Raw genomic sequence first — 69,839 nt, forward strand, 5'->3', positions numbered from 1 at the left:
CCCCTGAGTCACTTGTCTTCCCAGGGTCCTTTGTGAGCACAAGTCTTGTGGCACAGACATTGCAGGGCATTGTGTGTCTCTCTTCGTCTGTGGGTGACATTGAGTTCATTGTCATCAGATCCCAACAACAACAACCTTCCACCTCCATGATGGATGTGGATTTGGCCATGAGAGAAGGACGGGAGGGACATGGTCAGTGCCAAGTGGGCACACATCCCTGGCCATAGGGGATATAAAGGGCACCGTGTGAGCAGCCAGAACAGACCTTCCCCAGGTGACCTGCCTTGTGTGAGAGCCCAGCTAGCGACTGAAGATGAAGAGCCTGCTCTTGACTTTCGTGCTTCTGGGGCTGGTGGCTGTCCTGAAGGCCCAAGAAGTTCCGTCAGATGACCAGGAGGATGTGAGGAGGGGAACGTCATGGGGAGGGGTGGGGAAAGGCATGGCTTTCTGCTTGGTGCTGGTAGATTTGAGCTGAGGGGCAATATGTTTCCTTGAAGGTTGAATTTGACCTTGAACTGAGCAGTCGAAACCGGGTTTCCACTATTCTAACAGAAGATGGGCAGCTCTGAAGATAGGGGTTTAGAACAGAAAGCAGATTTTTGTGAGGTGTCTTTGTTCACATGATACCCAGAGCTAGAAGGCCTCGTAGACAAGAGCATTCATCCAGTGCTGAGGTGTAGGCCTCAAGAGTTTAGATACCTGGATGGGGAGTACACACTTTCTACCATCATGGGGTTGGGTCCTCTAAAGCGCTGGTATCTATTTTCTGACCAAAGGTCCTGGAATACAGGGTTAGTCCTTCTCAGTGGCTGCAGCCTGGGCTCTGAGTGTCTACACATGTGCTGCCCATATGCTGGAGCCTGGGATAGGATCAGGGCCACGATTGGGCGTGTTCAAAGCTTTGTCTCCTGCAGTACTCTGGGACCTGGTATCCAAAGGCCATGATACACAACGGCAGCCTACCCTGTTTCAAGATCCCCTCGAAGGTTTTCCCTGTGAAGGTAACAGCCCTGGAAGGAGGAGACCTGGAGGCCGATGTTATATTCTGGTATGTGTCTCCAGCTGTGGACCTCTGTAGTTGTCTGTTTCTCCCTTGCTACCCATGTTTTGTGTTTGGGAAACTAAAAATCTCTGCCTTTGAGGGGACACAGTCCCAAGCAGTTTCCTAAAGCAGGAACATGGAATTTAGGAGATCACCTGACCAGGGGTGAATCACCAAAAGAGCAGAGAGGCTCCGCTCTGCTGCTGAGAGCTGCCTGACTGTGGACTTGTGTTTACAGGAAGAACGGTCAGTGCCATGACATTAAAATCCTGATGAAGAAAACTGATGAGCCTGGCAAATTCACCTCCTGTGAGTCCCTGTGTCTTAGGGTGTCCTGCAGCGGCAGCCCTTGCACAGATGGGTCCTTGCCTGGTCCAGCTTGTAGAACCAACCATCCACTCACTTTCCACATACCAGATATAGAGGTCGTTGTGCAGTCAACTCTAGCATCTGACTGGCTCTTGGTCCCCTGCCTAGATCTCAGCTCTTGACCCATGAGAAAACCATGCTAAAGAGCGGAAAGCCAGGCAGGGAGAAGGATGCTCAGGCCTGGTCCAACCTCAGCCCCCTACTCTGAACATCTTAGCTGGGCTTGACAGCTTCCAAGAAATGGCTCCTGTCTAACTATGGAGAGGATAGAAAGGCCAGGGGTAGACTAGACAGGTCCCCTGTGTGACGACTGAAGTGTTCCAAGGTGTTCACTCACATGGTCTGCAATGGTGCCTCAAGGATAAGACACTAAGAGCTATTTCTGTTCATCTGCAGTTCATGGCAAGAAGTCCCTTTATATCATTGAGCTGCCGGTGAAGGACCACTATATCTTCTACGGTGAAGGCCATTACCACGGAAAGTCGTACAGCGTGGGAAAGCTCATGGGTGAGTGTAGTGATGAGGCGAGCAGGTCTGCTTTTTGTCTGGCCCTGCTCACACACGGCTAGCTTTACACCCGAAATAACAACACACAAATTGTATTCTTTTAAACACTGATTGGCCCATTAGCTCTAGCCACTTACTGGCTAATTCTCACATCTTGATTAACCCATTTCTATTAATGTGTGTAGCACCACGAGGAGGTGGCTTACCCGGAAACATTCAGCATGTCTGACATGGCGGCAGGCTCGATAGCGGCTGCCTCACTTTCCTTCTTTCAGGAATTCTCTTCTGCCTACTCCACTCACCTATGTTCTGACCTATCAGGGTAAGCAGTTTCTTTATTAATTAACCAATGAAAGCAACAGATAGATAGATGACCCTCCTCCATCAGGTGAGGTGCCACGGAGGCCCTAAGTCCTGTGTCTGGTCTCTGCTTTCAACAGCCATGCCTGACACTGGGGGCTGGGAAGCTCTTGGTGCTGTGCCCAGGGTACTGCCCAGGAAATGTGTGAGATCCAAAGAGAAAAGTGGCTAAAACTGGGTTGGCATGGGGCTTTTGTGGCCTTTGGAGACCTGAGCACTCAGGAACAGTCTCCACCCCCGGAGCAGGCAAATGCCACTTCCAGGGATCTCAGTCAAGGGTCAGGTCAAAGGGAATGTCTTGACAGAGGCCTTTATGGTAGGTAGCCATACTCTAGGGTCAGGGGACAGCCTCATGCCCCTGAGATTCAGGGTTCTTACAGGTCTGTGGAGTGACCTGTAAGTCTACAGAGGTTCTTTCTCCCTAGGGCCAGAGGGTCCCTCACGTCTAGGTGTCCACACCCAGTTTGTTGTTAACCACCAGGGTCCTCTCTCCACCTTTGTGCAGGTTAATGCTCCCAACCCTGTGTCTCTGGCTCTCTGCAGAGCTGAGCCCCACCCCTTAAGCCTGCCCCACCTCCACACAGGGAGAAACCCTGAGCCAAACCCAGAGGCCATGGAAGAATTTAAGAAATTTGTACAGCGTAAGGGACTCAAAGAGGAAAACATCCTTGTACCAGAGTTGAATGGTGAGAACCAGACTGTCCATGCCTCTCCTTGTGTCCTCTATGTCACTGCTACCTGTCTGTGCCCCCAAACCATGTCTTTCTCTGTGCTTCTGCGTCCTCTCTGTGCCTGGTCTTATCGTCCCTTACGTGCTGTTTCATGTCTGTCCCTGTCCGCTGTGTCTCTGTGTCTCCATCATTTCCTCAGGGTCACAATGTCACATTCTGTGCCTCTGTCCCTCGGTGTCCCATGCACCTCCAAGTCTCCTGTGCTTCTGTCCACTCTCTCCCTTTCTCTCTCTGGATCCCTGGTTTCTGCACTGAACCTTCACGGTCCTGTCACCTCTCCCTGGGTTGCCAGGCTCTGCCTCAGGTCTTGGCTGTGGGGGGGTCTGAGCCTCAGTTGTGATGGGGTCTTCTATAGGGCCCTTCTCACCCCTGGGTTTCTTTTGGTTTCTACAGAGCACTGTGTGCCTGAAAGCAACTAGGGTAAGTCTCCCTCCACCCCGCCACACCTGTAGGAATGTGGAGAAGTCTAGAATGTGGGGCTCAGGAAGCCCTGGTTCTCATCCCATCCCCACAGACAGGTGTTGTCACCAGAGAGGTGTCCCTGAGTGTAGTTTCCAGGACTGCTAGGAAGTCCTTCCTTTTTGTCATGATGTCTCCTAGTCCCTGGTCTCTGCATTGCCCTTTCTTCCCATTCTCTCCAGGGAGGCAGGGACCTGGCTGCTCATGGGAGTGGTGAGGGATGTCTTCAGAGGACCCCAGCTCCTAACAGGGACTACACAGAACCACGGGGAAAGAGATCTCTGTCCCATATATGCCCTGGGCCATCCCTGTCCATGACTCCCTGACTGCCACTCCTGTAGAATAGGGGACTTATCTCTCTTCTCTCTGTCACAGCAGCTACCCAGGTCTGCACCTGCTGAGCAAGCCTTGCTACCCAAACCTGACTGGGACATCCCTGTACCACACCTCTCCTGAACCAAACTCCCCACTGCTAGTCCCCCACACCTTGACCTCCCCTCCCCCACCTGACACCAAATAAAGCCCTTTAGCAGTCCTCTGGCTCAGCCTGTCTGTGAAGGGCCTTGGGTGGGCTTGAAGAGTCCTGCTAGCAGCAGAGCCATGGGAAAAAATACAGCGACATTAATGGGTTGGTGCCCAAGGAGCATGGCATCTGACTTTCTTGGAGAGATAAGTGAGGTCCTAGAGCCTCACCTGGTGAGCCACTGGCTGTCAGGCTGGACCCTGTCAGAGTGTCTGAGAAGCTCCTGGGGAAGAGGGCTGTGAGGGTTCATCAGGCTTTGGGCAGTGTGACTGTCACCGCCGGGCTCCTAGTCCAGGAGGACTTAGTGTACTTCTGGGAAGACCCCTCCTTGAGAAGCCTAGCTCAGTGACAGGGTAGAGCTAGGTTGAGTAGCTCCTCCATCGTGTCCCCTCAGGAAACCCAGAAGCAGCCACAGCCTCCCCCAGCCCTGTTCTCTATCCCAGGCCTCCCCCACAGTTTTTTCCGAGGACAAGGGTGTAGGGTTTCACTGTCCAATAAGGACAAGGCTGCCACAGTGTGGGAGAAGATGCCCCTACCCCAGGTCATCAGTACAGCGTCAAAGTGCAAACCCCATGATGCTGGCTGTCCAGCATGTCATCTCTCCTGAGGGTTGCTGGAACTCTTGCCAGTGTCCCTCAGCTCAGTGACCCTCCAGTCTCACTCAGTCTGATTGGCTGTTCTCTCTGAATTCCTGTCCTTCTGGACCTACTCTTGCTGGGAGCTCTTGGGTGTTCCTAAGGAGGGCAGCTCTGCAGGTGCAGGTGGGGCCTGGAGGGCAGGGCCAGGCCAGGCTGGATCCTACATACCAGGCTCTCTTTATGCATGGATTTATCTGTGGGTCCCAGAATAACCTTAAATTCAAAAATTTGATGTTGTTCTCTTTTGTAATCAGTACTTCAGGAAAACTTCTAATTGAATCCAAAACATGCAGAGACTGCATTCTGACACCACACCCCACTATAGTATCTCAGCTCCCTGCCCCCTGCCAGGGGTCAGTACTGGGACTGAGCTGTGACCCTGTGGACTGGGTGTGAAAGCTCAGGGCTGTGACTGTGCCCTGGAGCAGTTAGCCAAATCCTAGCAGGACACAAAGTGGAGAGGCCTCCTCTCCTGCCAGCTGCCCCACACTGAGCCTTTGCTGACTTCCTGGGATTCATTACTGCTGGAAGGGAAGCACCAGGGACTCCATTTGGGCAGAGACCACTTCCTTTCTTTTAACTTGGAACCCATTTTCCTTAAAGACATACTGACCAACCAACCATCTTGTGGTTTGCTGTGGTTAATTGGCCCCTCGTGACCTGGACGGAGCTTTTTCATGTGGTCTGATCACGTGTTAGAGGCAGGGCAGATAGCAAGATAGAGCCAAAGGCACTTTAAAAATGTTATGTTCACACCACTGTGTTTATGCAGGAATGTGCAAGTTACAGCATAGGTGTGGCGGTCATGGGACAGCTTTATGGACACAGAGCTCTTTCCAGCTGTACCTGGGTTCTGGGATCAAGTCAAGTGGTCAGGGTGGGTGCATCTAGTGTGCTTCTCACTCACAGATCGACCCTGCTGGTATCAATGGCACTTTCTCTTCGCCACAGTTAAACAACTAGTGTCCCCAAGGACGGGATCTTCACACTAGTGTGTTAGTTTTCTGTGCTCTGCTAAAATACCCTGGCATCACTACTTAAGTAGGGAGTTTGGTTCACAGTTTCAGATCACAGTCTGTCAAGAAGCCAAGGTGGCAGCAGCTAGAGGGAAGTGGTCACACCAAGTCCACAGTCAAGTAACACAGACTTGGCCAGTCAGAAGACTCAGGGTAAACGAGCTTGTCACCAAGCCTGACCCTGAGTTTATTCCTCCTTTTTCACACGAGGAAGGAGAAGCTTGATTTCTGAAAGTTGTCCTCTGACCTCTACACAATGACCGTGTCATCTGAACACACACACACACAAAGGCATGCACACGTGCTTGCATGCTCGCGGGCACACACACACACACATAAACTCATGCAATGAAAATAAATAATAAAATATGATATAAAATTAAAACAGCATAGGTTGATGAATGTTTTGTTCAGCCTATTTTTTTCTTTTTATACATCTTAGAATCCCAGCCCAGAGAATGGATCCACCCACAGTGGACAGTTAACCACCTCAGCTAACCTAACCAAGACAATCCCACAGGCGTGCTCAGCTCTTCTTCCTGATGATTTCCATCAGGATGACAATGGGATGGACAACCACAGCTCCCACCTGGAGGGTGCTACTCAGTTAATTCTGTCTGTCCTGTGGATGGGGTTTAGCGTCTGAGCCCTGCGTGCCAGGCTGTTTGAAGCTTTGCCTCTGCTGAATGTCAGTAGGGAACACTGAAGGGCTACAGGAAAAATGTTCCCCATAACCAGCAAAGCAAACATGTAATGGAAAACTATCTTGGTTTTTACTTTGTTTCCAGTTTTTTTGAGACAGGGTTTCTCTGTAACAGCTCTGGCTGTCCTGGAACTCACTTTGTAGGCCAGGGTGTCCTGGAACTCAGAAAGATCTGCCTGCCTCTACCTCCCAAGTCCTGGGATTAAAGGTGTGTGACACCACCTCTGGTCAAACTTTCTTAATAGTAAACGCTCATTAGAGGTATTTTCACTAGTTTACTTGAAATGCTTTTTTTTTTTTTTTTGGGGGGGGGGTGGTAGTTGAGACATCAAAACTACAGATGACAAAAGACATACCAGGAGACCAGGAGGCTAGAATCACATAGAGCATCGTGGCAGATGTGGGTTCTGCAAAGCTCTGAGCTGCCACCCAGGGCAATCTGAGGACTCTATCTTAAGTCCCTGACTCTGGCCAAACGCTGGTTTTGGCTTCAATGCAGAGAAGAATTTCTGGATGAACCTGTATGAAGCTTAGTTGCTCTCTGGTTCAAAGAGAAAGTTCAGGAAGAGTATACAGGAACTCCAGATTTGGGGACGCGGCCATCTCAAAGGAGAGAGTCACAGTTTATTATATGAACGTGAAACTTTTGTTATAAACACGGGTAAGGAGAGAGACACTCAGGGAAAGAATAGAACATTCCCAGTTCTCAAGGGAGAGCTGCTTGCTAGTTTAGCTATCAATACTGTCTTGATAGCTCTAAAATTATATCTCAAAATAGATAATAAAGATTCCAACCCCAAAATTCTGAGCTAATCAGGGAGTTTGTTATGTGTTTCCTAGAGGTATCAGAAATTTTCCAATAAAGTCTCATCAGCATGGCTGCCTAACTGTGAGTTGAAGGACAACAGCAATAGACAAGCTAAGGTGGTTGGAGAACAGACAAGAAGAGACCTCAAGAACTACAGGAATGAGGGGATGCTGGGAACAGGAGAAATAGTCTTCTCCAGGACAGTGTACACCAACTGGTTATTTAATACCAGATGGTCAGTCCTGAAAACAAACACTCAATAAACAGTTTGTGCCTATATACCTATATAATATATTCCTATATTATATATATTATACATATATGTGTATAGCCACAGACAGATGAGATGAACAGATAAAGAAAATGCCATGTGTGAACAGTGGAGTTTTGTTCAATAATCAAGCAAAAGGTAGTTTGCAGGAAAAGAGAGGCAGGATCATATATATATATATATATATATATATATATACACACACACACACACACACACATATATATATATATACACTTAATGAAAAAAGAGGCTGTGAATTTTGGAAAGTGGAGGGAGAGGGATATGATGTACTTATAATCTCAAAAACTGAAAGAAATACTAATAATAAATCTAGCCCAAAACATCAATTTAAATTATCTGTGATCCTCTTAAAGAACTGAAAAGTTAACAGTGCACATAAAATACAATTTTTTGTTGTGTGTGTGTCTACATAAAATTTTATGCATATGTATGTATGTGTCCCTTATAAAATCTCAAGGCCTAGAGGGGTACTTGTATTCCCAGCACTGGGGAGGGACTCATTGGCCAGCTAGCCTAACAGCTGAGTGCCAAGTCAGAGAAGAGACCTTGCCTCAAAAATAACAAAGTGGACCGGCATCCTGAGGAAGGAAACCTGAGGTTGACTTCTGGCCTTAAAATTATAGAGATCCACCTGCCTCTATCTCTGCCTCTGCCTCTGGGACCCTGGGATTAAAGGAACGCAACACCACACCGAGATAATCTTCGTCTAGCCCTGAAGCATTGTCCTCTCTCCTAAACAAAGCCCTGTCCGCATCAGCCCTCCTGCCTCATTCTTCCTGCCTCTCTTTTTCCATAAACTGCCTTTTGCTTTACGACTGAACAAAACTCCACCGTTCACGCATGGCGTTTTCTGTATCTGCTCATCTCAGCCGTCTGTGGGTATCTAGGCTGATTCTGCATCTCGGCTGTGTGAACGCATGGCAACCAACACACATGTGCAGGTTTCCCTGCGCTGTAACGACGAGAATCTTTTGGGTATAAACTCGGGGGTGCTTGCAGGAGCTGGATCATTTTCTGGGTCTATTTTTAGTTTTCTGAGGAGCCTCCAAACTAGTTTTCGTAGTGGCTTCTCTAGTTTCTGTCCCCATAAACAATGTGTTAGGTTCATTTTCCCTGCAACACCCCAGAATTGATGGGCACTTGTCTTCGTGACGGCTGCCATTCTGAACTGAGTGAGGGAACGAACCTCACTGTTGTTTTTATTTGCATTTCCCTGATGGCAAACAAGGTAAAACACTATTTCATGTGTTGTTCATGATATATTCTACCATTTTGGAAACTCGTTGTTGAACTCACCTGCTCATTTATTGGTTGGATGAGTTGTTTGGTGATAAATGCTTCAAGTATTTTATGAATTCTGTAAGTCATTCCCTTGTTGCTTGTATAGCTGGCAAAGATTCTTCCTCTTCAGTGGCCACCTCTTAACTCTGTTGATTATTTTCTTGGCTGTGCAGAAAGAATATTTTAATTTCGCATGGTTCCTTTTCTCTTGGGATTATTTCCTGTGCAATTTCAGTCCTACCCAGAAAGCCCTTTTCTCTGCCTATATCCTGTGTCTTGAAGAGTTTTCCGTTTCCGCTCCAGCAGTTTCAGGTCGTGCATTAGGGTCTATGTCCCGTTCAGATTGTGTCTGCACAGGGCAATAGCCGAGGTCTAGCTTCATCTCCTGTGTGCGGGCATCAGTGTCCCCAGCACAGCTGACGAATGGATGTCTGCCTCTTCCCTTGTGTGCTCTGAGCACTTTTGTCTAACGTCGGGTGGCCGCAGCTATATGTGTTTGAATCTGTGTCCTGTATTCTACCACATGACTGGTGTGCCTGTTTCTGTGCTAGTACCATGCTGTTTTTGTTACTTCAGCTCTGTAGTATAGTTTAGAACCAGGTGCTACAACACCCCCAGCATTGCTGTTTCTGCCCAGGATTATTCTGGGTATTCAGGGCTTTTTGTGCTCACAAATGAGTTTTAGGATTAATTATCTGTTTCTGTGACATGGTATAGGAGATCCTCCTGTCAATGTGTTGCTTTCATGGGTAATAAAGGAACTGCTTTGGGCCTATAGCAGAGCTATAGGAGAACAGAGCTAGGCCGGGAAAACTAAATGAAAAGCTGGGAAAAAGAGCCAGAGAAAAACAAGCTGGAACTTTGCTGGTAGACCACGACCTCGTGATAATGCACAGATTAATAGAAATGGGTTAAATTAAGATGTAAGAATTAGCCAATACGAAGTTAGAGCTAATGTGCCAAGCAGTAATTTAATTAATACAATTTCTGTGTGATTATTTCAGTTCAGGGCGGTTGGAACCAACAAGAAGCCTTCTTCCTACAGTGACATTAGACTTTTGACAGAAATTTGTATTGGAGCTGAAGCCTGCTGTTGGCAATATGGTCATTTTCACAATACTGATTCCCCTAATCCATGAACATAGTGTTCTTCCTGCTATTGTGTTATCCAGTTTCTGTAGAAATTGAATATTTCTTCTCCTCCTCTTCCTCCTCCTCTTCCTTTTTTTCTTCCTGTTTTTTTTTTTTTTTTGGCTGATATGATTTGGACATTTTCATGGTCTCACAACGTGCTTGTTATCATTATTTAATGCAGAAAAGCTAATAATTTTTCATGCTGATTTTATATTCTACTATTTTGCTGAAAGTTTCTAAAGTCAGATCTAAGAGTTTTCTGTTTAATTTAATAAAAAGTAATGTAATGTGCGTATAAGCACAGCTGAGCTTGCTCCTCTCTTATTTATAGATTCCATTTCTTTGCCAGCCTTATGGCTATGGCTAAGACTTCAAGCACTGTATTGAATAAGAGTACTTCAGTTCTTCCCTGATTAGAACAGTGTTGGCTTTGTTGAAAGTCCTTTATCACCTACTGAAATGATCAGATGACATCTGTCTAGAGTTTGAGGTTGGGCTGCAATTACTAATTTGTGCATTCTCTTGCTTTGCTAGAAAGAAACCAGCTTGGTCATGCTGCCTGACCACCCAATGTTGCTGAGTTCAGTTTGCAAGAATTTTATTGAGAATTTTTGCATCTGTGGTCAACAGAGAAATTTATCTATAGTTTTCTTCTTATATTCTTTTAATATCAAAATGGTCTTGGTTTATAGAATGAAGTTGGCAGAAGTCCTTCTCTTATGGTATAGTCTGAAGAGCACTGATGCTGACTCTGTTTAAGTCTTTGGGAGAATTTAGCAGTGACTCCACCCTCTCCTGGGCTCTCTGTATTGGAAATTATCACTACTTTAACGCTGTTGCCCATTATAGATCTATTAAAGCAGTGCATGTCCTCTCGATTTTGCTTGGGGAGGCCCTGTGGGTGGAGAATCTAAACAGATCTTCTCGATCTTATAGTATTTTGCAGTATATTTCCAAATCAACCCTTTCATAATTTCCTCAAATATTACCTGGTGTGGTGCTGAAGTTAAGAACGCTTGCTGCTCTTGCAGAGGACCTGGGTTCAGTTCCCGGTATCCACACACTGGCTTACAATCATATATAACACCAATTCCAAGCGATCTGATGCCTCCTTCTGACCTCAGGGGAACCAGAAACACAGGTGGTGCACACGTACACATGCATACGTGTAGGCAAAACACTCGTCAACATAAACTTTCACATCTAACAAATTAATTAGCTTGACATAAGCCTAAGAACAAAAATAAAAACTTTGTAAAATTTAAAATTTTAAGCATTATAGAAGAATTTGAACATACTAATGGTGGGTATGGTGTTCAATGCCTGGTTTTCAGTTTTGCTTTGGCCCAGTGTTTCCTCACTATGCTCCCTTCCCCCCTTTGAAATGGTAATGTATATCCCGTGTCATTGTATGTTGTAAGGATGTGATCTGCTTTTTCATTTTGATTTTGCAGGGGCTTATAGTTGGGAGATTGCCAAGAGTATCAGAGACTTTGAACTGTGGGTTTTTAACAGTGTTGAGGCTGTGATAGACTACAGGGACTATTGAAATTGAACTAAATGTATTTCGTTTTATACTGTGGATCTAGTCTATGGGGGCCATGGAGGAGAATGTTGTAGTTTGAATGAAAATGGCCACCATAGGTTCATAGGGAGAGGCACTACTTAACAAGTATTAGGAGGTGTTGCCTTCTTGGAGTAGGTTTGACTTTGTTGGAAGAAGCTTGTCACTGGAGGGCGGGCTTTGACTTTAGCCCAACCTCAGAACCCCGTGGCTCTTTCTCTTCCTGCTTCCTGCAGATCTGGATGTCGAACTCTCAGCTACCTCTCCAGTGCAGTATCTGCTTGCATGCCCACCAGGATGCCCACCATGATGACGATGGGCTAAACCCCTAAACCTGCAAGCAAGCTGCAACTAAATGTTTTCCTTTACAAAAGTTGTTGTGGTTATGGTGTCTCTTCACAGCAATGGAAAACCTTACTGAGACATTCTCCAATACTTTTTTATTTTTTAAATTTTCATTTTAAGTATCTATTTATTTATATTTATGTGTATAGGTGTTTTGCCTGTGTGTATGCCTGTTATTGAGTGCTTACTTAGTCTCTGTGGAAGACAGAAGAGGACATTGAATCCCTTGGAACTGGAGCTACAGAGTGCTGTGAGCCATGTTGAGACTAGAACCCTGGAAGAAAAATGAAGAGAGAGAGAGAGAGAGAGAGAGAGAGAGAGAGAGAGAGAGAGAGAGAGCAGTCAGTACTCTTAACCACTGACCCATCCCTACAACCCCTCATTTTCGGAATATTGATACAGGGTCTTGCTAATTTGCCCTATATGACCTTGAACTTGTTCAGTAACATTAGCAGGCCACGTACTTACCATCCTCCTGCCTCAGCTTACCAAATAGCTTAGCTACAGACCCACATCTTCTCCTTTTCACTCAGTTCAATGTTTCACTTCCCTGCAGATTTCCTCTTTGGTCCATGAACTGCTCAGAGTTGAGTTGTGGAATTTTGAAGCCTGTGGAAGAACGTATCCCTCCCACCCCTGGTGCTGAGGTCTGCTACGTGCTCCATGACCTTGGTGGACACTTCCCTCACACGTTCAGTCCCTCACAGTGTGTCCAGGTCATACACCACTAGGACAAGTTGCACACTGTTGGTGCACGTTGTGTGATGTATAAAAGGACGTGGTAGTGCCGCATTGGTGAGGAGAGTTCACAGCTGCGGGGCGAGAGCGAGGCTGAGGCCTTCGGTGTCAATGCTGATTTTCAGTTATTGGTGGAGTGGGGTGGCATCGCAAACCCTAAATGTGGAGCTCTCTCTCTCTCTCTCTCTCTCTCTCTCTCTCTCTCTCTCTCTCTCTCTCTCCTCTCTCTCTCTCTCTCTCTCTCTCTCTCTCTCTCTCTCTCTCTCTCCATCTCTTTTTCCATTTCTTTCTCTCCATTTCTCTCCCTGCTTCCAAAGTCTATTACTCTGCCCTGTTGACTGCTCTGTTAACTTTTAGGATGGTAGCTCCTCCCCGAGGAATGGCACAACTGTCCTTGTACGCTGCCCCTCATTATCCTAATAATTTTGCTTTGTTCTAGGTTAAACATTAGTTGATGTTACATCTTGTTAGATTAAAGTTGACCTATGGCAGCTCTATACTTTTACACCCAGTTCACTTCTATCATCAGTTTAACATAGATCCCTTGTAGACAACAATAGCCATCATACAGTTTCAGTCCTCTGTACTAGTCCCTGCGTTGTGTTTGAAGGATTTTGATGATTTGCATTTATTGTAACTATTGATCAGTTAGGAATGATTTTAAGGGCAGTTATAGCACAGTACTACAAACTAAATGATTTAAAATTCAGAAATGTGGACATAGGATGGAACTGGGTGGTAAGGTGCACCAAAGCGTGTGCCAGGCCTGGGGTAGATCCCAGCACTGCTAACAGAACAAAACCAGAAACCTACAACACATTCTTGATCGGTTCTGGAGGCCAGAATCCTAGCATCTGGTGGTAGTTTATGGTCATATTTTCTCATTTTAATGAGAAAGTTAGCATTGTGAGCACAGGGACTTGGCTCTCTTGAGGATCCTCTGAGTCACAGGTGGGACATTTCATGTTATCTCGGAGAGCAGGGGGAGCCCAGCCCCACGGTCCTTAGTTTCCATCCGTGCTGACAATGCATCAGCCAGGTGTTCATCATCGCCTTAAGCACACGAGAGGACAACATAAAGAAGAAGGAGTTATTCTGGCTCCTGGTGTCAGAGTTTCTGCCCACGATGGTTTGGTCTCATGGCCGAGGGCCTGTGGTGAGTAGAGCATCATGGTAGAGAGGGTTAAGTGGAACAGCCGGCATCTCGTGCCGTCAAGGAAGCAGAGAGGAGGACAAGGTGTTCTCCATGACTAATTTCTACCAGCCCTGGCCTTGGTCTGCAGTCTCTTCAAACAGGGCTGTCAGCTGGGACTAAGCCTTCTGCACATGAACCTGTGGGGGAAGCTTCAGACCCACCCATGACAGTGTGGTTATCAACCTCACCCCTGCCCTTCAAGGCTGGAGGTCAGAGAAACAGAAAAGGGAGGTGCAGGCACTAGACTGGGAAGCTGCTAGTCTCTCCGGTGTTAAGAAATGTCAACCGCAGTGGCAGGGGACAGTAGAGGTCAGCCGTCAGCACGTTCAGCTGCAGCCACCCCAGCACCGACACTGCAGGATTCACACAGAGTCCATCCCACAGGGTGGCAGCTGTCTGCTGCACCTTAGTTCAGTCATGCCAAAGAACATAACTGGAAACCTTGAGACAAATCGGGTGCTAAGACACAGCCAGAGAAATGGATAATGGGAGCCACCTGGCAAGTTCCAATGACCTCCAGCAAAATGACAGCATCCCTGGCTCTGTCAATCATGGACACATTGTTCTCTTCTGACTCAGGGAATCAGACACGGGTGCCTGTGTGGTGAGGTGCTCAGAGGAAGGAATCAAACACGCTAGTGAAGGACAAGCTGTCAGGTTCAGAGACGCCTCTCCCTTGATTGGGAAATGATAGCCTGTTTTCTAATCTCTGGTCCTAAAAGCCCTCCTTGCTCACACCCAGAAAGTCAGGCCTCCTGACCAACACCTTCTATAGTTAGCTCAAGCTCTGGGCCATGCCAGCTCCTCAGCACAAGCCAGGGCGAGCCAGAGGGTGCTCATTAAGATTGTTTGTGGATACTTGAGCTCGTCCACCTTTGGTCCAGACAGGCACAGAGATGCCATTGTGGGACCAGCACCTGTCTCCAGAGCCATGGAGTGTAGACAGCCACACAGGAAATGGAATCCTTCTCCAGACCTGACCTTCTAGGTTTCAGGGCAGGTGGCCAAGTTCAGGAACTGCAGAGTGGGGAGTGGAAGGCACAGTTCCTACTGGGAAGGAAGCTGGGCTAAGGCCTGGAGCCAGGCAGACATCATGAATTCCGAACACAGGTTGGCACATGGGGTCGTGGTGCCTTTTGTATCATTTACCCAAAAAGAGTGTGATCAAGCCATGAGGAGAGCCTGTGGGTGCTCAGAGCTAACAAGGAGGGAAGCTGTGGACTCCAGAGGAATGAAGTTCAATAGGAGCACAGGGGTGGGCTCAGGTCAGGCTGTGATGGATGCTGGTTCTTCATCCCACCTCAGGGCACAAGATGGCAAGAAATGAACACACTTGGAACTCAGTTCTACCTGAGTAGATTAGGTTCTGAAAAATCCTCTCAGCAGGTCCTCAGATGACAAGAACAGCAGAAGGCCAGGGCCCCTTGTTGGAGATGATTCCTGAGCTTACAAAGATGAAGCCTCTTTACCTGTCCCTACATGGGGCAAATATTCATGTGTGGTTGGAATTCTTCATGCAGTCAACTTAAAATCATGTGAACTACGGAAATGGAGCCCTACCTGGTGGTTGAGGAGATGGCATTGGCCGGGCAATGGAAAGGACCAGGACATCTGGGAGTAAGAAGGGGCCTGCAGAGCCCACAGCTGGGTCAGGGTCATGGTGTGGCCTAGTGTGGCAGGGGGTCTGCCCTGATGATGTTCAAACTGACAAGAGTCAGGAGTCTGTGTCCCCACTACAGGAAGGTCCAGCGGGGATATCCATGCACAAAAAGCACAATGAAGTTGTCTCCCTCCCGGGCAGTGGCCAGGCCATCTGGGGACCAGCAACAGTCTCTGGTGGCTCAGCCCCATTCTCCGCACAGGAGGTCAGAATCCAGATCTCAGTGGACATAGCTCAGGGCAGCCATGGCAGATGGAGGACAGGGCTATGAAGGGAAGCATGGCCCTCCTTCCTTGCCCAGTGAGAAACCTCCCTGCCCCTGAGTCACTTGTCTTCCCAGGGTCCTTTGTGAGCACAAGTCTTGTGGCACAGACATTGCAGGGCATTGTGTGTCTCTCTTCATCTGTGGTTGACATTGAGTTCATTGTCATCAGATCCCAACAACAACAACCTTCCACCTCCATGATGAATGTGGATATGGCCATGAGAGAAGGACGGGAGGGACGTGGTCAGTGCCAAGTGGGCACACATCCCTGGCCACGGGGATATAAAGGGCACCGTGAGAGCAGCCAGAACAAACCTTCCGCAGGTGACCTGCCTTGTGTTAAAGCCCAGCTAGCGACTGAAGATGAAGAGCCTGTTCCTGACCTTGCTTCTGGGGCTGGTGGCTTTCCTGAAAGCCCAGTTAGTTCCATCAGATGACCAGGAGGATGTGAGGAGGGTAAGGTCAATGGGAATGGATGGGATAAAAGCATGGCCTTCTGCTTGGTGCTGGTAGATTTTAGCTGAGGTACATGTTTCCTTGAAGGTTGAATTTGACCTTGCACTGAGCAGTCAGAACTGGGCTTCCACTATTCTACCAGAAGATGGGCAGCCTCCTGAAGATAGGGGTAGAACAGAAATCATATTTTTGTGAGGGGTCTTTGTTTACATGATACCCAGATCTAGAAGGCCTCGTAGACAAGGGCATTCATCCAGTGCTGAGGTGTAGGCCTCAAGATTTTAGATACCTGGATGGGAAGCACACACTTTCTACCATCATGGGGTTGGGTATCTAAAGCGCTGGTATCTATTTTCTGACCAAAGGTCCTGGAATACAGGGTTAGTCCTTCTCAGTGGCTGCAGCCTGGGCTCAGAGTGTCTACTTAGGTGCTGCCCATATGCTGGAGCCTGGGATAGGATCAGGGCCACGATTGGGCATGTGCAAAGCTTTGTCTCCTGCAGTACTCTGGGACCTGGTATCCAAAGGCCACGATATACAATGGCAGCCTACCCAGTCACATGATACCCTCGAAGGTTTTCCCTGTGAAGATGACAGCCCTGGAAGGAGGAAACATGGAGGTCAACTTTATATTATGGTACTGTGACCTCTATATTTGTTTGTGTCTCCCTTGCTATTCATATTTTTTTTTAAATATTTATTTATTATTTATTATGTATACAACAGTCTATCTGTGTGTATGCCGAAGGCCAGAAGAGGGCACCAGACCTTATTGCAGATGGTTGTGAGCCACCATGTGGTTGCTGGGAATTGAACTCAGGACCTTTGGAAGAGCAGGCTATGCTCTTAACCACTGAGCCATCTCTCCAGCCCCTGCTATTCATATTTTGAGTTTGGGAAACTAAGTGATCCCTGCCTTTGAGGGGACACAGCCCCAAGCAATTCCCTAAAGCAGGTACATGGAATTTAGGAGATCTCCTGACCAGGGTTGATTCACCAAAAGAGCTCAGAGGCTCCGCTCCGCTGCTGAGAGCAGCCTGACTGTGGACTTGTGTTTACAGGATAAACGGTCAGTGCCATGACCTAAAATTCATGATGAAGAAAACTGATGAGCCTGGCAAATTCACCACCTGTGAGTCCCTGTGTCTTAGGGTGTCCTTCAGCAGCAGCCCTTGGATAGTTGGGTCCTTGCCTGGTCCAGCTTGTAGAACCGACCATCCACTCACTTTCCATATAACAGATATAGAGGTCGTTGTGTAGTCAACCCTAGCAACTGACTGACTCTTGGTCCCCTGCCTAGATCTCAGCTCTTGACCCATGAGAAAACCATGCTAAAGAGAGGAAAGTTAGGCAGGGAGAGATGGATGCTCAGGCCTGGGTCCAAATTCAGCCCCCTTCTCTGAACACCTTAGTTGGGCTTGACAGCTTTATAGAAGTGGCTCCTGTCTAACTATGGGGACCACGGAAAGGGCAGGGCCATACTAGACAGGTCTCATGAGAGACCACTGAATTGTTCCAAGGTGTTCCCTCACATGCTCTGCAATAGTGCCTCAAGGATAACACACTAAGAGCTATTTCTGCTCACCTGTAGTTTACTGCAAGAAGCCCATCTATATCACAGAGCTGCCCGTGAAGGACCACTGTATATTCTACTGGGAAGACGATTACCACGGGAAGTCGTATGGCGTGGGAAAGCTCATGGGTGAGGTGCCACGGAAGCCCTAAGTCCTGTGTCTGGTCTCTGCTTCTAACAGCTAACATGCCTGGCACTGGGGACTGGGAAGCTCTTGGTGCTGTGCCCAGGGTACTGCCCAGGAAATGTGTGAGATCCAAGGAGAAAAGTGGCTAAAACTGGGTTGGCATGGGGCTTTGTGGCTTTTGGAGACCTGAGACGCAGGAACAGTCTCCACCCCTGGAGCCAGCAAATACCACTTCCAGGGATCTCAGTCAAGGGTCAGGGTAAAGGGAATGTCTTGGCAGAGGCCTTTATGGTAGGTAGCCATACTCCAGGATCAGCGGACAGCCTCATGCCCCTGAGAGTCCGGGCTCTTACAGGTCTGTGTAGTGACCTGTAAGTCTACAGAGGTTCTCTCTTGGGCCAGAGGGTCCCTCACATCTGGGTTCCACACCCAGTTTGTTGTTAACCACCAGGGTCCTCTCTCCACCTTTGTGCAGGTTAATGCTCCCAACCCTGTGTCTCTGGCTCTCTGAAGAGCTGAGCCCCACCCCTTAAGCCTGCCCCACCTCCACACAGGGAGAAACCCTGAGGAAAACCCAGAGGCCATGGAAGAATTTAAGAAATTTGTACAGCGTAAGGGACTCAAAGAGGAAAACATCCTTGTACCAGAGTTGAATGGTGAGAACAGGACTGTCCATGCCTCTCCTTGTGTCCTCTATGTCACTGCTACCTGTCTGTGCCCCCAACCATGTCTGTCTCTGTGCTTCTGCGTCCTCTCTGTGCCTGGTCTTATCGTCCCTTATGTGCTGTTTCATGTCTGTCCTTGTCCCCTGTGTCTCTGTGTCTCCATCATTTCCTCAGGGTCACAATGTCACATTCTGTGCCTCTGTCCCTCGGTGTCCACATGCACCTCCAAGTCTCCTGTGCTTCTGTCCACTCTCTCCCTTTCTCTCTCTGGATCCCTGGTTTCTGCACTGAACCTTCACGGTCCTGTTATCTCTCCCATGGTTGCCAGGCTCTGCCTCAGGTCTTGGCTGTGGGAGGGTCTGAGCCTCAGGTGTGATGGGGTCTTCTATAGGGCCCTTCTCACCCCTGGGTTTCTTTTGGTTTCTACAGAGCACTGTGTGCCTGAAAGCAACTAGGGTAAGTCTTCCCCCATCCTGCCCCTCCTGAAGGAATGTGGAGAAGCCAAGAATGTGGGGCTCAGGAAGCCCTGGTACTCATCCCATTCCAATAGACAGGTGTTGTCACCAGAGAGGTGTCCCTGAGTGTAGTTTCCAGGGCATCTAGGAAGTCCTTTCTTTTTGTCATGATGTTTTCTAGTCCCTGGTGTCTGCCTTGCCCTGTTCTGCCCATTCTCTCCAGGGAGGCAGGGACCTGGCTGCTCATGGGAGTGGTGAGGGATCTCTTCAGAGGACCCCAGCTCCTAGCAGGGACCACACAGAACCACGGGGAAAAGATCTCTGTCCCATATATGCCCTGGGGCATCCCTGTCCATGACTCCCTGATTGCTGCTCCTGTAGAATGGGGTGGGGGGTGTCTTATCTCTCTTCTCTCTGTCACAGCAGCTACCCAGGTCTGCTCCTGCTGTGCAAGGCTTGCTACCCAAACCTGACTGGGACATCCCTGTACCACACCTCTCCTGAACCAAACTCCCCACTGCCCCTCCCCCACACCTTGGACTCCCCTCCCCCACCTGACACCAAATAAAGCCCTTTAGCAGTCCTCTGGCTCAGCCTGTCTGTGAAGGGCCTTGGGGGGGGCTTGAAGATCCCTGCTGGCAGCAAAGACATGGGAAAAAATACAGCGACATTAATGGGTTGGTGCCCAAGGAGCATGGCATCTGACTTTCTTGGAGAGACAAGTGAGGTCCTAGAGCACCATCTGGTGAGCCAATGGCTGTCAGGCTGGACCCTGTCAGAGTGTCTGAGAAGCTCCTGGGGAAGAGGGCTGTGAGGGGTCATCAGGCTTTGGGCAGTGTGACTGTCACCGCCGGGCTCCTAGTCCAGGAGGACTTAGTGTACTTCTGGGAAGACCCCTCCTTGAGAAGCCTAGCTCAGTGACAGGGTAGAGCTAGGTTGAGTAGCTCCTCCATCGTGTCCCCTCAGGAAACCCAGAAGCAGCCACAGCCTCCCCCAGCCCTGTTCTCTACCCCAGGCCTCTTCTACTGTTTCCTCCAAGGACAAGGGTGTAGGGTTTCACTGTCCAATAAGGACATGGCCACCACAGTGTGGGAGAAGATGCCCCTACCCCAGGTCATCAGTACAGCCTCAAAATGCAAAACCCATGATACTTGCTGTCCAGCATGTCATCTCTCCTGAGGGTTGCTGGAACTCTTGCCAGTGTCCCTCAGCTCAGTGACCCTCCAGTCTAACTCTGTCTGATTGGCTGTTCTCTCTGAATTCCTGTCCTTCTGGACCTACTCTTGCTGGGAGCTCTTGGGTGTTCCTAAGGAGGGGCAGCTCTGCAGGTGCAGATGGGGCCTGGAGGGCAGGGCTAGGTCAGGCTGGATCCTACATATCAAGCTCTCTTTTTGATTGAGACAGGGACTATGCATGGATTTATCTGTGGGTCCCAGAATAACCTCAAATTCAAAAATTTGATGTTGTTCTCTTTTGTAATCAGTACTTCAGGAAAACTTCTAATTGAATCCAAAATATGCAGAGACTGCATTCTGACACCACACCCCACTATAGTATCTCAGCTCCCTGCCCCCTGCAGCAGGGTCAGTACTGGGACTGAGCTGTGACCCTGTGGACTGGGTGTGAAAGCTCAGGGCTGTGACTGTGCCCTGGAGCAGTGAACAGAATCCTAGCAGGACACAAAGTGGAGAGGCCTCCTTTCCTGCCAGCTGCCCTGCACTGTGCCTTTGCTGAGTTCTTGGGCTTCATTACTGCTGGAAGGGAAGCACCAGGGACTCCATTTGGGCAGGAACCACTTCCTTTCTTTGATCTTGGAACCCATTTTTCTTAAAGACATACTGACCAACCAACCATCTTGTGGTTTGCTGTGGTTTGTTGGCCTCTTGTGACCTGGACGGAGCTTTTTCAGGTGGTCTGACCACAGGTTAGAGGCTGGGCAGATAGCAAGATAGAGCCAAAGGCACTTTAAAAATGTTATGTTCACACCACTGTGTTTATGCAGGAATGCACAAGTTACAGCATAGGTGTGGCGGTCATGGGACAGCTTTATGGACACAGAGCTCTTTCCAGCTGTACCTGGGTTCTGGGATCAGGTCAAGTGGTCAAGGTGGGGACATCTAGTGTGCTTCTCACCCACTGAGCGACTCTGCTGGTACCAATGGTGCTTTGTCTTTGCCACAGTTAAGCAACTAGAGGTCCCCAAGGACGGGATATTCATACTAGTGTGTTAGTTTCTGTGCTCTGCTAAAATACTCTGGCATCATGACTTAAGGAAGGAGGGAGTTTGGTTCACAGTTTCAGATCCCAGTCTGTCAAGAAGCCAAGGTGGCAGCAGCTAGAGGGAACTGGTCACACCAAGTCCATAGTCAAGTAGGACAGACTGGGCCAGCCAGAAGACTCAGGGTAAACCAGCTTGTCACCAAGCCTGACCCTGAGTTTATTCCTCCTTTTTCACACGAGGAAGGAGAGGCTTGATTCCTGCAAGTTGTCCTCTGACCTCTACACGGTGACCGTGTCATCTGAACACATACACACACTCTCTCATGCAATGAAAATAAATAATAAAATGTGATATAAAATTAAAACAGCATAGGTTGATGAATGTTTTCATTCGGCCTATTTTTTTCTTTTTATACATCTTAGAATCCCAGCCCAGAGAATGGATCCACCCACAGTGGACAGTTAACCACCTCAGCTAACCTAACCAAGACAATCCCACAGGCATGCTCAGCTCTTCTTCCTGATGATTTCCATCAGGGTGACAATGGGATGGACAACCACAGCTCCCACCTGGAGGGTGCTACTCAGTTAATTCTGTCTGTCCTGTGGATGGGGTTTAGCATCTGAGCCCTGCATGCCAGGCTGTTTGAAGCTTTGCGTCTGCTGAATGTCAATAGGGAACACTGAAGGGCTACAGGAAAAATGTTCACCATAACTAGCAAAGCTAACATGTAATGGCAAATGTATTTTCTTGAAAAGTATGTGCTTGCTCTTTGGAGGTATTTTCACTGGCTCAGTTGTAAATTCTGTCTCTTTTTTTTTTTTTTCCGATGGGGAAAAGGGGGGAAAGTTGAGAGACCAAAAGTACAGATGGCAAAAGACATACCAGGTGTCTAAAATCACAGAGTGTCACGGCAGAGACAGGGGCACTGCACAGCTCTGAGCTACCACCCAGGGTAGCCTGAGGGGCCCCTTATCTAGAGCCCTTGACTCAGGTCAATCACAGGCTCATGGCTTCAATGAGAGAAGAATTTCAGGATGAACCTGTGTGAGGCACAGTTGGTGACGGGTTCAAAAAGAAAGTTCAGGAAGAGAATACAGGATCTCCAGATTTGGGGCCATGGCCTTCACAAAGGAGAGAGTCACAGTTTAGTATATGACGCTGATACCTATGTTACATACACAGGTGAAAGGAGAGACACTCAGGGAAAGAATAGAACATTCCCTGTTCTCAAGGGGGAGCTGCTCTTTAGTACTCTCCTGGTGACTCTCAAATTCTATCTCAAAGTAGATACTCAAGAATACAGGCTCTCAAAATTTAAATAAGTCCTCATTAATATAAAAACCCAGAAGAATTAACAGTAAACATAAATATTAAATTAATATCAATTTTTTTCTTTCCTTTCTTTTTCTTTTCTTTTCTTTTTTTTTTTTTTTTTTTTTTTGGATTTTTCGAGACAGGGTTTCTCCGTCTTTTTGGGCCTGTCCTGGAACTCACAGAGATCCGCCTGCCTCTGCCTCCCTAGTGCTGGGATTAAAGGTGTGTGACACCACTGCCCGGCTTTTTTTTTTTTTCCCTATTTCTTTTCTTCTTTCTTTCTTCTTCTTCTTCTTCTTCTTCTTCTTCTTCTTCTTCTTCTTCTTCTTCTTCTTCTTCTTCTTCTTCTTCTTCTTCTTCTTCTTCTTCTTCTTCTTTTTTTGACAGGGCTTCTCTGTGTAGCCTTGGCTGTCCTGGAACTTGCTTTGTAGACTGGGCTGGCCTCAAATTCTAGTTCTGCCTGCCTTTGCCTCCCAAGCGCTGGGAGGTCATGTGCCACCATTTACTTTTTAGTCTTTTTGAATTTTTCTTTAAAATATATCATCTTTCTATACATTATATGAAAAATCATTTAAACATTAAAAATAAATAAACACAAAAAATAAAATAAACTTTCTAAGAAACTCAATTATTTGAAAAGAAAGCACAAGAGGCCGGGTGGTGGTGGTGCACACCTGTAATCCCAGCACTCGGGAGGCAGAGGCAGGCAGATTTCTGTGAGTTTGAGGCCAGCCTGGTCTACAAGAGCTAGTTCCAGGACATGTTCCAAAGCTACAGAGAAACCCCATCTCAAAAAAACAAAAAAGAAAATAAAGCACAAGAAAACCCTATAAGGTGTATGTGGATTATACCCAACCTAATTACATATAATTTCATATAAAATACTTTATTCTTTTAAAAAAGAATTGTTTATTTTTATGTATATTGGTGTTTTGTTTTTATGTATATCTGTACACCATGTCCAGGCAGTGCCTGTGGGGGCCAAGAGGATGTAGATTGTTACGAGCTATACCACCCTAAGGGAATCAAGTCTGCAGACTCTGGAAGAGCAGCCAGTACTCTTAATCCCTGAGCCATCTCTCTACCCCTTGGAGTGTTTTTCCTTTATAAGGGACTGGGAGAATGTCCAGTCAGTCAAGAAAGTATGAGGACCTGGGCTTGATCTTTAGAATCCATGTTAAAAACAAACAAACAAACAAACAAACAAACAAACAAGTCATGGAGATGTGACCCCAGCATCGGGGAGGTGAAGGCAGGAGGATGTCCAAGCTAGCCTAACTGATCAGAAAGTGAACTTGTCTCAAACTAACATTGTGGATGGCATCCTGACGAAGAACCCTGAGGTTGACTTCTGACCTACACGTGTGCAAACACACACACACACAAACACGGACACACAAAAAGTGTTTATTCCTCAAGCCTTTTGTATCTGTGTGAAACATCTGTAACTCATTCAGATCTTTAATCCACATCTCAAATTGCTGTAGAGATATTGTCTAGAAACCAGAAATCCTATGTATCTTGCCAGGGTTCTTTTACATCATTTGTTAAATTCGGTATAGAATAAGGAAAGAAAAGAAAAAAATAAAACTAGATCTTTTGATTTTAGGAATTCTGCACTCTGGACTTTCTCATTTGTTTCAGAAAGGTTCTTACTTTGTAGGCCAGGGTATCCTGGAAGCCAGTCAGACTGAATTTAGGATAATCCCCCTGTCTTAGCCAACGTAGGAACTGCCTTGCCTGCCTGACATTATGTAACACTTAATCGTAAAGTATTTTAGAATTTTGGTTCACGCCTAGATTTAATGTGTAACTCACATATATTTGTATCTACACTCTAGACAATTGCAGGTGCCTTTTATGGATGCAAACATTGTATCTTCATTACAGAGTGTGGGGTGCTGCTGGGGAATTGGCTCTGCATTTAGGACCTCTTGCGGACCTCCTGGGTTCCCAGAACTCACAGAGAGGCTCACAGTGCTGTAACTCCAGGTCCAGGGGCTCTGACATGCTCCTGGGTCTCCATGGGCATGGGGCATGCAGGTAATGCACTTACATAGATACAGGCAAATCACACATACATATAAAGCAATATAAGTAAATATAAAAAATAGTATGGCTTTAAGAAAACCCTAAAAAGACACCAAGCCAGTATGTCACGAAGATCCCTGTACATGCATTTATTGCAGAAGTTTTCACAGTAGCTATTATGGAACCAAGATGCCAGTCAAAAAAAGGAACAAAGATATGGCTTATATATGGAAATGGAATATTTTTAGTCATAAATAAGAGCAATGTATGTCATTTTCAGGCTGTGGATGAAATTGGAGATTATCATAGTAAGTTTCAGAGAGACAAAATATCTTTGTTTCTCTCATTCGTCGGCTCCAGATTTTATAAATACATAAAATCATACACGTTACAGATGACATGAAAAAAGATGAGAAACCGGGCGAACAACGAGGACTAAGGGAGGTGGAGGAGTACAAAATAGCAGGGAATGAGCGAGAGTTCGCTGGAAATAGGTCATATGCAGGCAGGAAGACATATCCTGAGCTTGCAGGACGCGGCGCCTCCAGCCTCTCTCCATAAGGTGGCGCGATACTTTGAGCGTGGTGTCTGGCGGCTAGCAGTCGCCTCCTCCCCGTGCTCCAGACGGAGACCAAGGCCTGGTGAAGGGATTGCCGGGATTGTAGGAAGTGATCCCGGGGAAGGGGAGTGGTTCGGGACCGATGCGCACCGCGCCAGGTTTCCGCAGCAGCCCTGCTCGCCTTGGTGTGGCCTTCAAACGCACAGCCGCGACCATGCCCCTCCACGTGAGCCTCGCCAACGGCAACCGGGACCTGGACTACGACTCGGTGCAGCCATACTTCATGTGCGACGATGAAGAGGAGGACATGCAGGAGCAGCCGCCGCAGCCGCCCGCGCCCAGCGAGGACATTTGGAAGAAATTCGAGCTGCTGCCCACACCGCGCCCGTCCCCGGGCCACGCCGGCCTCTACTCGCCTTCCAGCGAAGCGGTCGCCGGGTCTTTCTCCCCCAGGGAACACGACGGTGACAGCTTCTACCATGAAGACCTGCTGGAGATGATGCCCGAGCTGCCAGGAGGAGAGGCGGTGAAGCACAGCCTCGTCTGCGACCCGGACGACGAGACCTTCGTGAAGAACATCATTCTGCAGGACTGTATGTGGAATGGCTTCTCGGCCTCTGCCAAGCTGGTCTCCAAGCTGGACCCCTACCAGGCTGTGCGCAAAGAAGGCGCCAGCGCGAGCCCGGCCGGGGACACTGAGCCTGCGACGCCTCCAGACTGCACCTGCAACACCTGAGCGCACATCCCTGGGTCTTCAGACTGTAAGCTTCAGCCATGTTAACTGCCTCAAATTCTGGGCGTAAGAGAACCCCCTCCCCCTTTTCTTTTTTAAAGCTTGCCATCCTTCCTCACTCCCCTTAACAGATTTGTATTTGTTTAATAAAAAGTCTTAAAGTTTATCAATTTTCCAATGTTACTGAACCCTTAAATGTAAATAACTTCAATAAAACACTATCAGTTGTACGAGATCTTCAAATATGAAGTATAAAAGTATACTTTCCTTTTTAAAATCGATTCTTTTCTATTGTTTTTAAGAGAAACAAAATAATTAGGAAATATATTGGGCCCACGCTAAAGAAATAACGTTATGAAATAAAAAAAAAAACAAGAAGCTACCGAAAATACTACGATTGAAAGTATGCTAGAAGAAAGAGAGGAAATTTATGTGATTAAAAAGAAAAAATAAAATAAACAAAAAAGGAAAAGACAAAAGATAGTCCAATAATGAAACCAATGCATAAACAAAATTTTAAAAATAGACCAACGGGCTTAAAACTAGGACCATAATTTTAAAAATAAAATAAAGGTACTGTTGAAGCATAGAAAACGGAAAAGGGTGACTCGTAGGAGACAAGGAAAAAAAACACCAAAGTGTCGGTGTTTCCTTCTGGGTCCTGTGAATTTGGAGGCGGCCAGGTGTACAGGGTGTATGGCGTCAGCTGAGCTTGTGGACTCTTGTCTCTCCTCCCATTTAGGCTGTGCTGGCCCCACATGGGACAAATGAACACAGGAGCTGTCGTCACTTTGGTATTTTCCCTCGCGCACCAGAGGCCTCTGCTGGCCACACTGGGCTTTGCAGTCTGAGTGCTGGGCCGGCCCTCTTTCCCCCTCACCAGGAGTAGCTAAAGTTCCAGCTGAGGGGAAGGGAGGGTCTCCAAGTGAACTGGGAGTGAACCAGCAGCCGCGGTGCTGAGATCTGTATGGGTGCATGGACCTACTTTCAAAGCCCACCACACTAGAGGCTGCAGCTGGGAGGCGGAGTAGGTCAGAGTCCACAGAGCCACACTCAAGGCACTGAAAGACCTGCTGGCCCCAGCTCAGCGCTGTCAAACTCCAGAGTATTTTCAGTTGATCAGGTCAGCCCCAGGCACAGCCAGGGTGGGGACCCTTTTCCCATGCACTTCACTGCCTGGGCCCAGCTTCCTGCCAGTTGGACTTTTTGGTTTCTCAATACCAGACACCTACTCTCCATAGCTGCCTCCCAAACACCCTGGAGCAGTGTGGGAGGTTAAATTTGGGGTCCCTGAATTGTGATGGTTCTCTGCTCCTGGCCTCCAAGAGAGATCTGGTTTACATATCGGGTTCCCTCTCAGGATGACTCCTGGCCACAGCTCTCAGAGCTGGGGCACTGCTCTCCACAGCCCACCCACCTAGCTAGAAAACTGACTGTTCTCCACAAGATCAACATCTGGATTTGGGGCTTGTGTGAGCTGTGACCTTGTCCTGTGGCTGCCAGCACCAGGGCTACCTGGCTGTCCTTGGCCTGGGGCTCTGACTCCTCCCTCACAGGGGCCACAGTGCTGGAGTTGTGCTTGGCTTTCTTCCTTTTGCTGAGTTTTCTCTTTTTGTTTCTACACAATTCCCAGCTGTCCTGGCCCTGCTTTTATGAATGTCTAAAGCGGCTGCTTTCTTTTTTTGTAATGATACCTCCCTTTCTCTCTTTATTTTATACATACACACACACACACAGAGATTTTCCTTATCCCGACTCTCCTGCCAGGACCCATGGAGTCACCTTCTTGCCTCCATCCATCTGGTAGTCTCTGGTTTAGGTGTTGACCACGTTGGTCAATCACAGTAGTTGCTATTGAACCTTTTGTAAGCTTTTTCCATGTTACCCATTAGGAATTAGCTCCGGTCTGTTTTGTTCCTGGTCTTGTGCCCTGTGAACCTCTGGCTAAGGGCAGTCAGCAGGGTGCTCTGCAAATGCTTCCTCACAGGTGGACTTGGCTATGAGAACAAAACAACACAGGCCGTGTGGTAATAAACAGACATTGATTTCACAGTTTCAGAGCCCAGGAGCCAAAGTCAAGGAGCTGGCAGATTTGGATTTGCTGAGGGTCTACTTCCTGGTTGGCTGTGAAACATTGTGGGCTTACACGGTGGAAGGAAAGAACCTGGTCTAAAATCATCAATTCTGTCTATGAGGTCTGCACCTCTGAAAGCCCCCCCCCCAACCCCATCTCCTTGAGGTTAGGTCTGAAAACATGGAGGGTAGGTGGGCACCAACAACCATTGAGGTCCTCTGAATTTCATCACTGTCTGAGCTTTGACCTCCAAGACCTGCCCCACGGTCTTTCAGTTCTTGGCATCAGGTGGTGCTATCCAGCCATCTTTGAACCTTTGAACCCTATCAGGAGATGTTGTACAGAGGTGTCCCCTGTCTTTCTACAGCCCAGTCTGGCTCACGCCTCTGGCAGCTCTGTATCTTGAGGCCTTCACCACCTGGCAGAGGCCTCAGGTGGCGGCAGCAATGAATGGTGAAGCTTCAGCACCAGGGCAGGAGGGTCTGAAACCACAGGGCCACCTTCATGTCAGTTTAGCCTGTATTTTAGTTCCTTTTCCTGTTTCTGCGATTAAAAAAAAAAAAAAAAAAAGCCCAGACTGAACCAGGCGGTGGTGGTGCATGCCTTTAATCCCAGCACTCGGGAGGCAGAGACAGGCAGATCTCTGAGTTCAAGGCCAGCCTGGTCTACAGAGAGAGTTCCAGGATAGGCTCCAAAACTACCGAAAAACCCTGTCTTGAAAAACCTAAAACCAACCAAACAACCAAACAACCAAAATCAAACAAAACAAAACAAAAAACCCAGACTAAAGCAGTTTCAGGATAATTTTTTTTCCTTGTTCACAATCTGAGAGTACAGGCCACCACACGTAGGAATCCTGGATGCAGGAGCCTAAAGGCAATCCATCACTTGGCAGTCCCAGCCCAGAAACAGACAGACCAAGGCTCTTTCTTATGGTCCAGGATCCTTCTCTGGGAACAGAACCACCCACAGTGTGTGGGTCTTCCCGTCTCCTTAGCTAATGAAGACAACCCCAGAGTATGCCCAGAGTCCTGTCTCCTAGGTGATTTAGACCTCATCTAGTGGACAGATGAGATTAGCCATCACAGCATGACTCAGCAGAAGACACGGCAGGGGGATCCAGGTGAGAGTGCTTTATTTAGATAATAACCCCAGAACTACCCACAGCAGGGAAAAAAAGATGCTCAAGGGACTGCCAGTGCCTTCCAAGGTTATCCTAGAAGCCATGCTTTGTGAAACTGTATCTTCCCTTTGATGGCGAAGCCTGGGAAGTGGAGAGAGGCGGGGGAGGGAGAGAGAGAAAGGATGGTAACAGAAGAGAGAGTGGAATGTGTTGTCCACAGGAGAGGAATGATTTTGGTGTAACCACAAGCTCCACCTAGAGGCGGGAAAGTGCAATGTTACAAATGACGCTGTCTATCTCCGCCAGTGTCTATGTCTCATCCTTGCCACAATCCCATTAGTTAAAAAATTATTCAGGGTGCAAAATGGCAGATTAGAAGTTGTCTGTGTGTGAAATTGTGAGTGGCGAGAGTCAGGGTAACAAGAGAGGGAGAGAGAGCCTGGGAAGGCCAGAAGAGGTGACCGACACCCATCCATCCGTTGGTCCTGCCTGTGACTATACACCCACTCTTCTTTTTTTCCATCCACTCATCACTGACTCATTATCCACTGATCACCCTCTCACTATTCACCCATCCTTCTCTCCACCTCTACCTACATACCCATCCCCCACGCATCCGTTACTGAGCAACGTGGGATGGAGATGATTATGAATCTATGGCCACACCTCCATTTTCCTGAATGACATTGAGAGTCTGGTGTTTTACCCATTCTGTTTATAGAAGAGCTTAACATAGCAAAGTTCTTTCCAAACAGTGGCTTTGACTCCTGGGCCTGAATGTCACCACTGCCCAGTACCAAGACTGTTACAGGGAGATTTTCTCTATGGGGACCTCACCATTTCCTACCATGGCTTTACCAAACAGATACCTGCAGAATGGAAAGGTGAATTCCCTTCCTTCCTATTGCCTGCACACTCTCCCTGTGGTGTCTGTTCCCCACAACCACCACTCAGTCCTGACCACTTCACTTCTACCATGTAGGAGTGTCACATGACAGAAACCTGCTCACTCCCACAGTACCAGAGCCCTTTCTTAGTACCGTCTCTCAGCCTCCACCCCTGCGCTTGAGGAGGCCTGGGAACATGTGATGGGGTCCTTTAATTCCAAATCTCTCCACTCTTTTTGGCAGAGAGAGAGGTAAGGGTCAGACTGAGATGTCCCCTGAACCCAGAACCCTGGTCTCCCTGTGCCAGTGAAGGCTCAGACTCCAGCCTCACTTCCAGGTCCTTCCAGACGGGTGCTAAGGAATCCTGGGAAATAAGGCAGAGGCCGATGGTGGAGAACAAAGCCCTCATGTCTAGGGTCTGCGTCCTCAGCTAGCCACCAACTACTCCCAGGGCTGGGTAGGGGGGGACTGACTCCTTACTCAGCTACATTTCATCCGACCCCTCGCAGAGTTCACAGGGAGCTTGGCCAAGAGAACCAGGTTTTCTGAGTTATGTCCACAGCTAGCCAGCAAGGGGAACGTCAGGGTTTGTGTAACAGCTTGTTAAGACTTCAAGAGATCAACAGGCTACAGGCCATTCCAAAGTGGCAGCAACTGTTTGGAGTCCAAAGAAGCTGAAGGAGAATCAGGGACACAGAAGACAGGTCAGCTGAATCGGATCTGCCGTTCCCATTAGGAGAACTGGAGGGGGCTCTCAACGGTGGTGTGGAGGGGGGATCTGAAGAGAGAAGGATTTCATCTACCCTATGCACACCAAGTTCTGTTGGGAACTTTGCCCTGGATGTTCTGTAGGTCCAGCTTTTTGACTCGGGGCTCAGTCAGATTACTGAGGTGTCTACTCTCTCTATAATGGTTGTTCTCTCTCTTTAAGAGACAAGCCACACCCACTCCCTCCCCCATCCGCTGAGGCAGGCTGATCTTCAGTTTCCGGCCTAAGCTTGATCTCTTTTCCATCTTCCTCTTGGAGAGGCAGCTTTGCTTCTGCCTCTCTCCCCACTTCTCTGCTTCCCCCACTTCTCTGTCTCTTTCTCCTCTTCTCTCTTTCTCTCTCTCTCTGCCCCCCTTCACTCTTCTCGCTCCATAACCCCCTGAATTCAACCTCACTCTGCATGTCGTGTCTATCCAAGTCTCTATCTCCTGCCAGCCTGCCATGTGTCTCCCTGCCTGGGACCAGCCACTGCTTGGGGACCGGCAGCCATCTCTGCCTGGGACTGGCTGCTCCCAGAGCCCGCTGTCTGCCGCCACATGGCCTGCCACCACTATTTGGGACCTACAGCATTCCTGCTGCCTACTGCCACCGGGGATCTTGCAGCATTTTTTAAAAAAAATTATAAAACTCTCCATGCCTTCCCCTTCCTGGCCTTCTCTTCCTCAGAGCACTGGCAGGAGCTGCCTGGGCTTCTGTAACAAACCCCCTCCAACCTGGCCTTCAGCACCTCACTTCCATTCCCCTCAGAACAGAACTCCCCATGGAGATTGAGTGTGAAGACCAGGCCAGGGCCACAAGGCTCTGGGTAGGCTCCTGGATGATTGACAGTTCCCTGGACTCCACAGCCTTTCCTAGTCCCAGCTCTGCATTCGGTTTTTACCCCACCCATCCTCAACCTAAAAGGTCCCTCTGTTTGACTGTGACAAGGACCCTTGTCAGTGGATTTAGGCCACCCTGACCCTCCCCAATGGTCTCTTTCGAGATCTCTATTCATTGTTGCAAGGTCTCCTTGTCTAAGTGAGCTCACAGTCACATGTCACTGGGTCACATGACTTAGTGAGCCACCAGTCAGCTATTCAGTACATAATCCTTCCTTGGAGATATTTTTTTTTCTTTTCAAGACAGGGTTTCTCTGTGTAGCACTGGCTGTCCTCAAACTCACTCTGTAGACCAGGCTGTCCTCCAATAGAAATTCGGGGCCTCTACCTCCCGAGTGCTGGGATTTAAGGTGTTCACCACCACCGTCCAGCTCCCTGGAGAGAACTTAGTGTTTTTATTGGTTGTCCTCCGTGCTAGGGCCCTGAGAGAGGGGCCCAGGTCTCTGGGGAGTATCATCTCAGCTTCCTGCTGACACACAGAGCCAGCCTACCTCTACAGCCTGTTGGAGACGCCCAGAGATATTTCTGATTACTGTATTCCACCATTGGTCTCTTTTGTCTTTGTTGTTTCTGAGACAATTTTTCATATGTATCCTTGACTGGGAACTCCTTATGTAGACCAGGCTGGTCTCAAACTCATGAAGATTCACCTCCTTCTAAATGGTATCTAAGACTTGAAACACACTTTTGCTGTTTTTTTTTATCTGTTTGTTTTTATTTTTAATATAGGTTCTCATTATGTAGTTCTTGATTTAACTTTGGTAATTAGCATATATCAATAAAGTTATCCATTTCTTTTAGATTTTCCAATTTAGTAGAGTACATTTTTTTTAAAGTATAAGTATGTCCTTATGATTCTCTGGATTTCTTGATGTCTGCTGTTATGTCCCCCTTTTCATTTCTAAGTTTGTTAATTTGGATATTCACTCTCTGTACTTTAGTTAGTTTGGATAATGATTTGTCAATCTTATTTATGTTTCAAAGCAACAATCCTTTTTTTTCATTGATTCTTTGTATTTTTGTTGTTTTTTTAATTGTTGTTTCTTTTTTATTTCAGCTCTGCATTTGATTGTATTTTACAGTCTGTTCCTTTTGGGTGTGAACCCTTCTTTTTCTTCTAGAGCAGGGGTTCTCAACCTTCCTAACGCTGCAGCCCTTTAATATGGTTCTTCATGCTGTAGTGAACCCCAACTGTAAAATTATGTGTGTTGCTACTTCATATCCATAAATTTACTACTGTTATGAATCATACTGTAAATATTGGTGTTTTCTGGTGGTCTTAGAAGACCCCTGTGAAAGGGTGGTTCACCCTTTGGGATTGAAGCTCACAGGTTAAGAACCACTGTTCTAGAACTTTCAGGCACACTGTTAAATTGTTGGTATGAGATCTCTCCAATTTTTTTTTTCTTTTTTGACATAGGGTTTCTCTGTGTAGACCAGGCTGGCTTTGAACTCACAGAGACTCTACCCCCACCCCCGCCACTGCCTCTGCCTCCCAAGTGCTGGGATTAAAGGCATGTGCCACCACCACCAGACTCCATTTTTTTTCATGTAGGCACTTAGTGCTATGAACTTGCCTCTTAGAACAGCCTTCATTCTGTCCCATAAATGGAGTATGTAGCTTATTCATTCCATTCAATTCTAGAAAGCCTTTAATTTCTTTTTTGACCATTTTTCATTCAGTAGAGAGTTGTCCATTTTCCATGAGTTTGTAAGCTTTCTGTTGTTTTTGTTGTTGATATCTATCTTTAATCTGTGGTAGTCAGTTAGGGTGCAGGGTGTTATTTCTGTTTTCTTTTATTTGTTGAGACTTCCTTTGTGACCGAGTACGTGACCAGTTTTGGAGCAATCACCATGAGGTGCTGAGAAAGAGGCTTATTATTTTGTGTTGGGGTGAAGTTCTGTAAACATATGGCAGGTCCATTTGGTTTATAGCTTCAGCTAACTCCAGCAATTCTCTGTTTGTTTTTTTTGTCTGGATGACCTGTCTATTGGTTAGAATCGGGTATGGAAGTTCCCCCTGTCAGCGTGTGAGGGTCAAACTTGGGATGCCATAACATTTGCAGCATAGACGTTAAGAATTGCCATCTCAGCTGGGTATGGTGGCCCATGCCTTTAATTCCAGCACAGGGGAGGCAGAGGCAGGTGGATCTCTGGGAGTTCAAGGCCAGCCTGTTTCACAAAGTTCCAGCACAGCCAGGATTGTTACCTAGAGAAACCCTGTCTTGGGGGTGGGGAGAATTACTATGTCCTCTTGGTGGGGTTTTTCTTTGATGGGTGTGCAGTATCCTTCCTTATCTTTTCTGATTAGTTTTGGTTCGAAGTCTGTTTTATTTCGTCAGATATTAAAATGGCTATACCAGCTTGCTTCTTAGGTACATTTGTTTGATTTGTTTGGAATTTTTTTTTTTTTTAAAAAAACAACTCTTTACCCTTGGGCGATGTGTATACTTGATGTTAAAGTGTGTTTTTTGAAAGCAACTGGAAGGATGGGTTCTGTTTTCACATCCTTTTGGTTAATCTATGTCTTTTTATTGAAAAATTGATACTTCAATGTTGAAAGATATTGTGATCAATGATTGTTGATTCCTGTTATTTTGTTGTTGGTGATGGTATGGTGTGTGTGTGGGGGGGGGGGGCGCTCACACGCATGCGTGGAAGCCAAAGGTGTTGGATCCCCTGGAGCTGCAGTTACAGATAATTGTGAGCCACCTGGTGTGGGGTACCGGGAACTGAACTCTGGGTCCTCTGGAAGAGCAGCAAATGATCTTAACCACTGAGCCATCTCTCCAGCCCATCAGGTGTAATTCTAATAGGTTTGTTTTTATATGTTACTTGGTCTTTTCCCCTTTCAGCTTTTATTATTCTTTCTTTGTTTTGTACATTTAGTGTTTTGATTATTATGTGCTGAGGGTATTTCTTTTTTTGATCTAGTCTATTTGGTGTTCTATAAGCTTTTGTACCTTTATAGGCCTCTCCTTTAGGGTAGGAATTTTTTTTCTATGATTTTGTTGAGAATATTTTCTGTGTTTCTTATTTTAAGTTTTATAGTGGCGTAAGTATTTCCCATAAGGGCCAATCAGGGCCAAGCTTACATCCGACATATTTCCTGCTGTGAACCTCCAGTCCACGTGAGATCAAGCACATTGGGTGCAGATGGTCAAACTAGTTTAGGGGAGTGAAAACCTGTGGCTTGTTATCTCTCATAAACAACAGCCTCTAGCATTCCAGGAACTGTCTGTCTTGGGCAAGCAGCTCGCAGATGAGAGGCATTTTTATTTCATGGATATGTATGGCATAGTAATTAAAACTTAAAAATTTAACATTGGTTCTCACCGTGCTGATATGTCTGTCTTTGTTGGCTGGGTGCTTTTTTTGTTTTTGTTTTTGTTTTTTGAGACAAGGTTTCTCTGTGGCATTGGAGCCTGTCCTGGAACTAGCTCTTGTAGGCCAGGCTGGCTTCAAACTCAGAGATCCATCTGCCTCTGCCTCCCGAGTGCTGGGATTAAAGGCATGCGCCACCACCGCCCAGCTTGGCTGCGTGCTTTGTTCCTTTGTTTCTGTTTCTTCTCTGGCTCTTAGGAGAGTGTGGTGGCTTGTGTTGCCTGTAGGAAAATCATCTGGGGTCACGATAGATGTGGACACTGGGGGTTCCAGGTAAAATGTGCTTCTGGATATTGGGAGCTGAAATTCAGAATGGAGAAGGGCTGGGGGAAGTGGAGGGGCTTCTCAAGGGGGAGGAGAGCAGGGTATTCCATTAGGATCTGCTTGGTCACCTGGGAATGGGGCTAGAGGGCGAGAAGAGGCAAGAGCAGGTCTGCTACTGGGGGTTAGATTTGGAGGAATGGTGTGTTGTGGAATAATCCCTTTGTACACTGTGAGGATGTGTTGCTCTCATTGGCTTAGTAAAGAGCCAACTGGCCAATAGTTAGGCAGGAGAGGGAGACTAAGGGAACACTGGGAAGAAGAAAGGTGGAGTCAGTAGGAGACGCCATGAGACTCAGGACGAGCAGGATGGGAATTACGTAGATGAGGTAAACGAGCCTTGGGCAGCACATAGATTAATAGAAATAGATCAATTTAAGTTATAAGAGCTAGCTAAGAACAAGCCTAAGCTACCAGCCAAGCTTTCTTAATTACTAAGAAGTCTCCATGTGGTTATTTGGGAGCTGGCAGGTAGGACAGAAAAGTTTGCCTACAGTGGAAGGAGAGGTAACCATCTGTAGTTAGCCTGCTTGCTTCCCTGGCCAGAGGAGCCTGTGGGTACCCAGGGGGTACCTGCTGGAGCTGGGAGCTGCTTCCCTGGTCAGAGGGGCCTGTGGGTACCCAGGGGGTGCCTTCTGGAGCTGGGAGCTGCTTTCTTGGTCAGATTGGCCTATGAGTTCCCAGGGAGTGCCTGCTGGAGCTGGGAGCTACTTCCCTGGTCAGAGGGGCCTGTGGGTTCCGAGGGGGTACCTGCTGGAGCTGGGAGCTGCTTCCCTGGCAGCAGTCATGATGGGATTAAAAAAACAAAACCCAAAGTGGCACAGTTTGTCAACATAATCATTGCTGAGAAGCCCATTTATACACAGGTTCCCATTCTTTCTCCATTTAGTCTGCTGTTAGTGATCTGGGTAGCTTGGTATTTTCTTTTTCTTTTTCTTTTTTTTTTTTTTTGTTTTTGTTTTTTCGAGACAGGGTTTCTCTGTGGCTTTGGAGCCTGTCCTGGAACTAGCTCTTGTAGACCAGGCTGGTCTCGAACTCACAGAGATTCACCTGCCTCTGCCTCCCAAGTGCTGGGATTAAAGGCGTGCGCCACCACCGCCCGGCCTAGCTTGGTATTTTCTAATGTTAAACTAATCTTGCATTACAGGAACAAACCACACATGACAGCAAAGTCTTCTTTAGAAAAAAGTTTATTTTGTATTTAAATATGTGTGTGTATCTGTGTGAGTAGAGTATATGCCATGTGTGTGGGTGCCCTTGAAGTCCAGAAGAGGATATCAGGTTTCCTGAAGAGCAGTTATAAGAAGTTGTAAACCAGGAGACATGGGTGCTAGGAACTGAACTCCGGTCCTCAGGAAGAGCAGCAAAGAATCTTAACCCCCTAGTCACTTCTCCAGCCCCCTACTGCATTCCTTACTGGGTGACTCTGGTTTGCTCAGAATTTGTGCTTATCCTCATAAAGGGGATTGCCCTGCAGCTTTTTAAAAAACTATTTATTATGTATACAATATTCTGTCTATGTGTATGTCTGCAGGCCAGAAGAGGGCACCAGACCTCATTACAGATGGTTGTGAGCCATCATGTGATTGCTAGGAATTGAACTCAAGACTTTTGGAAGAGCAGGCAATGCTCTTAACCACTGAGCCATCTCTCCAGCCCTGCTCTGCAGCTTTTTAATACCACTAATGTCCTTGTCAGACCTTGTCAGGCGTTATATTAAGATGATTCTGGCCACTATATGTAAAGCTTATTGTAATTGCTTCCTTAATTGAATTCACCAGTGAAGTAGTTGTCTAACAGGTCAGAATTAGTACAAAGATTTTCAATATAAGTGTTTTGTTTTGGAGTCAGGGTCTCACCATATGGCTCAGGCTGGCCTTGAACTCACGGTGATGCTCCTGCTTCAGCCTCCCAAGTGCTGACACTATAGGCAGGAGTCATGATGCCTGGCTGTACTCTGACACACACAGGGCCATGGGAACACTGCTCTCCTCCCTGCATCAACACTGGTTCTTCTAAGGACTCTGTGCATCTTGTGTAGGTTGTCAGATTAATCTCATAAGATTGAGCATAATATTCTCTTATTCTGTTACATGCAAGGCCACGCTAGTACAAGGATGATAATTAATGATGTCACTGTTATTTCCTTAGCATTGGTCAGCCTGGCCAGAGGTTGTCACTGTTGTTCAACTCTAAACATTCCATTCTTTTTTTATTATCAGCTTCCTCTAACATCTTGTAATTTTTATTTAATTTTGAGTTTATTTATTTATTTATTAGATACCAATTCCAGTTCCTCATGCCTCCTCCTGCTCTCCATATCTTCCCCCACCCCACCCCACCCCTCATTTGCTCCTCAGAGAGGGTAATCATGCATTAGGGATAGATCCTGGTCCCACTGTCAGAGGCTCCACACACTGCCCAAGCCACACCTCCTCTGTCACCTGCATTTAGGGGATCCTAGTTGGGACCTATGCAGGTTACCCAGTTGTCAGTCTGGAGTCAGCGATCTCCCACTAGGCGTATTCCTGGCTAATTTATATCTTGAATTAACCCATTTCTATTAATCTATGTATTGCCATGAGGTTGTGGCCTACCAGGAAGGTTTTCTGGTGTCTTTGTCCTTCAGCAGCTACGTAGCGTCTCTCTGACTCTGCTACTTTCTCTCTATCTCTTACAGCATGGCTATATTCTGCCCTGCTATAGGCCAAAGCATCTTCTTTATTAACTAATGATAATAAAACATATTCATAGCATACTGAGGGGAATACCACATTACCCACATTAATAGTGTGGGGCTTGATGTGTGATTTAAGCTTTAGTAATATTTCTTTTATGAATGAGGGTGCCTTTGTATTTGAGGCATAGACATTCAGTATTGGAACTTCATCTTGATGGATGTTTTTCTGTGATGAATATGAAATGACATTCTTTATCTCATTTGACTAATTTTAGTTCAAAGTCTATTTTGTTAGAAATTAGGATAGCTACATCGGCTTGTTTCTTAGGTTCATTTGATTGGAACCCTTTACTCTGAGGTAATGTCTGTCTTTTAGGTTGAGGTGTGTTTCTTGTATGCAGCAGAAGGATGGATTCTGTTTTCATATCCAATCTGTTAGCTGGCATCTTTTTATAGGTGAGTTGAGTCTATTGATATTAAGGGATATTAATGACCAGTGATTGCTAGTTCGTGTTCTCTTTGGTTTTGATGTTGGTGGTGGTACTCTGTGTGCTTTTCTCTTCTATGGGATTTGCTGGTGTGGGATTATCAATTTTCTGTGGTTTTGTGGGTGTAACTAACTTCCTTGGTGTGGAGTTTTCCTTCTAGTACTTTCTGTAGGGCTGGATTTGTGGATAGGTATCAGTTAAATCTGGTTTTGTTATGGGATATCTTGTTTACTCTGTCTATACTGATTGAAAGCTTTGCTGGATATAGTATTCTGGGCTGTCTCTAGTGTCTGCATGATGCCTGAGCAGGACCTTCTGGCTTCATTGTTTCTATTGAGAAGTCAGATGTAGTTCTGATAGGTTTGCCTTTATATGTTATTTGGCCTTTTTCCTTTGCAGCTCTTAATATTCTTTCTTTATTCTGTATATTTAGTGTTTTGATTATTATGTGGGGAGGGGACTTTTTTCTTTGGTTCAGTCTATTTGGTGTTCTGTAAGCTTCTTGTGTTTTCATAGGTGTGCTCTTATTTTTTTAGGTTGGGATTGCTTCCTTCTATGATTTTGTTGAATATTTTCTGTGCCTCCTCCTCCTCCTCCTCTTCCTCCTCCTCTTCTTCTTCTTCTTCTTCTTCTTCTTCTTCTTCTTCTTCTTCTTCTTCTTCTTCTTCTTCTTCTTCTTCTTCTTCTTCTCCAATTATTCTTAGGTCCTATCTATCATCTATCTATCTATCTATCTATCTATCTATCTATCTATCTATCTATCATGTATATTGTGTTCTGCCTGCATGAATGCCTGCAGGCCAGAAGAGGGCACCAGATCTCATTACAGATGGTTGTGAGCCACCATGTTGTTGCTGGGAAATGAACTCAGGACCTCTGGAAGAACAGGCAATGCGCTTAGCTGTTGAGCCATCTCTCCAGCCCCCTAGGTTCAGTTTTTAATGGTGTCCCAGACTTACTGGGTATGTTGTGTTAAAAATTTGTTGGATTTAACATTTTATTTGACCAGTGTATCAATTTCCTCTATTGTGTCTTCAACGCCTAAGAGTCTCTCTTTCATTCTTGTATTCTGTTGTTTATGCTTGCTTCTGTAGTTCTTGATCATTTGTCCAGATTTCCCTTGGTTTGTGTTTTCTTTGTTACCTCTGTTTCCCATTTCAAGTCTTGAACGGTTTCATCTGTTTACGTTTTCTTGGTTTTCTCTAAGAACTTTGTTGATTTCTTCCAATTTTTTGTTTTTCCTTTCCTCCACTTCTTTTTTTTTTCTGTTTTAATTCACATCTTAAAAGAGAAAACAAGCAAAACAGATGAGGTAAAAGAGCCTGGAGAGCTTCCTGAGTAAACACTTAGGAATAGCAGCAGGCAGGGCTCAGGAAGCCATCTGATTACAGGGAGGCAGCATCCTACAAGAGTGGTCCTGACCCAGGTTCAGCCGCTCTGAGGGATGGTACCTAAGAAGCTTAGAGATCAAGTCCTGGGCCCCCATAGGCACTGATTGAGAAATCCTCAAATTCACCTTGAGGTTGTCTTTTTATGTCTTGTTGTGAGTGCTGCTCCTGAAGGGAGGATTTCCCACCAGCAGCTCATAGCAGGGCACCCAAGACACCACAGGGCCACCTTCTCATCCTATGTTCCTCCCTTCACTCATTTCTGGGGACAAGTGGTTCAGAGTCCACACACTGTCTTTCTCTTGAGAGAGGGGGTATGCTCAGACCCACAAAATTCTGCGATCTTCACCTAACCCTGAGCTCCAGCAGGAGAGTCTCTGGCTCCATGTCCCCGTGAATCACCTTCTTCTCATGACGGTAGATCAGGGCATCTTCTAACTCCTCCATTATCGTGACTGTATGCTGCTCCTCTAGGGCGTGGTTTCTCTGAAGCGCCTTGCAGAGCTTGTCCCGTGGAGCATATTCCAGAATTAAGGATACCCTGTGAGCATAGTGGAAGTAGCTGTAGAGACAGGATATTCAGGTGCTGTAGATGAGCTTGGATCCCCGCCTTCCTTTGAAGCTGGTGCTTCAATTCCTCCTCCCCTATCTAGGACTTGAAGAAGACCTTCAGGGCCACAGTGAAATGGTTTTCTTTGAGCCAAGCCAGGTACCCATTTCCAAATTTCCCCTTGCCCAGAGAATGCCCTATTTCAAAGTCATCAGTGGCGAAAGCCTCCTGGTTGAGGGGCTGGGCCCCATCTGGCCAGTGGTTGTCGGTGACGCTGTGCTGAAGGGCAGTCACTGTCTTCCCCAAACGCTGGAGAAGCTGAAGTCCTACTGGCTGCTTGGTTCCAGCGGCCCCTGGAAAGGGGTGGGTGGGTAACGCTCCGGCTGTGGTCTCTCCCACCACCCAGAATGCACCAGTCCACTAAGGGACACTGGTGACAAATGCCTTCGACTTCTTTAAGGAATTTTTTTTTCATTCCTCTTTGAGGGCCTCAATCATCTTCATAAAGTTCTTTTTAAGGTCATTTTCTCCTGCTTCATCTGTGCTGGAATCTTCAGGTCTTGTAGAACTTCTAGTTTCTGCTGGTGCCCCGTTGCTCTTTATGGTTGTTGAGTGCATTCTTACCTTGTTGTCTACACGACTCTGCCTCCAATTGGTGTAGGTGGAGCCTGTGCTCCAGGGGTCCCTCTTCCTTCAGTTGGTGTAGTTGGGGACTGTGGTTCTGTGGAATGCTCCTTGAGGTGCCTACTCCTGCTCTTCCCTTGGAGGAAAATACCTTCAGCCCCAAATCCCTACGGGATGAATGTTGTATAGAGGACAAGAGGACCGAGGAAGCAGACAGACCTTGCTGGGTGTCCTCACCCCGTCTTCTTAGGGTTGGAGACACTGCTTAGTCTTCTTAACATCCCGAAGGATGGGGCTTTGAGAGCTTCGGTAGCTGATCAGATTTCTGCACAGATTCTGAAAGGAAGAATTTACCCTGTACATCTCCCCAGGGAGTGCGCCTCATGGGAGCCTGCGTCACCGCTGTGTTGCTGACAGCTAGTCCTCGGCCACTCCTGCCTTTCATTCTCAGTCCATAGGTTCGGGCCGCATGGAATGTTTTAAAGGTAGTAAGAGACTCAGGCCCCCCCGTAGATCTGTAGCCATAGACGATCTCTGAGCACCCTGACTCTGAATTCAGAGCCAGGGAACGAGATACACTCTGGATCTGGGACCTGAGTCAGTAAAAGAAACACTTTATACCTGAACCCAGAGCCAGAGAAAACACTCTGACCCCAAAACCAGAGCCAAGGGAACACACATTGCCCCTCGAACCAGTTTGGCCCTAAAGTCAGAGCTATCTCTGACCCAGACACAAAACCAACCAATCCTTGAGCAGGAAAAACCAACCAATCATGAGCAGTAAAGTAGTAACCTCTAGTCTAGAGACAGCTATGACCTTTGCGGGACCTTAGCCTAAGGAAGTAGCTTTCTCTAGTCCAGAGGCATGAACTCTCCCTGAACCCTAACACCAGGAGCTCCTCCCCCTTATGGAAGAAGCCAATCAGGAGCAGGCAACCTCCTCTCCCATGGGGGTTAGCCAATCACAAGCCTGTGGGCTTGGATGTCACAAAGCCTCCCGCTCCACTCAGGGTCTCTCCTGCTCTGTTTCTGCTGTTGCCGGCTGCTGTTGCCGCTGCCGCTGCCGCTGCCGCTGCCGCCGCCGCTGCCGCCGCTGCTGCTGCTGTTCCCTGCAGACGGGAAGGTCTGAATTAAGTCGCAATAAAGAGTCTCTGCTTTTCCATCAGTTTCAGTCTCGTGTTGGTAATTTGGGGATTTGAACTTTGGGCATAGCACTAGCAGGAGATGGAATTTGAGAATGTGGGTTTTGAGTCTACCTTCTTTTCTGCTATAGTCTTTACAGCCACAAGTCTCCATGTCAACTTTGACAGCTGCACCTCACAAAGTTTTGTGTGCTGAGCTGAAAAATCCATGGGGCAGACATCAAAGAGATTAGCATCATCCTCCATCCAGCTAACAGATAGAACTATCCTGTTCATAGGTGAATTGTGTAGATCGAGTCTTAAATGTCAAACTAACCTTGCTGTTGGTTAGTTGTTCTACAATAGCCTGAAATGGAGTATAACAAATCTTTATTTATTTGGGAATAAGCTCACAGAAAGGGTAGTGATCCGCAGTCTTCTGCATGTATTGGGAACTGAAACTGAATCCAGAAGTCGAGAGGCCTGTGTACGCTTTTTGTCTGAATTTATACATGAGACCACCCCCAGAGTGGAGTGGTATCTTAAAGGATACTGGCTGAAGGAGTTCCCACAGTGCCTTACATTCTGGGGATAACCTCACTTCTAACACAAGTCCACATTCCACTCCCAAATCTCTTTCCTGCTTCCCCTTCATTGTCCCTCATCCCTGTCTCATCGCATCTGGACCTAAAGATCTTTCCTCAACCGCTCTGTATGTCTCCCTGGAACAATGCAGATTAAACCTACTGCTTGTGGCCTCTCTGGACTGAGTGAGCTCATTCAGTGCGATGCCCTTGAGAGCAATCCACACACTGTCTCTGTCAGTGCTGGCTGGTACTTCACTGTGTGGACACACCATAGCTTCCCTGTCATTTCTAGTTCTAGGCCATTAAAAAGAAAACTTACCTGTAAACTTTAGTATTATCCTGTTTGCATTTTTGTGTGTACACCTGGAAGACATTGCTAGACCACATGCTGAGTATGCATGCAAACATAAGAACTGGCAAACTGTTTTCCAGAATACATGTACCCTTCCCGTGTTCCCCCAGCAGTGCACACGAGTTGTATTGTCTGCAATGTCCCGTTGTTGTGTTAGGCATGTGGTATCTTCATTTCCCTGGTGGCTGGGACGTTCCCGTGGACTTGTGAGCTTGGCTGCCACCCACATGTCTTCCTTGGCTATGTCTCTCCAACACTTTGTTCACATCTATGGGCTGATTGCTTTCCTAATGTTACAGTTGAGGCTTCCTCACTGACTCTAGTGTTGTTCCTGGGATTTGAAATGCTTTTTCAATGCTTGTTTTTCTGTTCAGCTGACCATCTCCTACAGAGCTATTCCCTCTGTGAGTAAGTCAACCCACTAATTTCCCTTTACAGGGTTATTCCTGGCTGGCAGAACTCAGAACTGCCTTGCCACCGGGGTCATGACAATCCTTTCTTTGTTCTCCTCTCATTGCTTTGATATTAACAGGAAATCGAGGCCTGCAATCCTGTCGGAACTGACATTGTGAGGAACGCCCAGGCTGTTGTCAAGGTCTGCTGACCTGTCTGCTGTTGGTAGTGGATCAGGTGCTGTGGTTTGCAAGAACAATCTTATCTCTGGAGACTGCTTTTGTACCTTTATCAGAAACTAAATTGAATTTGATAAAGGGTATTTTAATGAGAAAGTTAGCTTTGTGAGCACAGGAACTTGGCTCTCCTGAGGACCCTCTGAGTCACAGGTGGGACATTTCATGTTGTCTCAGGGTGGGGGGAGGCAGCCCCACTATGCTCTCAGTTTCCATCCATGCTGACAATGCATCAACCAGGTTTCATCATCGCCTTAAGCACACAAGAGGACAACATAAGAAGAAGGAGTTATTCTGGCTTCTGGTGTCAGAGTTTCTGCCCACGATGGTTTGGTCTCATGGCCGAGGGCCTGTGGTGAGTAGAGCATCATGGCAGAGAGGGTTAAGGGGAACAGCCGGCATCTCGTGCCGTCAAGGAAGCAGAGAGGAGGACAAGGTGTTCTCCATGACTAATTTCTACCAGCCCTGGCCTCGGTTTGCAGTCTCTTCAAACAGGGTTTTCAGCTGGGACTAAGCCTTCTGCACATGAACCTGTGGGGGAAGCTTCAGACCCATCCATGACAGTGTGGTTATCAACCTCACCCCTGCCCTTCAAGGCTGGGGGTCAGAGAAACATAAAAGGGAGGTGCAGACACTTGACCAGGTGTCAGTGTGTCAGGAAGAGTCTGTCACAACTCAGGGGACTCTGAGGGTTGGCCATCACCGCTGTCACCCACAACCCACCACAAGCACTGCACTGGCACTTTAGGATTCACATTGAGTCCACAGCTGGGCTTTCGATGATGGACATACAGTCTCTGAAATGGTTTACTAGACAGACACAGGGACAAGTTGCAGCCCCCTGTGTGGCTGCATTGTTGTCTTGTTAGCATACCATTGCTTTCCAGATGGGCCTCACCGCTAGGAGCCACCTCCTGACTCGGTGCTGTAGTGGACCATCAAGTTCTCCTTACGTGGAAATGTCACGTAAAGCCCAGATACTGGTCCTCCAGGAATACCTAGACAGGGCAGCACCATGAAGCTGGGACCTCACTGAGAATCAGGGGCAAAGGTGCAGAGGGAGGTGACCAGAAGCAGGCAACCCCACGGCAACCACCACCAGGAAATAAAGGAGTTCCCCAGGGAAATACTTCAGGCCATGCAGCATTGGGGGTGGGAAGCTTTTCTGTCTCGCTTTTCATCTCCCAGTGGTGGCTCTGGCATCTTTACTGCTGTGTCCTGAGAGCATTCGCCCTCAGTAGAATATAAGCTCAAGTCCCAGATCCTGTCTGTCATGGGCTGGCACCATGTCCTGTCCTACCTAGAGCTGAGCACTGCCCTCCACACACGCTGCCATCCTCCTGGGCATAGCAGCCACGATCTCCATCAGAGCAGCTTCAGTTCCTTGCAGGAGACGCTCAGCATCCGGCCTGTTGACTGTTGATGTTTGGTCATGGAAGGAGGTTCTGGGGAAGTTACTGGATCCTCTCTGAGATTCCAGCCGTTCTCTCTGTACCTCTCACCACACTAAAGCGGATTCTGAGCTAGCTACATGTGGTCCCCTGGTCTCAGGAGGTGCTGGAGTACAGACTCTGAAGGGTTTAATTGAAGAAATGATGGAGAAGTCACCATCCATGCTGGACAAGACTTACAAGCGGTAGAGTTGCTTTAGGATCACACATGCTCTGTCAATAAGCCCAAGACTTTGGTTTTCCAGTTGGAAATTGGTGGAGTCATTCTTTGGTTTTGGTATGCATCTGCGGGGGGGGGGGGGAGATATTTGTGCTTGTCTCCCCAGGAAAATGGTCAAGCCACCTAACTGTTCCCTTTAGTGTCTGTTGCCACTTTAACTGGACTACTACCTGCAAACACTGGGAGACCTGGGGCACAGCAAGGGAGGGGACAGTGGCAGGCATCAGAGGCTTCCACTGGTGCTCAGAGCACTGTTGGTGCCCCAGGCTCTGCCAATTAGGTGTGTGTTATTCTCCTCCTGTCTCCAGGACTGAAACACATGTAAGGGGCGAGGTTCTTACCTCGATGGTTTCTACATGTGAGCAGGAAAAAACATGCCAGGTACAGCAAGGACTCACCAGTGACAAGGAAATGCTGGCCTGGTTCCTGACCTCTGGTGCCAAAGAGCACAAGGACCCTCCCTCTCACACCCAGGTGGTAGCTGCTCCCTGCTCAGCAGCAGCTTCCGTGGTGGGGGCTGAGGATTGGTTCGAGCTGGTGCCTTCACATAATCCCAAAACCCATCAGAGAAAGTTTCTAAATATTGTTTATAGATACCCAGAGCTGCCTAATCTTGGTCCAGAGACACAAAGATGCCTTTATGGGACCAGAACTTGTTCCCAGGGACTAGATCAGTTGTGTCTCAGGAAGGGTGGTTGAACCCAGGAGCTGCAGGATCAGGGGTAAAATACAAGGTCCTGGTGTACTGGTGTAAGGGAGAGAGAGAGAGAGAGAGAGAGAGAGAGAGAGAGAGAGAGAGAGAGAGAGAGAGAGAGAGAGAGAGAGAGAAAAGCTCTAATGAACTCTGAACACACCTAGTGCCGTGTGAGCACATTTACCCAAAAGGAATGAGCTCTGGCCATGTGGAGAGCCTGAGGGTGCTCAGAGCTAACAAGGAGGGAAGCAGTGGATTCCACAGGAACGAAGTTCAATAGGAGCACAGGGGTGGGCTCAGGTCAGGCTGTGATGGACGCTGGTTCTTCATCCCACCTCAGGGCACAAGAAATGAACACATGTGGACCTCAGTTGCACCAGGGCAGCCATGGCTCTGAAATGTCCTCTCAGCAGGTCCTCAGATGACAAGAACAGCAGAAGGTCAAGTCCCCTTGTTGGAGATGAATCCCCCTGAGCTCATAGAGGTGAACCCCCCTCACCTGTCCCTTCAGGAGACAAATATTCATGTGTGGCTGGAATTCTTAATGCAGCAAACTTATAATCATGTGAACTATGAAAATGGAGCCCTACCTGGTGGTTGAGGAGATGGGCATTGGCCGGGCAGTGAGGACCAGGACATCAGAGAATAAAAAGTGCCCTGCAGAGCCCATAGCTGGGTCAGGGTCATGGTGTGACCTAGTGTGGCAGGGGTCTGCCCTGATGCTGTTCAAACTGATAAGTGTTAGGAGTCTGTGTCCCCACTTACAGGAAGGTCCAGCTGGGGTAAATGAAGTGGGCTCCCTCTTGGGCAGTGGCCAGGCCATCTGGGGACTAGCAACAGTCTCTGGTGGCATAGCTCAGTCCCATTCTCTGCACAGGAGGTCAGAATCCAGATCTCAGTGGACATAGCTCAGGGCAGCCATGGCAGATGGAGGACAGGGCTATGAAGGGAAGCATGGCCCTCCCTCCCTGTCCAATGAGAAACCTCCCTGCCCCTGAGTCACCCATCTTCCCAGGGTCCTTTGTGAGCACAAGTATTGTGGCACAGACATTGCAGGGCATTGTGTGTCTTTCTTCGTCTGTGGGTGACATTGAGTTCATTGTCATTAGATCCCAACAACAACCTTCCACCTCCATGATGGATGTGGATTTGGCCATGAGAGAAGGACGGGAGGGACATGGTCAGTGCCAAGTGGGCACACATCCCTGGCCACGGGGGATATAAAGGGCACCGTGTGAGCAGCCAGAGCAGACCTTCCCCAGGTGACCTGCCTTGTGTGAGAGCCCAGCAACTGAGGATGAAGAGCCTGCTCTTGACCTTGCTTCTGGAGCTGGTGGCTGTCCTGAAGGCCCGTGTCGTCCCACCAGAATACCAGGAGGAGGTGAGGAGGGGAGAACAATTGGAGGAGGTAGGGGAAGGCACAACCCTGGTAGGTAGTGGTAGACTTGTTCAGTGGTATCCTTGAATACTGAAGTCCAACCTTGCACCCCAGCATGAGATGGTCAGATCAGGGACTCCTCTGTTTTATCCGCAGACAGAACCTCTCCAAGAGTATACAGGCCTGGAACAGGGGAGTGGGTTTTGGGCATGGATGTTCATGAGACATGGGGTATAGAAGGCTTCATAAGGTGGGATCTTCAGGACAGAGGACTTATCCAGTGTGAATTCCAGAGCCCTTGTGTTGGGCTCTCTCTGCAGTGGGCATGTTTGTTGATGTGTATTGTCAGCCTTCTTTACAACTGCAGCCCAGGCTCTAGAATGTCTCCTCAGGCTGCAGGCTCAGATATGGATAGAATAGGATGCAGGCTGGGGTGTGCTCAGGGCTCTGTCTTCTGCAGCTCCCTGAGACCTGGTACACAAAGGCCATGGTATCTGATAAGAACCCCCAAGAGGGGAAGGGCCCCAAGAAAGTGTTCCCCATAAGGGTGACATCCCTGAAAGGAGGGGACCTGGAGCTCATAATAACATTCTTGTGAGTGTTCCCACCAAGTCTCTGCAATTGTCTTTCTGTTCTTCTCTATTCTTATTTTGGTATGGGTGATGGAATGCCCCCGCCACTGAGCGGGCATGTCACCAGGCAGTACTCTAAATCTTGGACAGGTCTGATGCGAAATTTTGGGATCATCTCGTCAAGGCTGATACACCTGGTGTGCTGAGCATGGTTCCTGTTTTAAGGGAAGAAGAATCAGTGTCAAAAAAAGAAAATTGTGATGCACAAAATTGATGAGCCTGGCAAATAAATGAGCATGGTTCCTGTTTTAAGGGAAGAAGAATCAGTGTCAAAAAAAGAAAATTGTGATGCACAAAATTGATGAGCCTGGCAAATATATTTCCTGTGAGTCCCCTGTGGTCTTTGCAGGGACAAGTTCCTGCATGGAGGGTCCTGTTGTAATATGAGCGGCAGGCTGCGTCCCCGGCACCCAGCCACCCGCATGGCTACCTTATGCCCCAAAATAATTACACGGAAACTGTATTCTTTTAATCACTGCCTGGCCCATTAGTTCCAGCCTCTTATTGGCTAGCTCTTACATATTGATCTAACCCATTTCTAATATTCTATGTAGCACCATGAGCTGGCTTACCAGGGAAGATCTTAACCTGCGTCTGTCTGGAGTGGGAGAATCATGGCGACTCCCTGACTCAGCTTCTTTCTCCCAGCATTCTGTTCTGTCTACTCCGCCTACCTAATTTTCTGTCCTATTAAAGGGCTAAGGCAGTTTCTTTATTTAACCAATGAAATTAACTCCTCCATCAGGGTCCCTGCCCTGTTCAGCTCCCAGTATGGTCATTCACTCATATTCTGTGCCAGACATTAGAGGTCATGGGTTAGTCCACCCCAGGTACTGACTGATGTGTTCTGGACCCTGGCCCCCTCCATTTTAGCTCTTGACCCAATGCTAAGTACAGGAAAGCAGGGCAGGGAAGGGCTCAGACCTGGGGCCAACCTCAGCCCTCACTTCCTCTGGAATCCTCAGCGGGGGCTGGCAATGTCCTGGGAAATCGCTTCTGTCTAATTGTGGCGATCACAGAAGGACCAGAGCTGGACTGGCTGGGTCTCCTGGGCGACCACAAGTGTTCCAGAGCAATCCTTTGAAAAACCTCCTAAGGTTTTTCAAGAAATGAAAAGCTAAGAGCTATTTCTCTGTTCCCCTGTAGTCAAGGGCAAGAACACCTTCTATATCCGGGAGCTTCCTGTGAAGGACCAGTACATCTTCTACTGTGAAAGCCGGCTCCAGGGAAAGTCTCATCTAAATGGAGAACTCTTGGGTGAGGAACCACAGGACCCCCATGTCCTGTCTACGGTCTCTGCTTCTAATACCTATCATCAGGGCAGCAGTCATGACTGGCCCTGGGGACTGAGAGGACTCAGGGTACTGTCCAGGAAGGGTGTAAGATCCAAAGTGGAAAGAGGGTCAGCTGGGAGGGGACCTGGCGTATGTGACCTTTGGGGACCTTCATGCTGCCATGTCCCACCACGATGATAATGGACTAAATCTCTGAAGCTGTAAACCATATATATATTTTATAAAAGTTGTTGTGGTCTTGGTGTCTCTTCACAGCAACTGAAACCCCAACCAAGACACCTCCTGTGCCAGAATTAATCCACTTATTTCCAAGACTTGGAAGAATTCTGTGCTATGATTTTGTTACACTGATTTTGATGTCATTAATTTGTATCTCAGTTCCTTCTTTTTATCCTGTGGATTCCCAGCCTCTTGATCACGTCAGAGTTCTTCAGAGCTGTTGCCAGCCTTATTTATTTTTCTTTATCTGTATCTGGATGTGTATTTCCTCAACCTTGTCTTCAAGTGTCAAAGTTATTTTTCCTGGAAAAAGAAAATCTAGTCTATCAGTGGTGAGATTTCTGCTGAGATTTCGGCTGCGTTTTTGTCTAATTTATTTATTTTATTTATTTATTTATTTATTTATTTATTTATTTATTTATTTATTGGTTTTTTGAGACAGGGTTTCTCTGTAGCTTTGGAGCCTGTCCTGGAACTAGCTCTTGTCGACCAGGCTGGCCTCGAACTCACAGAGATCCGCCTGCCTCTGCCTCCCGAGTGCTGGGATTAAAGGCGTGCGCCACCACCGCCCGGCCTGTGTCTAATTTATTTTTTATCTCCAGAATTACTGCTGTTTTTCATCACAGTCTAATTCTGAATTTCTCATTCATGTTGTTGGCTTTCTAATCTGGGTTCTGAATTATATTTCCTTACCTCATTCATGTGTTTATTTCTACCATGTTGAAAGCTATTGATCATTTTTGCAAGTAGAGTTTTGAATTCTCATTTTGTCATTTCAGCCATTTCAGTCTCTCCAGACTCTGATTGAGAAACTATTTTCTTATTTTTCTGTATGTACGTTTTCTTAAAAATATACTTATTAGTTGAACTGGATAACTCTTCAAGTTTTATCTGGGGGGTCTTTTTAGTGAACACTCTTCTCTCAAGTGTTGAACTCTTAGTTCTCCTCAAAGAAGAAAAAAAACCTGTTGTAATAGCAGCAATATAAAATTTTCTAGAAATATATTCAAACCAACTGAAGTCAATTACTATCCTAGCACCAACCACAAAAAAGAGAGTGGGAAAAATGTCACAGAGTAAACTATGAAGTTAAAAATTATTTAGGGTGAAAATAGAACTTATGATTGCATGAAGGAGGGCTGGGGCAGGTTTAAGAGGATTAGAGTGCTTGCCCCAGAACCCAAAGGATTTGAGTTTGAATCCCCAGAACGCACTTACCAAAATCCAGATCAGTAGCCTGGAGGTCTATAATCCCAGTGTTCTTGTGGGGAGATGGAAGGTGGAGACAGATTCCCAGAAGCTTGTGGGCCAGTTAACCTGTTAGATATATCAGAAGCACTACAGAGAAACCCCCGTCACACAGGTTGGAGGCAAGGACACATACTCCATTCAACATTGCCCTCAAAGCTCCACAGACTGTATGTGTGGTATGCCTGAGTTCACACAACCAACCACACACAATTTAAACAAGACAAATGGATGACAGATAGGTAGGTAGATAGATAGATAGATAGATAGATAGATAGATAGATAGATAGACAGCCAGCCACTGAGACAGATAGACAGATAGATAAATACATAGACAGACACACACACACAGACAGACACAGATAGACAGACAGATAGTTGTAGGTAGATAGATAATAGAAGGAAGGAGAAAGTACTATGAAGTAGGAGAGTAAAATCAGAAGAAACTGAAAATGTCTGATTATACTGCAAAGTAAAATGCATAAATAAATAAGATCAAGATAAGAATTAAAAGAAAAACAGGAATCCTTCTAAAAAATACACACAGAGAAAGTATAATAAAAAGGGAAATCAGAAAGGACAAAGAAATTTTAATGACAAAAATAGGAGTGCCTTCTTGAATCCCTAACGTTGGATTCCTGTGGGTAGAAGGATGGTCCGTTGGTGTTGAACGCTCATCTTTCACACTGTCCATTCTGGTGCTGAGACTGGACCCGTCCCAGGGTAGCTGTCCTACAGAGCCGCCGTCACACTAGGAGCTTTCATTGTGCGCACCTGAAGCCACCGTAGCTGTGGCCAGACAAATTCTCACTCGCTCCAGATACAACCATCTGTTCATCGGAGGTGGCTGATGGCAAAGCCACACTGTCTTCTGCATACACTGTAGAGTGGGGGAAGGAAGAAGCACTGAGAGCTGGGGGGAGACCAGTCAGCACTTCACACCCCGCAGGAGGCTGAGGATGCTGAGAACTCTGCTTTAGAAGCATCTTTGACCCCCACCCATGGAAAAGCATGGAGAAGAGAGCCAGTTCCAGAGTCTGAGCCACCTACAACTCAGATGCAGGCCTCCAGGCTGTAGCTACAAATGTTCTTGATTTCACTGGTCGTCCTGAACTGGTTTCTCTCCACCCACTGGGTCCCACTCACTAGCCTCTGCAGCTGCTTATGAAATAACCATTCTGAGGCTTAATATTAATTACATACTCTTTGGCCTATTAGCTCAGGTTTCTTATTAACTGACTCTTACATCTTAAGTTAACCAATTTCTATTATTTTATATTTTACCACGAGGCTCGTGGTTTGTTATGTCTTGATTCTACGTGGCATCTACATGGCTTCTACATGGCATCTACACGGCATCTACATGGCATCTACACGGCATCTACATGGCATCTACATGGCATCTGCCCGACTCTGCCTTCTTTCCTTCTTTGTCTCTACTTGGATTTCACCTTACTATATTCTGCCCTGCCACAGGGCAGCTTCTTTATTAACCAATGGTAATGAAACATTCACAGCATATAGAGGGGAGCCCCACATCAACAGGCCTTCAAAATTACCCTCGATTGATAGGGTATGCTCTGTGTCAGAGGAGACAGGATAGATGTCTGACAACCATGCCCTTCACAGCCTGAGCCTCTGCCGCCTGAATTCGTCCACATGTCTGTGATTATTTATCCTCTTCAGATCAGCCCGTGCATTATACTCCTACCCAGGAGCTGAGGCAGGGCACACCCTGACCCCTGACTTTATGATTGAGAGGGCCAGGGAACCAGAACAGAGCCATTACAGGTTTCTAACAGCCCCTAGCAGGGACCAGGCCTTAGTTTTGGCTCACTGGAAGTGGCTGGAGCTAAGAATGCAGCTCTTGGGAAAACCACAACTCAGGGGCAAACAATCAGCAGGTCCCCACAGCCTTCTGCTGGCTGCAGATGACAGCCTCTGGCTAGCTGAAGAAAGTTTTTCTTGCCAGGCGGTGGTGGTGCACGCCTTTAATCCCAGCACTCGGGAGGCAGAGGCAGGTGGATCTCTGTGAGTTCGAGGCCAGCCTGGTCTACAAGAGCTAGTTCCAGGATAGGAACCAAAAGCTACGGAGAAACCCTGTCTCAAAAAATCCAAAAAAAAAAAAAAAAAAAAAAAAAAAAGAAGAAAGTTTTTCTTACCCTGCCATTGGAGAATCCCGAACTACTAAAGTCACCCATCAGTCAGCCCCCAGACTAATCTCCCTGCACCAGTCACCCCCAGACTAATCTCTCCTCCCTGGAATTCTCCTAACCCAGTTTAAAAGGGGGGCCTGCAAGCTTTTTGGGCTATTGCCATGTGCCACCCCAACTTGTTGGTAGTGTTTTTTTTATTAATAAACGCTCTTGGAAGTGATGGTGGTCTCTTATGGGACTTCTTGTGGACCCTAACAACTATGACTTCATGAACTGTAGGCTTATCCAGTGCAGGGGTGGCTGGTCTGAGGACCCCACACGGGGATCTGGGGCTGGAGTCACAGACTAGCCTCGATCCCTCTGCTTTCCAGATATCAATTGCTTCTCTTGTGGTTCCTGGTCCCTTCCTGAATTTCTCACAGCGTCACTTGGAAACAGCCTCTAATCTGCCATCTTGAACCCCGAGATACAAAAGCACAGAGACAGGCAGAAAATACTCACTTCAGAACAACCCCGGCCAAGGACTGTAGGCAGAATGACAGAAACAGGATGCTCTGACTTCACAGTCTCCAAATCAGCCCGAATGAGGCAAAGATGAGGGAGTGATGGGGTTTTAGAGTCTGCTGTCCAGACTTCCCAGACTGTCGTGACTGGAAGACCCACCTAGGTTGGTGTGTCTCCACAGTGCGGTCAGGTTCAGGACTGCCCATCTCCACGGTGCGCGTCTCCACAGTGCGGTCAGGTTCAGGACTGCCCATCTCCACAGTGCGTGTCTCCACAGTGCGGTCAGGTTCAGGACTGCCCATCTCCACGGTGCGTGTCTCCACAGTGCGGTCAGGTTCAGGACTGCCCATCTCCACGGTGCGTGTCTCCACAGTGCGGTCAGGTTCAGGACTGCCCATCTCCACGGTGCGTGTCTCCACAGTGCGGTCAGGTTCAGGACTGCCCATCTCCACGGTGCGTGTCTCCACAGTGCGGTCAGGTTCAGGACTGCCCATCTCCGTGGTGGAGAAGCCAGTCTCTGCCCATGATTTCCAGTCAGGCAGTCTCATGCCGGAGTCTCTAAGGGCCTCTGGAGTTGGGCTGCCCATCCCTGCCCTGTATCAGCTCTCTCGCCACAGGAGCTCAGCAAGGCCCTCTCTGTGCGATGCCTCAGGACACCTATAAAGCAAATGCAAGGCCACACACTGAATGTCACATGCTATTCCTCATCAGCCACATCCAACTAACTCACTGCAGACCCAGAACAGGCACATGTATAGATGGTTTTCTCAGGGAGGAGGAGAAGGAGGCACACCGAAATCTGGTGTCATGTAATGTCTGACAAAACTTTTCCTGGGGAGATGCGATACACACCTTTAGATATCTCCTGACCAACCAAAGTACAGATAACACTAAATGCCCACGTGGTGAAGTAATAGCACTATGGGATTTCTCATAGGAATACAGGTGAGGGGTTATAGGAGCAGAGCAAGACCCACCTCAGCTCACAAATGCTGGGAACCTGGGCCCACCGCACAGTCTAGAGGCAGCTCAGCAGAGCCTCTCCTTTCCAAGGGACTCTGGTCTAAACCTCTTCCAGGTGTTGTGAAGTTCGAGACCATCAGGAGAAGAACACCAAAAAACTTCTAAATTTACAAGATGAACAATTTTATTTTATTTAAAACAATGTTGCAACAAGGGCCCAGGGTAGCTTGGCACACACGTGCCAAGACAGACTCTATAGAAACCAACCAGGAAAGTAGGCCTGAGTCTCTGGAGTTTACCATAAGGCAATACCTGGTTCCAAGAAAGACCACAAACTGAGACCACCCAGGCACCACCCAGGAACAGACCATCCAAAGGAAATTCCTAATGTTTCCACTATTGTAGATAGGATCACCTGATGTCCCTTAGCCCAGCACACCACCCCCCTTCACCAAGACACCAATCAGGGGTCCTAAACCTTAGGAATGCCTCACCCCAACCTCTGCTATCATAAAATCCCGCCCCAGCTGAGCTTGGGTCTCTCTGATTGGGTCAAAGCGTTTGGCACACAAAGAGTCTGAATTCAAACGTGTGTGTGTGTGTGTGTGTGTGTGTGTGTTCAGAAGACACGGTCACCTTGTAGAGATCAGAAGACAGCTTACAGGAATCAAGCTTCTCCTTCCTCATGTGAGACAGGAGGACTAAACTCAGGGTCAGGTTTGGTGACAAGCTGGTTTACCCTGAGTCTTCTGACTGGCCCAGTCTGTGCTGTTTGACTGTGGACTTGGTGTGACCAGTTCCCTCTAGCTGCTGCCACCTTGGCTTCTTGACAGACTGTGATCTGAAACTGTGAACCAAACTCCCTACTTAAGTCATGATGCCAGGGTATTTTAGCAGAGCACAGAAAACTAACACACTAGTGTGAAGATCCCGTCCTTGGGGACACTAGTTGTTTAACTGTGGCGAAGAGAAAGTGCCATTGGTACCAGCAGGGTCGCTCCATGACTGAGAAGCACACTAGATGTCCCCCTCCCCGACCACTTGACTCAATCCCAGAACCCAGGTGAAACTGGAAAGAGCGCTGTGTTTATAAAGCTGTCCCATGACCGCCATACCTAGGCCATAACTTGTGCATTCCTGCATAAACACAGTGGTGTGAACATAACATTTTTAAAGTGCCTTTGGCTCTATCTTGCTATCTGCCCTGCCCCTAACAAGTGATCAGACCACACGAAAAAGCTCCGTCCAGGACATGAGGGGCCAAAAAACCACAGCAAACCACAAGACAGTTGGTCAGTCAGTATGCCTTTAAGAAAAATGGGTTCCAAGATCAAAGAAAGGAAGTGGTTCCTGCCCAAATGGAGTCCCTGGTGCTTCCCTTCCAGCAGTAATGAATCCCAGGAAGTCAGCAAAGGCTCAGTGCAGGGCAGCTGGCAGGAGAGGAGGCCTCTCCACTTTGTGTCCTGCTAGGATTCTGCTCACTGCTCCAGGGCACAGTCACAGCCCTGAGCTTTCACACCCAGTCCACAGGGTCACAGCTCAGTCCCAGTACTGACCCTGCTGCAGGGGGCAGGGAGCTGTGATACTGTAAGGGGGTGTGATGTCAGATTGCAGTCTCTGCATATTTTGGATTCAATTAGAAGTTTTCCTGAATTACTGATTACAAAAGAAAAGAGAATCAAATTTTTGAATTTGAGGTTATTCTGGGACCCTCAGTTAAATCCATGCATAGTCCCTGTCTCAATCAAAAAGAGAGCCTGGTATGTGGGATTCAGCCTGGCCTGGCCCTGCCCTCTACAGAGCTGCCCTCCTTAGGAACACCCAAGAGCTCCCAGCAAGAGCTAGGTCCAGAAGGTGAGGAATTCAGAGAGAACAGCCAATCAGACGGAGTTAGACAGGAGGGTTATTGAGCTGAGGGACACTGGCCTCAGTACCAGCAACCCTAAGCAGAAGTGACATGCTGGACAGCCAGCTTCCATGGGGTTTGCACTTTGAGGCTGTACTGATCACCTGGGGTCAGGGCATCTTCTCCCACACTGTGGCGGCCATGTCCATACTGGACAGTTAAACCCTACACATTTGTGCTTGGAAAAAGCAAGGGGAGGCCTGGGGTGGGGAACTGGGTTGGGGGACGATGTGGCTGCTTCTGTGTTTTCTGAGGAGACATGATGGAGGAGCTACCCAATCTAGCTCCACCCTGTCACTGAGATAGGCTTCTCAAGGAGGGGTCTTTCTCCTGGTCTAGGAGCATGGCGGTGACAGTCACACTGCCCAAAGCCCTGATGAACCCTCACAGCCCCCTTCCCCAGGGGCTACTCAGACACTCCTGACAATGTCCAGCCTGACAGACAGTGGCTCACCAGGTGGGGTGCTAGGACTTCACATGGCTCTCCAGGAAAGTCAGAGTCCATGCTCTTTGGGAACTGGCCCATCAATGTTGCTGTACTTTTTCCGATGTCTCTGGTGCTAGCAGGGATCTTCAAGCCCACCCAAGGCCCTTCACAGACAGGCTGAGCCAGAGGACTGCTAAAGGGCTTTATTTGGTGTCAGGTGGGGGAGGGGAATCCAAGGTTTGGGGGAGGAGCAGTGGGGAGTTTGGTCCAGGAGAGGTGTGGTACAGGGATGTCCCAGTCAGGTTTGGGTAGCAAGGCTTGCTCAGCAGGTGCAGACCTGGGTAGCTGCTGTGACAGAGAGAAGAGAGATAAGTCCCCAATTCTGTAGGACCAGCAGTCAGGAGAGTCATGGACAGGGATGGCCCAGGGCATATATGGGACAGAGATCTCTTTCCCCGTGGTTCTGTGTGGTCCCTGCTAGGAGCTGGGGTCCTCTGAAGAGATCCCTCACCACTCTCAGGAGCAGCCAGGTCCCTGCCTCCCTGGAGAGAATGGGAAGAAAGGGCAAGGCAGAGACCAGAAACTAGGAGAGATTGTGACAATAAGGAAGGACTTCCTAGCAGTCCTGGAAACTACATTTAGGGACACCTCTCTGGTGACAACACCTGTCTGTGGGGATGGGATGAGGACCGGGGCTTCCTGAGCCCCACATTCTAGGCTTCTCCACATTCCTACAGGTGTGGCGGGGTGGAGGGAGACTTACCCTAGTTGCTTTCAGGCACACAGTGCTCTGTAAAAACCAAAAGAAGCCCAGGGGTGAGAAGGGCCCTATAGAAGACCCCATCACACCTGAGGCTCAGACCCTCCTGCAGCCAAGACCTGAGGCAGAGCCTGGCAACCCTGGGAGAGGAAACAGGACCTTGAAGGTTCAGTGCAGAAACCAGGGATCCAGAGAGAGAAAGGGAGAGAGTGGACAGAAGCACAGGAGACTTGGAGGTGCATGGGACACCGAGGGACAGAGGCACAGAATGTGACATTGTGACCCTGAGGAAATGATGGAGACACCACAGAGACACAGGGGACAGGGACAGACATGAAACAGCACATAAGGGACAATAAGACCAGGCACAGAGAGGACGTAGAAGCACAGAGACAGATATGGTTGGGGCACAGACAGGTAGCAGTGACATAGAGGATACAAGGAGAGGCATGGACAGTCCGGTTCTCACCATTTAACTCTGGTACAAGGATGTTTTCCTCTTTGAGTCCCTTATGCTGTACAAATTTCTTAAATTCTTCCATGGCCTCTGGGTTTGGCTCAGGGTTTCTCCCTGTGGGGAGGTGGGGCAGGCTTAAGGGGTGGGGCTCAGCTCTGCAGAAAGCCAGAGACACAGGGATGGGAGCATTAACCTGCACAAAGGTGGAGAGAGGACCCTGGCGGTTAACAACAAACTGGGTGTGGAACCCAGACGTGAGGGACCCTCCGGCCCTAGGGAGAACCTCTGCAGACTTACAGCTCACTCCACAGACCTGTATCTCTGTGGAATGAGGCTGTCCCTGGAGTATTGCTACCTACCATAAAGGCCTCTGCCAAGACATTCCCTTTGACCTGACCCTTGACTGAGATCCCTGGAAGTGTCATTTGCTGGATCCAGGAGTGGAGACCGTTCCTGAGTGTCCAGACTCCAAAATCACCCAAAAGACCCAGGTCCACCCAGTTTTAGCCACTTTTCTCTTTGAGTCTCACACATTTCCTGGGTAGTACCCTGGGCACAGCACCAAGAGGCTTCATGGTCCCCAGTGCCAGGCATGGCTGTTGGAAGCAGAGATCAGAGACAGGACATAGGACTTTCATGGCACCTCACCGATGAGCTTTCCCACGCCAAACAACTTTCCAGGGTGGCGGCTTTCACAGTAGATGACGTAGTGGTCCTTCACCGGTAGCTCTGTGATATAGATGAACCTCTTGTCGTCAACTGCAGGTGAACAGAAATAGCTCTTAGTGTCTTATCTTTGAGGCACCATGCCCCCCATGTGAGGGAACACCTTGGAACACTTCGGTGGTCACCCAGGAGACCTGTCTAGTCTAGCCCTGGCCGTTCTATCGTTTCCATAGTTAGACAGGAGGCATTTCTTGAAGCTGTCAATCCCAGCTAAGATGTTCAGAGAAGGGCGCTGATGTTGGACCCAGGCCTGAGCATCCATCTCCCTGCCTGGCTTTCTGCTCTTTAGCATGGTTTTCTCATGGGTCAAGAGCTGAGATCCAGGCAGGGGACCAAGAGTCAGTCAGATGCTAGGGTTGACTGCACAACGACCTCTATATCTGTTATATGGAAAGTGAGTGGATGGTCGGTTCTACAAGCTGGACCAGACAAGGGCCCATCTGTGCAAGGGCTGCCGCTGCAGGACACCCTAAGACACAGGGACTCACAGGAGGTGAATTTGCCAGGCTCATCAGTTTTCTTCATCAGGATTTTAACGTCATGGCACTGACCATTCTTCCTGTAATCACAAGTCCACAGTCAGGCAGCTCTCAGCAGCAGAGCGGAGCCTCTCAGCTCTTTTGGTGACTCAGCCCTGGTCAGGTGATCTCCTAAATTCCATGTTCCTGCTTTAGGAAGCTGCTTAGGACTGTGTCCCCTCAAAGTCTGGGATCTTTTAGTTTCCCAAACTAAACACATAGCAAGGATAGCAAGGGAGAGACAGACAACTAAGGAGGTCACAGTTGGGGACACATACCAGAATATAACGTCGGCCTCCAGGTCTCCTCCTTCCAGGGCTGTTACCTTCACAGGGAAAACCTTCGAGGGGATCTTGAAACAGGGTAGGCTGCCGTTGTGTATCATGGCCTTTGGATACCAGATCCCAGAGTACTGCAGGAGACAAAGCTTTGAACACGCCCAATCATGGCCCTGATCCTATCCCAGGCTCCAGCACATGGGCAGCACCTGAGTAGACACTCAGAGCCCAGGCTGCAGCCACTGAAGGGCTAACCCTGTATTCCAGGACCTTGGTCAGGAAATAGATACCAGCGCTTTAGACGACCCAACCCCATGATGGTAGAAAGTGTGTGCTCCCCATCCAGGGAGCCTACACCTCAGCACTGGATGAATGCTCTTGTCTACGAGGCCTTCTGGCTCTGCGTATCATGTGAACAAGGAACCCTTACCAAAATCTGCTTTCTGTTCTAAAGCCCTATCTTCATGAGAATACCCATCTTCTGTTAGAATAATGGAAGCCCAGTACTGACTGCTCAGTGCAAGGTCAAATTCAACCTTCAAGGAAACATGCTGCACCTCAGCTCAAATCTACCAGCACCAAGCAGAAGGCCATGCCTTTACCCCACCCCTCCCCATTGATCTTCCACTCCTCACATCCTCCTGGTCATCTGATGGAACTTCTTGGGCCTTCAGGAAAGCCACCAGCCCCAGAAGCAAGGTCAAGAGCAGGCTCTTCATCCTCAGTTGCTGGGCTCTCACACAAGGCAGGTCACCCGGGGAAGGTCTGCTCTGGCTGCTCACACGGTGCCCTTTATATCCCCCGTGGCCAGGGATGTGTGCCCACTTGGCACTGACCACGTACCTCCTGTCCTTCTCTCATGGCCAAATCCACATCCATCATGGAGGTGGAAGGTTGTTGTTGTTGGGATCTGATGACAATGAACTCAATGTCACTCACAGACGAAGAAAGACACACAATGCCCTGCAATGTCTGTGCCACAAGACGTGCTCACAAAGAACATTGGGAAGATGGGTGACTCAGGTACAGAAAGGTTTCTCATTGGGAAGGGAGAGAGGGCCAGGCTTCCCTTCACAGCCCTGTCCTCCATCTGCCATGGCTGCCCTGAGCTGTGTTCACTGAGATCTGGATTCTGACCTCCTGTGCGGAGAATGGGGCTGAGCTACACCACCAGAGACTGTTGCTGGTCCCCAGATGGCCTGGCCACTGCCCAGGAGGGAGACCACTTCATTGTCCTTTTCGTGCATGGATACCCCAGCTGGACCTTCCTATAAGTGGGGACACAGACTCCTGACTCTTGTCAGTTTGAACAGCATCAGGGCAGACCCCCTGCCACACTAGGCCACACCATGACCCTGACCCAGCTGTGGGCTCTGCAGGCCCCTTCTTACTCCCAGATGTCCTGGTCCTTTTCACTGCCCGACCAATATCATCCTCTCAGGCACCAGGTAGGGCTCCATTTCCATAGTTCACATGATTTTAAGTTTGCTGCATGAAGAATTCCAACCACACACGAATATTTTTCCCCTGAAGGGACAGGTGAGGGGGTTCACCTCTGTGATCTCAGGGGGATTCATCTCCAACAAGGGGACTTAACCTTCTGCTGTTTTTGTCATCTGAGAACCTGCTGAGAGGACATTTCAGAGCCAGGGCTGCCCTGGTGCACCTGAGCTCCATGTGTGTTCATTTCTTGCCATCTTGGGCCCTGAGGTGGGATGAAGAACCAGCGTCCATCACAGCTTGACCTGAGCCCACCCCTGTGCTCCTATTGAACTTCATTCCTTGTTGTAATAATGAGCGGCAGGGCTGCGTCCCCAGCACCCAGCCGCCCGCATGGCTAGCTTATGCCCCGAAATAATTACACGGAAACCGTATTTTTTTAATCACTGCTTGGCCCATTAGTTTTAGTCTCTTATTGGCTAGCTCTTACATATTGATCTAACCCATTTTTAATATTCTGTGTAGCACAACGAGTTGGCTTACCAGGGAAGATCTTAACCTGCGTCTGTCTGGAGTGGGAGAATCATGGCGACTCCTGACTCAGCTTCTTTCTCCCAGCATTCTCTCTGTTTACTCCACCCACCTAAGGGCTGGCCTATAAATGGACCAAGGCAGTTTCTTTATTAAATGAAAGTAACTCCTCCATCATTTTTCCTTTTTTTGTTTAAACAAAAAAGAAAGGCTTTCACTTTAACATAGTAAGATTACATATAGCAAAACAGTTATTAAGCAAGAATTACAGTTATAATATTTATATCTATTTTATCATAACTAAGGAAAACTACAACTATCTATCCATTCTTCAACTCCATCAAAGACTCCAGAAGGATATAATATTACCTAAGTAAACAATAAATCCAAAACTGTAGAAATGACAGAGACATTTCGCTGCCTGGACAGTCACTCAAAGTTCCTCTGTACCGTTGGGGCATCCATCTTCAGCCTACAGGCCCATAGGATCCAGCAGACATTTTCATCAAGCAGGAAATTCCAAAGACAGTTCAGTCACTTTTTGCTGTGTCCTGCAGAATGTCTCGTAGACTCTTTCATGAGTCAGGAACCCCGAAAGATCATCTCACCTTTAGGCAAGTTCAGCAGTTCTTTTTCTGGGGGTTCTTTGTGTCCAGTTTATGCAACAGTCCAGGCATGAGCAGTTTCATGCCCAAATGGCTATCAAACTCCTTAAGGAGCCTCTTCGGTGCCCATCATCCTCTTGAAGTAGATTGGTGCTGCCAGGAGCAGACGTGTCTCATTATCATGAAAAGCCCTAAGTTATTAAAACATTAAATGCCATATTCTGCAGTCTTTGAAAGATATGAAGAATGCCTATCTAGCTGAAATATATTTATGCACATCTAGAAAATCTAACTAACATGACTAAAAGCTTGACAATTATTGATGATTATCCATTAACAACCTATATACATTACATTTTTAAATGAACTATACAATCACAATACCTTAATCAAGATTAGAAATATGTATATACATATAACAAAATTGACCTTCAAATTCACACCAATGTAAATTATTCCTCTGGAGTCCACAGCTTCCCTCCTTGTTAGCTCTGAGCACCCACAGGCTCTCCACATTGGCAGATCACACTCTTTTTGGGCAAATGATGCAAAAAGCACCACGACTCCATGTGCCAACCTGTGTTCTGAATTCATGATGTCTGCCTGGCTCCAGGCCTTAGCCCAGCTTCCTTCCCAGTAGGAACTGTGCCTTCCACTCCCCACTCTGCAGTTCCTGAACTTGGCCACCTGCCCTGAAACCTAGAAGGTCAGGTCTGAAGAAGGATTTCATTTCCTGTGTGACTGTCTATACTCCAGGGCTCTGAAGACGGGTGCTGGTCACACAATGGCATCTTTGTGCCTGTCTGGACCAAAGGTGGACGGGCTCAAGTATCCACAAACAATCTTAATGATCACCCTCTGACTGGCCCTGGCTTGTGCTGAGGAGCTGGAAGGGTCCAGGTCTTGACCTCACTATAGAAGGTGTTGAGCAGTAGGCCTGACTTTCTGGGTGTAAGCGGGGAGGGCTTTCAGGACCAGAGATTAGAAAACAGGCTATCAGCCGGGCAGGGGTGTCGCACGCCTTTAATCCCAGCACTTGGGAGGCAGAGACTGGCGGATCTCTGTGAGTTTGAGGCCAGCCTGGTCTACAAGAGCTAGTTCCAGACAGGAACCAAAAAGCTACGGAGAAACCCTGTCTCAAAAAAGAAAAAAAAAAAAAAGAAAACAGGCTATCATTTCCAAATCAAGGGTGCGGCGTCTCTGAACCTGACAGCTTGTCCTTCACTAGCGTGTTTGATTCCTTCCTCTGAGCACCTCACCACACAGGCACCCGTGTCTGATTCCCTGAGTCAGAGGAGAACAATGTGTCCATGATTGACAGAGCCAGGGATGCTGTCATTCTGCTGGAGGTCATTGGAACTTGCCAGGTGGCTCCCATTATCCTTTTCTCTGGCTGTGTCTTAGCACCCGATTTGTCTCAAGGTTTCCAGTTAGGTTCTTTGGCAGGACTAAACTAAGGGGCAGCAGGTAGCTGCCGTCCTGTGGATGGACTCTGTGCGAATCCTGCAGTGTCGGTGCTGGGGTGGCTCCAGCTGAATGTGCTGACGGCTGACCTCTACTGTCCCCTGCCACTGCGGTTGACATTTCCTAACACCAGAGAGACTAGCAGAGTCCCAGTCTAGTGCCTGCACCTCCCTTTTCTGTTTCTCTGACCCCCAGTCTTGAAGGGCAGGGGTGAGGTTGATAACCACACTGTCATGGATGGGTCTGAAGCTTCCCCCTCAGGTTCAGGTGCGGAAGGCTTAGTCCCAGCTGACAGCCCTATTTGAAGAGACTGCAGACCGAGGCCAGGGCTGGTAGAGATTAGTCATGGAGAACACCTTGTCCTCCTCTCTGCTTCCTTGACGGCACGAGATGCCGGCTGTTCCACTTAACCCTCTCTGCCATGATGCTCTACTCACCACAGGCCCTCGGCCATGAGACCAAACCATCGTGGGCAGAACCTCTGACACCAGGAGCCAAAATAACTCCTTCTTCTTTATGTTGTCCTCTCGTGTGCTTAAGGCGATGATGTAAACCTGGCTGATACATTGTCAGCATGGACGGAAACTGAGAGTAAAGTGGGGCTGGGCTCCCCCCACCCCGAGACAACATGAAATGTCCCACCTGTGACTCAGAGGGTCCTCAGGAGAGCCAAGTCCTGTGCTCACAATGCTAACTTTCTCATTAAAATGAGAATATATGACCTTAAAATATCACCAGATGCCAGGCTTCTGGCCTCCTGAACCGATCAAGAATATATTTGTAGGTTTCTGGTTTTGTTCTGACCTACCCCAGGCCTGGCACAGGCTTTGGTGCACCTTACCACCAAGTTCCATCCTATGCCCACATTTCTGGATTTTAAATCATTTAGTTTGTAGTACTGTGCTATAGCTGCCTTTAAAATCATTCCTAATAGATAAATAGTTATATTAACTGTAAATGGTTAAAATCCTTCAAACACAATGCAGGGTTAGTTTAGAGGGCAGAAACCATATGACGGCTATTGTTGTCTACAAGGGATCTACTTTAAAAGTGATGAAAGAGGTGAACTGGGTGTAAAAGTATAGATTTGCAGTAGGTCAACTTCAATCTAACAAGATGTAACAGCAACTAATGTAAAACCTAGAACAAAGCAAAATTAATGGGATAATGAGGGGCAGCGTACAAGGACAGTTGTGCCATTACTCGGGGAGGAGCTACCATCCTAAAGGTTAACACAGCAGTCAACAGGGCAGAGTAATAGAACTTGGAGTGGGGAGAGAAATGGAGAGGGATGGAGAGAGAGATGGAGAGATGGAGAGATGGGGAGAGAGAGAGAGAGATCTCCACATTTAGGGTTGGAGATGACCCCCCACTCCACTCCAATAACTGAAAATCAGCATTGACACCGAAGGCCTCAGCCTCGCTCTCACCCCGCAGCTCTGAACTCTCCTCACCAATGCGGCACTACCACGTCCTTTTATCCATCACACAACGTGCACCAACAGTGTGCAACTTGTCCTAGTGGTGTATGACCTGGACACACTGTGAGGGACTGAACGTGTGAGGGAAGTGTCCACCAAGGTCATGGAGCACGTAGCAGACCTCAGCCCCAGAGGGAGGTGGGATATGTTCCTAGACAGGCTTCAAAATGCCACAACTCAACTCTGAGCAGTTCATGGACCAAAGAGGAAACCTGCAGGGAAGTGAAACATTGAACTGAGTGAAAATGAGATGTGTGTCTATAATTAAGCTATTTTGTAAGCTGAGGCAGGAGGATGGTAAGTCCGTGACCTGCTCACGTTACTGAACAAGTTCACGGCCATTTAGGGCAAATTACCAAGACCGTGTATCAAGATTCTGAAAATGAGGGGTTGTAGGGATGGGTCAGTGGTTAAGAATACTTATCTCTCTCTCTCTCTCTCTCTCTCTCTCTCTCTCTCTCTCTCTCTCCATTTTTCTTCTAGGTTCTAGTCTAAGGATTCACAGTATGGCTCCGGTTCCAAGGGATCCAATGTCTTATTCTGTCTTCCACAGAGACTAAGCAAGTACTCAATATACAGGCATACACACAGACAAAACACCTATGCACATAAAAATAAATAGGTATTTAAAATAAAAAGTTTAAAAAATAAAAAAGTATTGGAGAATGTCTCAGTAAGGTTTTCCATTGCTGTGAAGAGAAACCATGACCACAACAACTTTTGTAAAGGAAAACATTTAGTTGCAGCTTGCTTGCAGGTTTAGGGGTTTAGCCCATCGTCATCATGGTGGGCATCATGGTGGGCATGCAAGCAGATACGGCACTGGAGAGGTAGCTGAGAGTTCTACATCCAGATCTGCAGGAATCAGGAAGAGAAAGAGTCACCCAGTTCTGGGCCTGGGCTAAAGTCAAAGCCCACCCTACCCTGACAAGCTTCTTCCAACAAAGTCAAACCTACTCCAAGAAGGCAACACCTCCTAATCCTTGTTAAGTAGTGCCTCTCCCTATGAACCTATGGGGCTATTTTCACTCAAACTACCACATTCTCCTCCATGGCCCCCATAGGCTTAGAGCCATATTGTAAAATGAAATGCATTTAGTTCAATTTCAATAGTCCATGTAGTCTATCACAGCCCCAACACTGTTAAAAACCCACAGTTCAAAGTCTCTGATGCTCATGGCAATCTCCTAACTGTAAGCCCCTGCAAAATCAAAATGAAAAAGCAGATCACATCCTTACAACATACAATGACAAATGGATATACATTACCATTTCAAAGGGGGGGGGAGCATAGTGAGGAAACACTGGGCCAAAGCAAGACTGAAAACCAGATGAATAAACTCTAAACTCTGCATCTCCATGTCTAATGTCAAAGCGTTCTTCAGATCTCCAACTCCTTCCAGCTTCATTGACTGCAACCCACTTCTTTCTCTTGGGTCGGTTCCTCTTCCTGTTAGCTGCTGTCCTCGGCTGGTGTCCCATGACTCTGGCATCTCTAACATCTTGGTGTCTCCAAGGCAATCCAGACTTCACCTTCACAGCTTCATCCGATGGCCTCTCTGGCTTCCACATACAGGGACACTCCTGTCACATAGCTGGCCTCAGAGGCTTTCATTAGTCACAAAGGGAGATCCCATAGCCCCTTTCTTCTGTCTTTGACTCTAAATCCAGAGCCAGGTGGCTGAAGCTGCTTCTTCTAAGACCTAGTCTGGTCTCATAGTCTTCTTTGCAGCTGTGTTTGTCTGACAACTCTCAGTTTTTATTGCTTACTCTGACAGAGAAAGGCCTAGATAATCTGGTCAGTTTCAGGGACTTCCTGAAGATGTTGGAGCTGTTTAACAATTTTGACATGTCTGCCTTCCTGTTCACAGTTTCCCTCCAGGTTGAAATATGCCAGTCCTGGTGGAACCCGTTACAGAGCATACAGTTCTTGGACAGCCCAGCACTTGAGCTCAGGGCACTGGACCCTCTACTGAGGAAGAAGCCCTGATTCCTGGAGGGGCTCTGTCCTCCTGAACTCCCCCCACTTTGCTATCACTCTCTGAACTCTGGGCCTCTCCATTCAAGAAGTCTTACCTTTTGGATAGCAAGAGACTTGGCCCCACTTCTCTGAGCTGCTCTGATTGTCCCTGGCTGATCTGTGTGTCACTTAGAGAAAGACCACTTGCATGCATCTCCTCTGCAGCTTCCTCTACCGCCCACCCTGGCCAGTCTGTGCTGTGAACATGGTGTGAGGATGGCTGAATCTCCCAGAAGCCCTCTGTTACAGGGAGAGAGTGGCTAGCACCCCTGAAAGGAATCTCAGGTCTTCAGCCTGCAACTGTCAGGAGCCTCTGAGCTCCAGTAGCGCGTGTCCTTTGCTCATTCAGTCTAATTTGTCAGATGCATTCTGTAAAGTCATTCAGAACACTGCACTTTCCTGCTTCTAGGTAGAGCCTGTAGTAACACCAAGGTCATTCCTCTCCTGTGGTCTCAGGGCCCAGGGCAGCTTGGCACACACCTGCCAAGACAGGTTCTATAGAGACCAAGCAGATAGTAGGCCTGAGTCTCTGGAGTTTACCCTGAGGCAATACCTGGTTCCAAAAAAGACCACAAACTGAGACCACCCAGGCACCACCTAGGAACAGACCATCCAAAGGAAATTCCTAATGTTTCCACTATTGTAGATAGGATCACCTGATGTCCCTTAGCCCAGCACCGACCCCCCTTCACCAAGATGGCCCTAGACAAATGTCAGCCAATCAGGTATCCTGAACCTTAGGAACACCTCACCCCAACCTCTGCCATCATAAAATCCTGCCCCAGCTGAGCTTGGGTCTCTCTGATTGTGCCAACTCACTGGACACACAAAGAGTCTGAATTCAAACTTGAATAAGAATAAAGTCTCGGGGCTGGAGAGATGGCTCAGTGGTTAAGAGCACTGGCTGCTCTTCCAGAAGTCCTGAGTTGTATACATAATAAGCAAATAAATCTTTTTTTTTAAAGATTTATTTATTTATTATGTATACAACATTCTGCCTCCATGTATGCCCGCATACCAGAAGAGGGCGCCAGATCTCATTACAGATGGTTGTGAGCCACCATGTGGTTGCTGGTAATTGAACTCAGGACCTCTGGAAGAGCAGCCAGTGCTCTTAACCTCTGAGCCATCTCTCCAGCCCCGCAAAATCTTTTTTAAAAAGGTTTAAAAAAAAGAATAAAGGCTCTTTGGTTTTACATACGGGGCTCAGTTGGTTTCCTTGGTTTTTGGAGGACTCTGCAGTCTGGGCATAACATAGGCAATATGTTCTCTTCCCTGTTACCCACTCCTCTCTCTCCTCATCCCCCCTCTCTCTCCCTCCCACACTTCCTCACTCCCCCATCTCTCTTCCTCTCCTTCCTCTATCAGTCTTTCCCACCAAGGGAGAGCCTCAGGAAACTACATACTCTAGAGAAGTTCAAAGATGGCTGGATAGCACCACCTGACGCCAAGAACTGATAGATCGTGGGGCAAGTCTTGGTGGTCGATGCTCAGACAGTGAAGAAATTCAGAGGGCCTCACGATAGTCCAGATGTTTGTGACCACCTACCCTCCACGTGAGGGGACTCTGGCTGATTCGAGAGTGTGGAGCACGGCTCAGGCAGGCCTTGCCCTTCTCCCCATTTCCTCTGCATTGCTAAAAACCTTTAGATTACATTCCTAAAGCTAGCCACCAAGGTCTATTTCCATATTTGGTCACTTCTTCCTCCTGAGGCTGACAACCCAGGCCCAGCTATCAACGTGTTGAAGTTCAACAATCAAAAGCTCCCTTTGGTTCACCTAGTTAATACGCTCAATCAAAACATACCACCACATCCTAGCCCATTCTAACACAGACCTCCCCTTTTTCCCCTCATATTACACTTGCTGGGGTAACTTGTTCAGCCTAGATGCAGCAGGGAGGGGCTGGGTCCTGCCTCAACTTACTGTGCCAGGCTTTGTTGACTCCCCATGGAAGGCCTTATCCTTTCCGAGGAGGGGATGGGGGGTGGGTTTCGATGGAGGTAAGGGAGGAGGGGAGGGAGGGTGAACTGTGGTTGGTATATAAAATGAATAAAAAATTAGACCTGTTAGGTCATTTGCTGCTGTTTATCTGCCAGAGTCGGGAAGCAGCTGCTTTAACCTTTCTTCCCCAGGTACTAAAGGATCTCTCTGTGAAAACAGGTGTTTGGGTTGTGACTAATCACGGGTCCTGGAGGGAATCCCTGGTGTGTGTGTGTGTGTGTGCGTGTGTGTATGTGTGTGTGTGTCTCCTTCATCATGTGTTGAGTCCCAATCTCAAGAAGATGGGGTTGGGCATGGCTTTCAGAGGTACAGAATTGGTACTTTCAGACCAATTCTTCTCTTCCACCCTGTAAGCCCACAGTGGTTCACAGCCATCCGAGAACCAGGAAGTGGGCTCCCAGCAAACCCAAATCTGCCAGCTCCTTGACCTTGGCTCCCGGGCTCTGAAACTGTGAAATCAATGTCTGTTTATTACCACGTGGCCTGTGTTGTTTTGTTCTCATAGCCAAGTCCACCTGTGAGGAAGCATTTGCAGAGCACCCTGCTGACTGCCCTTAGCTATAGGTTCACAGGGCACAAGACCAGGAACAAAACAGACCTGAACTAATTCCTAATGGGTAACATGGAAAAAGCTTACAAAAGGTTCAATAGCAACTACTGTGATTGACCAACCTGGTCAACACCTAAACCAGAGACTACCAGATGGATGGAGGCAAGAAGGTGACTCCATGGGTCCTGGCAGGAGAGAAGAGTCCGGATAAGGAAAAACTCTGTGTGTGTGTGTGTGTGTATGTATAAAATAAAGAGAGAAAGGGAGATATTATTACAAAAAAAGAA

At 47.7% G+C, this 69,839-nt stretch overlaps 4 protein-coding genes and 1 pseudogene across 4 annotated transcripts; 3 read left to right on the top strand and 2 right to left on the bottom strand.

The window, feature by feature from the left end:
- The first annotated feature begins 313 nt into the window (after positions 1-313).
- Positions 314-3,814, top strand: LOC130864351 (odorant-binding protein 2a-like). The gene is made up of 6 exons (XM_057754610.1): positions 314-400; positions 915-1,048; positions 1,281-1,351; positions 1,808-1,918; positions 2,863-2,964; positions 3,810-3,814. Exons 1-6 carry the CDS (start codon positions 314-316, stop codon positions 3,812-3,814), a joined length of 510 nt encoding a protein of 169 aa, XP_057610593.1.
- A 12,182-nt stretch (positions 3,815-15,996) lies between these two features.
- Positions 15,997-20,838, top strand: LOC130864352 (odorant-binding protein 2a-like). Its single transcript, XM_057754611.1, has 6 exons — positions 15,997-16,080; positions 16,593-16,726; positions 17,151-17,221; positions 17,681-17,791; positions 18,344-18,445; positions 20,834-20,838. Exons 1-6 carry the CDS (start codon positions 15,997-15,999, stop codon positions 20,836-20,838), a joined length of 507 nt encoding a protein of 168 aa, XP_057610594.1.
- A 4,064-nt stretch (positions 20,839-24,902) lies between these two features.
- Positions 24,903-26,000, top strand: LOC130864744 (protein B-Myc). The gene has a single exon (XM_057755495.1). The coding sequence runs from the start codon at positions 25,180-25,182 to the stop codon at positions 25,771-25,773; it is 594 nt and encodes a 197-aa protein (XP_057611478.1). The 5' UTR covers positions 24,903-25,179; the 3' UTR covers positions 25,774-26,000.
- Positions 26,001-39,743: 13,743 nt separating this feature from the next.
- LOC130864353 (aurora kinase C-like) lies at positions 39,744-41,381 on the bottom strand (annotated as a pseudogene).
- A 561-nt stretch (positions 41,382-41,942) lies between these two features.
- On the bottom strand, positions 41,943-60,176 carry LOC130864354 (odorant-binding protein 2a-like). Its single transcript, XM_057754612.1, has 7 exons — positions 60,093-60,176; positions 59,458-59,591; positions 59,150-59,220; positions 58,584-58,694; positions 57,948-58,049; positions 53,582-53,939; positions 41,943-42,045 (listed from the first exon to the last, which is right to left on the bottom strand). Exons 1-7 carry the CDS (start codon positions 60,174-60,176, stop codon positions 41,943-41,945), a joined length of 963 nt encoding a protein of 320 aa, XP_057610595.1.
- Between the last annotated feature and the right edge of the window lie 9,663 nt (positions 60,177-69,839).

The sequence above is a fragment of the Chionomys nivalis genome, chromosome 22 (assembly GCF_950005125.1).
Source record: "Chionomys nivalis chromosome 22, mChiNiv1.1, whole genome shotgun sequence".
Taxonomy (NCBI): Eukaryota; Metazoa; Chordata; class Mammalia; order Rodentia; family Cricetidae; genus Chionomys; species Chionomys nivalis.

What these genes read in the sequence shown, in the direction of transcription:
- LOC130864351 (XM_057754610.1), top strand. Translation starts at nt 314, where the DNA reads ATGAAGAGCCTGCTCTTGACTTTCGTGCTTCTGGGGCTGGTGGCTGTC. An exon ending in GAGGCCGATGTTATATTCTG is followed by an intron (nt 1,049 to 1,280) that starts GTATGTGTCTCC and finishes TTGTGTTTACAG; the next exon opens with GAAGAACGGTCAGTGCCATG. An exon ending in CAGCGTGGGAAAGCTCATGG is followed by an intron (nt 1,919 to 2,862) that starts GTGAGTGTAGTG and finishes ACCTCCACACAG; the next exon opens with GGAGAAACCCTGAGCCAAAC.
- LOC130864352 (XM_057754611.1), top strand. Translation starts at nt 15,997, where the DNA reads ATGAAGAGCCTGTTCCTGACCTTGCTTCTGGGGCTGGTGGCTTTCCTG. An exon ending in CATCAGATGACCAGGAGGAT is followed by an intron (nt 16,081 to 16,592) that starts GTGAGGAGGGTA and finishes TGTCTCCTGCAG; the next exon opens with TACTCTGGGACCTGGTATCC. An exon ending in GCCTGGCAAATTCACCACCT is followed by an intron (nt 17,222 to 17,680) that starts GTGAGTCCCTGT and finishes GCTCACCTGTAG; the next exon opens with TTTACTGCAAGAAGCCCATC.
- LOC130864744 (XM_057755495.1), top strand. Translation starts at nt 25,180, where the DNA reads ATGCGCACCGCGCCAGGTTTCCGCAGCAGCCCTGCTCGCCTTGGTGTG.
- LOC130864354 (XM_057754612.1), bottom strand. Translation starts at nt 60,176, where the DNA reads ATGAAGAGCCTGCTCTTGACCTTGCTTCTGGGGCTGGTGGCTTTCCTG. An exon ending in TGGCGTGGGAAAGCTCATCG is followed by an intron (nt 58,050 to 58,583) that starts GTGAGGTGCCAT and finishes ACCTCCCCACAG; the next exon opens with GGAGAAACCCTGAGCCAAAC. An exon ending in GTGGAGACACACCAACCTAG is followed by an intron (nt 42,046 to 53,581) that starts GTGGGTCTTCCA and finishes TCCCGTCTGCAG; the next exon opens with GGAACAGCAGCAGCAGCGGC.